This window comes from Amphiura filiformis, chromosome 5, assembly GCF_039555335.1.
Source record: "Amphiura filiformis chromosome 5, Afil_fr2py, whole genome shotgun sequence".
In the NCBI taxonomy this organism is placed as follows: Eukaryota; Metazoa; Echinodermata; class Ophiuroidea; order Amphilepidida; family Amphiuridae; genus Amphiura; species Amphiura filiformis.
In genome coordinates, this window is record NC_092632.1 from 66,581,103 (window position 1) to 66,642,050 (window position 60,948).

The 60,948-nt window shown below is 37.8% G+C and overlaps 2 protein-coding genes across 3 annotated transcripts; one reads left to right on the plus strand and one right to left on the minus strand.

Annotated features, from left to right (window-relative positions):
• Positions 1–16,548: 16,548 nt before the first annotated feature.
• LOC140152344 (uncharacterized) lies at positions 16,549–29,641 on the plus strand. The gene is made up of 3 exons (XM_072174647.1): positions 16,549–16,914; positions 18,291–18,414; positions 28,769–29,641. Exons 1-3 carry the CDS (start codon positions 16,549–16,551, stop codon positions 29,119–29,121), a joined length of 843 nt encoding a protein of 280 aa, XP_072030748.1. The 3' UTR covers positions 29,122–29,641.
• A 4,574-nt stretch (positions 29,642–34,215) lies between these two features.
• Positions 34,216–60,473, minus strand: LOC140153575 (phospholipase DDHD1-like). Of its 2 annotated transcripts, XM_072176356.1 has the most exons (12): positions 59,865–60,473; positions 53,457–53,636; positions 52,621–52,752; positions 50,826–50,973; positions 49,573–49,801; positions 48,014–48,279; positions 46,500–46,578; positions 45,510–45,659; positions 44,021–44,204; positions 41,028–41,120; positions 38,002–38,157; positions 34,216–35,718 (listed from the first exon to the last, which is right to left on the minus strand). In XM_072176356.1, the coding sequence occupies exons 1-12, from the start codon at positions 60,406–60,408 to the stop codon at positions 35,567–35,569; spliced, it is 2,313 nt and encodes a 770-aa protein (XP_072032457.1). In that variant the 5' UTR covers positions 60,409–60,473; the 3' UTR covers positions 34,216–35,566. The 2 variants fall into 2 exon arrangements, with proteins under 2 accessions (XP_072032457.1, XP_072032458.1); XM_072176357.1 differs by lacking the exon at positions 41,028–41,120.
• Between the last annotated feature and the right edge of the window lie 475 nt (positions 60,474–60,948).

Below are 60,948 nucleotides of genomic sequence, written 5' to 3' on the forward strand. Positions count from 1 at the left end.
GGTTCTTCAAATAATAAAAGTTTAGGATGACTTTTGTAGTTTGCAGTATGATCATATTGGGGATTTCTTTCCTGACAAACATTTTTCTTTTGTTTGTTTTGAATGAGACATTGATTAACCTAGATTTCATTATACCACCCTTGAACATGATCCACTAGGATCCACAACATGCTCATCTATCAAGGCACAGTTTTTAACCCTAATACATTTGTTCATCCATTGAATGACCTTTGAAGATTTGGGTACAAAAACTCATACTCTGTAACTTGAAGTCAAATGTTGCACTATGGTTGTGTTATTGAGGTTATTGAACGATGCCATTGGGATGAGACCATTGTGGTCCATAGTGATTCAAGCTGATCATTTGGAAAGGTTAAATTAAACAGCATCATGTCATATGCATTTTGATAAGCAGTAGGCTTTTTAATTTTGCAATATAGGCCTATTAAATACTTGTTAGTTATTTTTCATATTCTTGGTGATCATCGATGGATATTCGAAATATGACTATAAAAATTTGAATTCATACTTGCTACTTCAATGCAGTATATATGCATTTTCTTGATAAGACAATGTCATAGTCGAGTCCATTCAATTCAACTGACATAGCTTCGTTCAGGCCAGGAAAAAATGGGGAATTCAAGAATTTAATTTCTGGGAAATTTGGTAATCTGGAGGGAAATTATGCTTTTTCTTATAGAACTACATATAAGAAATGGTGGGAAAATCCTGATATGTTGGAAGGAAATTTTTCTACATTCCTGGGAAATGAACATTTTTTCCAGGTCTGGCTTCATTTGATTGTTGTTCATTTGTTTTGCTTACTTGTTTGTCACACAAATAGCAAACTATCAACATGTCAAGTTTCCCAATTATGATTGACAGCGTGCAGCACAAAAATTAGTCATGAAAATGACCCACCTTTCCACTAGTTCAACTTGAAGTTCACATGATTATTCCAAAATCAACATACCAAACATGCTATGATATTTCTTGTTGCTATAGATACAGGGGGATGAACCCTCAAAACAGGGAAGATGGAATCCTGTATAAGTGCTCATTTTTACATATTTTACATACCTGCCAATTGCTTTATTTGTGCCTTGATCTCATAGTCATACATAGTTCCAACAGTAACTCTCCTCCTCATCATCGGACTCGCCATGGGACTCGCCATGGTAATATCCTTCTATCCTGGCGATGAAGAACTGTGTCAAATCAAGTCAACCCACTCTCACCAAATCTCTATCCAAGTTTATATACAACTTGCAACGTGCAAGTATGCCTAGTTTTAAAGTTCCAAAAAGAGGAACTTGTCCACTGGCTTACTGCACAGATGCAAGTTTATTGTTTGGCTTAGATTTCAATAAGAAGATGGCGCAACAGTTTGGTTTCCATGACAACGTGTCCATACCAGTCAGGTGGGGTCTGACCCTGTAGTAAATAGGTGAATAAGTTAAAACAATTTTTAAAACCCATGTGGATCAATGATTTATTGTTGTCAAGTACATGTTTCTGAAATTTGTATTATTTTTGACATCTCTGGGGTTTTGATGAATGTACATGTATCTCCTTTTTATTCCTGCTAGAATACAGAGGTTTTACATCCATGGTCTTGCTAGTGAACCTGAGCAAAATGTTTTCCAGGATCTTTATGGACATGTAAAATTGTAAGAATGTGCTGGGAAATATTAAATGATAAATGACACATGACTACAGTGAATGAAGCAATAGCTAACCCTCAACTCAGGGTGGTGCAATAATTATGTGTACCCGGGTGGTGAATTATGGGGGGTTGGCACATCAAAAGGGGGGGAAAGGATTTTTGGCACGTCAAAGAGGAGGGGGAGATTTTTTGACGCAGCCAAAGGGGGGGGGGGGCAAGGATGTTTTGGCAGACCATTTTGAGAATTCACCATCCCAAGGTACACATAATTATTGCACAGCCCCTCATATCATGAGAGTGCGTCATTTAAAGGGGTTTACTATACTTTGCTCACAGTGTGTACTAGTATGAAGCCTATTCCTTCTATAATCTGTGATTGTATATAGTACTCATGCCATCATTCCCAGTCAAAACATTACCATGACCTTAAATGTCCTCAGATCCTTGTTATAGCCACCTAGTGGAAGTCAAAGCTCTAAGTGGAAGTAGTAAGTCATTATGCAATGGACACACACACACCCCTGGGGCATTCATGACCTAAAAATAAACACACAGCATGAACCAACACTGCTGGTCAATCAAGGCATAGGTATTGGAGGACAGAGATATCTGACATAGATCTACCCACTTCAAAGGTACCGCCAGTGACCTCTAAACCAATGTCCTCCAATATACCTATGATCAAGGCTACTCCATCCCATATATAAATACTGATCTGAATTTCTGAATTACAGATCCTCATACTATACTAGTATTTTATCCTGCTACAATTTTACATTCTTTGCTCTTAGTCTTAGATTGCTACAAATTTACAGTTGTACTACAATGTAGGTCAAATGTAATTTCATTAACTGTCAATTTGCAACATTCTATTAAAAAGAGTGTAAAATTTTTAGCCTGATAAATTTGATATGAAAATCTGTAATTCAATTTAGGTGTATTTCCTTCTTTTCTAACTAGCTATTTGATGTCCAGATCTGGACAAACTTACCATTTAGAGGTTGCTAAAGGGTCAATTAAACCCTTTATTTCTGTTGTTTTGAATCCATAGTTGCACAAAATTTCTAATTTCTAAAACCTAGCACTACCTCTGAGACATAATCAAAAGGTGACAGCCTTTTACAAATATTCTATAGCCCCTCATCCCAATAATAATTTTGCAAACCTTGTCTAGTCAGTAAATTTTAAAAGCTGCCAGAAGAGTACCATATATTAAGTCATATAGGCCCTTATATTATATTACTCGTGATTACACCAAATTCATATAATTTCATAACTCAATAATTAAAACTATTGGGAAAGTAATACAATATTTGCATGGCTTTCATTTCACTAAATTGAACATACCGTATTTAGTCAAATAAACACCCCCGAGCGTTACATTTTCCCAAGGGGGCGTTTATTCAAGGTCAATATTAGAACGATAATTCCCGTTAAAATCATTAGGTAAACTAAAAACACACGCTAAAATGACGAACTATGAACTAGAAACACTGACTTCTGGCTCACTTCCGGGTCTCTGATCCAGATTTTCGCCAATTATTGACGCTTATTATTGGCCATATGCGCAACTTGGTAAGCTTACTACACAAGATAGCATGGAAATATCGGCATTTTTGAAACATCTTGGTTGAAAAAAAAAGTGGTGGGGGCGTTTATTTGAGGGGGGGCGACTATTTGACTAAATACGGTATTCATTTTAGACATAATGACCTATGATACAAATTAAATGAGAATCTCCCACAACTGTGTACAACTAACCTGTTCGTCATGTTAATGTTATAACTTATATTACACATATTGGTAAAACTTATGAATATTACACATAATGGTCATGGATAAATTAGCAAGAACATTGACAATGTACTATCATGATCAGTGAATATGGTTACAGCTTTTGCCTCCATTGTGTTGATTTCCGGAGAAGATTTTATGGCCGTTTCGAGGTTCCCGCCATTCCATCGCAATAACCAAATTATTCAATTAACATCAATTTTACCTACCTGGCTGGTGTCCATAGTAAAGCCACAAAATAATACACCAATTTCAAACCAAAATGTGCTGTTTAAACCCACAATTATTGTCAATTCAATTCTATGTATTGCAAGTTTAAGTTCAAAGTTTGTGCGAATTGAAATCAATATAACTATTTAAGCCTAGAGCAACTAGTTCCAGCTGGTTACCCTTGATAGGTTTCTTTCAGTCAATGACTGGCTACCTTATAGAACCAGTCACCCAGGACATGTTACCATTTACTTGCAATTTCACAATCAGTGGCACTTGAAAACAACACTGGATTTTCATTGATTGTAGCACTCATATGCAACTTAAATGTCTGTATGGTATGGTTTGGTATGGTACCTGGGTCTGAGTTCCTATAATAAGTTGCATCTGTTGTATAGCGACATCGGGGGATGATATGTGTGTGGGGTGGGGGGAGGGTGCATATTCTGTCGGTCCGTGTCACGTCACTTCCGGTTGATGATGTTCGAGTGAAAACAAGTCCCTGATTCGATTTTTGTTGATGATTTCTGTCATTGGTGTTATGTAAATTTCGATCGCAAAATAGTCAGTGGAATCAAACAACCGTTTCTAAGTCTTAAGAGTGAAATAAACTTACTTGATTTACCGTTTATATACTGACAAACTTAAAATTAAATTCCATGGTCGAAAGTGTCGTTTTTTTCCAAAATTGAATGCCACTCCAGCAACATCGCTATGTAGCCTCCTTCACAGCCGGTTTCTGTTGTTCACAACAAACCGTGCGCCACATGCAGTTTGGGCCTGAGACTAGAGATAGCCCGGATGTTCGACCGACAGAATATGTAATCGCCCTCCAACGGAAAACTTTTTATGAAACTTTACATTCCAACTGGGAACCAGGGAACATCCCCAGTTCCCTGTGAACAATGGGCTGCAAATAACTTTAACAAATTTAAAATGCATTTAAAACTCAAAACCTGGTTAATACTAGGTTAAACACCATAAAAAATTGTGTATAATTTGCATAAAATTTGAGTAAAGCTCCCAACATCCCCAGTTATATGGTCAAAATCAGGAAAAAGACATGTCCATGTTTAACCCTAACCCAACTAGGACTCACTAAAGCTCACTATTAAAACCGCTCTGCGTGCATGCATTCCACGGGACTTGATGACGCAATCAGACCAAGTCATATATACCCAGGGAATCGTTGGCGGGCCAACGTCACCTGTGTAGCTACGTGCTGGGGATCTTCTGCGTGGCATGCGAGGGGTCCGAGGTTCGAATCCCGGGGGTGCCAAGTGACTTTCTTCTTCATCTTCTCTCCTTTTTTTTTTTTTCTTTTCCTTCCGATAGCACAAAAAACACGGGTAGGGTTAGGGTTAAGCTACATGCATGTTTTTCCTATATGCCTCCTTAACCCTAACCCAACTAGGACTCACTAAAGCTCACTATTAAAACCGCTCTGCGTGCATGCATTCCACGGGACTTGATGACGCAATCAGACCAAGTCATATATACCCAGGGAATCGCTGGCCGGGCCAACGTCACCTGTGTAGCTACGTGCTGGAGATCTTCTGCGTGGCATGCGAGGGGTCCGAGGTTCGAATCCCGGGGGTGCCAAGTGACTTTCTTCTTCATCTTCTCTCCTTTTTTGTTCCTTCTTTCCCTTCCGATAGCACAAAAACCACGGGTAGGGTTAGGGTTAATGTTCCAGGACAGAGTGCCTGTTTGGCAACGAATACCTGTGTGTGTTTGTACAGGTGTGATAGAGATAATAGTGGATGAGAAAGGAAGTGAAAGATGGCAAATTAGCAGCAATGTATTGTGATTTATATTTCACCCATCACAGCATTTGAATTTGATATTATAACAAATTTCAAGATTGCTAAAAAAAGGTCCTTTAATATTATGAGACCGGTATCATTTTGACATGGTCCTAAGGTTAGGATACATCATCGGCCTGCACCTCTTATGATGGAAATAAAATAAAGAATTAAATAAAATGATCGGATTCCTGTCCACAGCTCTCTGATCTGATGGGCAAATTTTATACCCACTCAAATCCTGATCAATTCCCATTTATTACACTGAATATTTTGCCATTATGACTATTTTTCTTCTTGCCTCCGGTGATACTATAATGAATTTCAATTCTTTTAGCTATGACACAGATACAGAGAAGTTCTATTTTGGTCTAATATATTCTTTATAAACCATTTCTAGAATACAGACAGACAAAATCAACCTTACTATAATAATTCTAATACATTTGCCAAAACTGATACAGAAGTGAAAATTCCAACATATATCAATCATTGGCATCCCTGTGACTACATTGCTACTGGCTATTATTCCATGTGACTCAGTTTACTCTTGCCAGTCTGGTGTAGTTCAATATCAGGGTCATATTATATTCATGGTCTAATTCTATACATTATTACTGGGTCACCTGGTCACTGTCATGGTCAATATTCATTGCCAACCATTGAAGGCTAGTTGTGAATTTGACCATGAAATAGCTACTTCCAAATATTACACAGCATTTTTATTGTTTGAATGGCTATGTATTATTGTTTAGACCTATTCAAAGCCAGTGAAGGTACATCCTGCGGACAATTGTTGTTGTGGTATTTTTCCCTGTAAGACATAACCAAAGAAATATTGCTATGAATTTTAAGATGGAATACATAAAAGCACAATTTCTCTGAAAACAGCCAGATGATTTTGTGTTTAATAAATTATCATTTTGGATTTTTAATGGTTAAAAACTGGATGCCATTTTATACTACAGTGGGAAGGAGATTAAACTTCAATACCAGTATAATTATAGGTGTGAAAATTGTGATAATTAAAATTTGTGATAATGAAATCTTCTTTATTTCTATAGCCTACCTTAGGTATATTGCAAACTTTAGTCAAAGCAGTAAAACACTGAATTTTGATAATTATACAATTGAAAAAAAAAAGTGTATTCATATGTGATACATTTGAAAATAATACATCAATTCAAAATGTACATTAAAAGCACTTTGCCTTTGTCATCATGGTCATGCAGTCCTCATATCAAAGCTTTTAACTCAATTGCATCTATGGAAAATCCATATTATGTACAGTGGCAGCAACAGGATTTTTTCGGAGGTAAACCTCAACAAATTTTGCCCTAAATAGGAGTAAAAAGTGGACATTTTGGGTTTTACTGCAGGGGGAAGGGGCGCTTGGGGCCGGGGAAGAGTTCCCTCCCCCATGTCGCTGCCACTGAATATGTACATGTAGGTCCAAATGTCACATTTTTTTGCATCTCATTTAATCTCTAAATCATTCAGTAATTGAAACTGCTCTCCCTGATCAGAACTGACTGTGAGGTCTTTGTCCGGGTCTTTGTCATGACCTGTATCTACCCCACAAATCAAATGCAGTAATGGAAAGAGTGGATAAATGAATATGAATTTTGCCTCCACTGGGGATCTTGTACCAGAGGCAAAGACCTTACTGGACCACTACACTCTATTTTCCAACAGGGGCAGGAGGGGGGGGCAAACACATTTTAACACAAACATCAACCTCTATCCAGGTATCACAGAAGTTTGGACTGCTTAGTATGTCTGCATTCCTCAGGTGACACATAATGGCCAATCAATTCAATAAATGAAGTGAAGTGCAACATATCACTTGGCCAACATGGACTTGCATTGATCATTTACTTATCCTAAGTATGGATCAATGTAGGCCTACCCTTAATAATAAATGAGGCATGTGCACATGGGTGGAACTACTGTCAAATGTGCATTGGAAACCATTTCAGGGAACCATGCACTAATGGGGGCTATTCATAGCTAGCAATATAGCATCAATATTCTATCAATTCTAAAAGAAGAGATGACAGGGTCATACACAATTTTGTTTCACAGTGCGAGAATCAATCTTGATTCTCGCAGAATAAATTTGTGGGAATTATTTGATTCTTGCAAATCAACTTCTGTGTAAACTACAAAAAGTTTGCGAGAATCAACTTTGATTCACGCAAATCTGTTTAAGAGAATCTTGGCGAGAATACACCAAAATTCCTGCCCCCCCCCCATCAACGCAAATGTTGGTAACCATTAGAGTTACCAAAGAGCGCAGAAAAGGGGTATTTTTTTACCAGTAGCAAGGACCACCAAATTCAAAATAGGAGCCATTTAATTTGCACTGTCCGCGAAATTTGAATGTGAAATCAGCAAAATAAGGGTATTTTATCTGCACTGTCTGCGAATTTTGGATAAAAGAGGTACTTGGGAAAATTTTATGTCAATATTTAGTGTCATTGAAAAAGGGGCGTTTGAAATTCTAGTCATTGAAAACCACAAAAAAGGGGTTGTTTTTGGCCAAATTTTGCCCTTGATTTTGCATGAAAAAGGGGGGTAAATTTGATGAAAAATCATTGCAAATGGGGTCTTTTAAAGATTTGGTAACTCTTGTGGTTACCAACTTTTGTGTTAATTTGGGGGTCAGGAGGGCCAAAATTATGACCCTGGAATGATGATGATATGAGAACACTGCCCAACCAAAACTACCATACCACCCTCAAGTGCTTTTGTTCCCTAAAATAATATTCAAACACAATTAATCAGAACTTGAACAACCAACTAGGCTTATAATTTATTTTTATAGATTCCTAGATAAGGAAATAAATAATTTGTTGGTCAATACTGATAGTAGTTTTGGGTTTGTGTGGTTTATCCCATAATGTAATCTCCAGTGCAGTAAATAGGTCAGTTGTATTAGTTTTGATTAACATTTCCTGCTTTATAATTTATAAATATTTATTAGGTATTTTAGTATATATTAATTGCTAAAACTAAATAAATTTGGAACAAAATTCTTATCATAAATTATACACACTGTATCTAAATATCACAACTTCCCGTCATGTGATGTCGGTCATTTCTTCAATCTAGTAAACATACTTACACCATTGGCACACCAAATCTGATTGAATAAGGGTGGTCTCTTGGACCTCCCCCCCTACTTCCCTCACTACAACACTTCCAAATCCTTTTCCCTCTTCTTTGTCCCTTCCTGCACCAACCCCACCCCACCGTCCCCACCCACACCCAAGAATGGCTGGTCTTTAAAGACCAGTCATCCCAGTATTTACATTATTTCATGTTTCAATAATTATAATACAAAGCAAAACACAACAGAAATTGATTTTAAAATCAAATAATACTTTGACATATATACCATATGTTACATTCATTCTGGGAGGGGGGAACTGACCCAGTACTCAGTACAAATCACTATAGTATACGGGATGCGCTGCAATCCATGGGCAGGGTTTTCTTTACCCTTAAAGGTTTGTTTTTTTACCCCTTCAGCTACCCACTTTAACCCACTCAAATGCTCTTTTATGTTTTACATCATGAAAGGGTATAAGAAATTTAGATACCGGTATGGGGTTTTTTACCCTTAATTCAGCTACCCACTTTACTCCCTTAAATGCTCTTTTATGTTTTAAAATCATGAAAGGGTAAGACATTAAGATATGGGGCATTTTTTACCCCTTCAGCTACCTACTTTACCCCTCAAATGCTCTTTACATGATGTTAAGGGGGTACTACACCCCCGGGACTACACCCCTGTCCAATTTTGTGCCTATTTTTGCATTTTTCTCAAAAATTAGAGCGCATTGGGGACAAGCAAGATATGTATATTATAGGGGCAAGGACTACAACTACAGAACTACTGCACTGGAAATTTTATTTCAGCACAGACAACAGTTGTGGAGTTACAGTCAAAAATGAGGGAAATCCAATATTTGATCAATAAATCAATAACTACTTGCTTTGAGTTGCTGAATTTTCAGTGCAGTAGTTGTAGTCCTTGCCCCTATAATATACATCTTACTAGTCACCAATGTGCTATAATGTTTGAGAAAATGCAAAAATAGGCACAAAATTGGCCAGGGTGTAGTACTATAAACATCATGAAAAGGTAAAAAAATTAGATATGGAGGTTTTTACCCTTCAGGAAAAAGCTTTAAAAAAACTCTGTCCATGGGTCACATTTTCTGTCATTTCAGTATATCAATATCCACCCCTTTAGTTTTACTTGGCCAGTTTTCATATGGATGGATAGTTCTTTTTCAAACTCTTCTCAATTATTCATGGAAATTTTCCCAATTTTGCTTCACTGTAGGCCTACCAAAATTTGCTAAAAATGTGTTTAATTTGGAAGAAAATTTTGGGTTAGCAATTGTTCTAAATTTCTTGAAAAACTAGTATACTATTAGTTACTAATGGCCCATGGGTCCATTTCCACTTAGTGGCACCTCCCTCCCTACCCCCATCCGTTATGTTGTCTCTTGATATGATTGTCATAATTTTAATAATCATCATGAACCTAAATAATAAATCCAAAAACTGCCATTTTCACCACTGTAGGCCTATCTGTTTTGTTTAAGGGTTGCATGTGCAATAATTATATCGGGGGGGCAAACAATTTTTGGCAGGTAAAAAGTGGACGACCAAGCAATTTTTGGCAGGGGAAAAGAGGGGGCAAGCAATTTTGGCAGGTTTCAAGGCAGGAAAGAGATTTTTGGCAAGTCACTCAAGAGATTTTGTAGACACATTCATGGGGTACTTTTTAATTAAAAAAATATCTAAAAAGGCTTAGGAAAACAGTAAGGTAAAATATAAAATGCAAAATATCATCCTCGCTATACACTTGCATTAATATCTAGACAAGCCTAAGCCAAGGTTTGCAAATTTGGGTTTGGCAAATAATCCAATTTCATCTTTAGGGGGCTCTCATTTTCTTCAGAAGGGGGTCCCAAATTTACAAAAAGTTAGCGTCAATAAAATTGCGACCCATCCCTATTTCCGCAACAAAGATTTTATGACCCCTCACCACCGATACACTTTTAATACGGCAGGCCTACTCCCTAAACAGGCTAAAATTGTATTGAAATCAGTCTTTGGAATAAAATAAACACACTATCTGTGGTCATCTTGTGACTCCCTACATTTTGGTCATCAAAAATTGTATGCCCCCCCCCCCTTTTTGTTTTCTTTCCAAAATGTATGACCCCCTCCCCCTCCTGAAGAAAATGATAGCCCCCTATAGCTTCATTCAACTCAAGAAATGCAGTTCAGCGAACACTAAATAAACAAATCCAATAAAATAGCCCACTCTTGAAATAATTAAAATGATTGTAATATGTGCGGATTCATAATCACAGAAAAAAGGCATAACTACAGATTTAGCAGGAATATTATCTCTGGCGAGTCTGGAGACAAACAGCAGCAGCAACACTGCTCACCGACTGATGCTCATCTCATCCCTACAGTAAATTGTACCCCGTAAATTACCCGTGCAAATTCAATACGGTACAAATTCAACACGCAATGCCAATGGCAAATGCAAACTCCAAGAACATTATACATACCTTATTAAATATTATTCCTTATCGTTCTGTTGCTAGTATCCCTTCTGCTTATATGTATTCCAAATTAGAGTAAGCGACAGTCATGTAAAACGGTGAAAAAACACAATTTTATATATTCCACTAGTTCGTGATACGCACACAACATGTGTACACAATGTGTGCATGCATCTATGATAAACAATTTTCAGCTGTCAAATTGGGCCGCCAATCTCATGCATAGTGTGTCCCTTGTCGAAATTACTTTCACTTGAATGGTTAAATAAAAGCAAGCTAAAAGCGTGGGTATGAGGTTGACCAGAAATAAAATGGGTCAAATAGATTGATGGCGCTATTGCGTTTTCTTTTTCGGTCTTTATGGTGATGTTCAACATTATAAACTTAGATTATAAAAATTCTTTAAATCAGGGATATGAAACAACTTTTTAATTTATAGATCAAATCATAGGCCCCAATGCTGACTTTTTAAATCTTATCATGGATTATTTTTTGGATTAAAATAGACACTAATCCAAGACTAATGCAAATTAAGATTGAATATTGGAATATTCAATCTAATGGATTTGAATTTCAATCTATATTTGAAATTGTTATCTAATTCAGATTAGCTCATTAGCTTAGATTTGTCCCTCATCGCGGGCCTCGTCGCAATCGAATAGATTAAGAGCCAGTCTCCCTTATTATGTACATGAATAAGGGGGTTGTGATACAAAAAAAAAAAAATTGTCTCTAAAAATAATTTTGGTACATATTAGCACCAACAACTCACATGTAAAATATGAGCGTGCACAGCGCCCTCGTTCAGCATAAAAAAATTCTTGAAATTTCAGCCTCTCTGAGCCTGACTTGCAAATGGTAAACTTTGGAGGTGCATAACATCGTGCGCCATCATCATCCCAACCTGCATTTTGCATTTTTTAAAAGTACCAAATGGTTACATTACAAAAACCAAGAAAAAAAATTGGGATCTTGATGGCGCACAAAATCAGCAAATCCAATGATTTGATGAAAAGCGCCCTCGTGCAAACTTCAAAGCATCATAATGGGCTGCGCCATCAAGATCCCAAGTCCGAACAAGTTTGAAATTAAAGACCACCATGGCAAGTTTCATTTTTCAGCAAAAAAATTTTGGGATTTCGTTGGCGCACCGAGTTAACAGAGGTCAAAGGTCAAAATTTCCTATTTTCGCACATATTTGCACACCTGTATTATTGCGCGCCAACGTCACCTGACTCTCCGAATAGCATTTCATCAAAGAAGAGGCAATTCTCTGCAAGAACTGAAAAAATTAGCTTGGGATCTCTTGATCTTCATATTTTTCTGATTTTTTGAATATGGACTTAGCCTCATTTTGGAGGTCAATTTGACCTTTTTTTCCCACTCGCTGCACAATGTGGGCTTTTTACTGCATCACAAAAAGATGCGCCAACAAGATCCCAATTTTATTAGTCATGGTCTAGCTTCTTTGGCGACCAGCAGATAAAACACAAGCAACAGCTAATTGGGATCATGTGGGCGCACTAATATAAAAGAGGTCAAAGGTCAAGCTTTGTGCCAAAGTGATGCATATTTGCCTATGTGCAGCACGAAAGTGGAACTTTGACCCGCAATAAAAATGTGCGCCAATAAGATCCCATCTTACTTTTTGGATGATTGGATAAAGGGGCTTATGTATAACTGATAACAAGTAAAAAAAAAAGTGGGATCATGTGGGCGCACTAATTCAATAGAGGTCAAAGTTCATACTTTGTGCCGAATTGGCATTATTTTGCCTATGTGCAGCACAAAAGTGGAACTTTGACCCGCAATAAAAATGTGCGCCAACAAGATCCCATCTTACTTTTTGGATGATTGGATAAAGGGGCTTATGTATAACTAATAACAAGTAAAAGATTATGTGGGCGCACTAATTCAATAGAGGTCAAAGTTCATACTTTGTGCCGAATTTTTTTTGATTGGGGATCACCAGACATGTCTCATAGAAACTTGTATGAGTGCATTTCAGATGATGCTGATTCCATCATGGTAGTTGGTGAGAGTAAAAAAAAATTTTGTCAAAATACTTTGTCATATTTTGCAAAATTTGAGTGAAAGGTTGCTGAATTCGGCAACTTTAGGCTAAAAATCGGTTAATTTTGTATGAAGTATGAACTTTGACCTCTATTGAATTAGTGCGCCCACATGATCCCACTTTTTTTTTTACTTGTTATCAGTTATACATAAGCCCCTTTATCCAATCATTTAAAAAGTAAGATGGGATCTTGTTGGCGCACATTTTTATTGCGGGTCAAAGTTCTACTTTTGTGCTGCACATAGGCAAAGTAATGCCAATTCGGCACAAAGTATGAACTTTGACCTCTATTGAATTAGTGCGCCCACATGATCCCACTTTTTTTTACTTGTTATCAGTTATACATAAGCCCCTTTATCCAATCATCCAAAAAGTAAGATGGGATCTTGTTGGCGCACATTTTTATTGCGGGTCAAAGTTCCACTTTCATGCTGCACATAGGCAAATATGCATCACTTTGGCACAAAGCGTGACCTTTGACCTCTTTTATATTAGTGCGCCCACATGATCCCAATTAGCTGTTGCTTGTTTTTTGTCTACTGGTCGCCAAAGAAGCTAGACGATGAAAAATAAAATTGGGATCTTGTTGGGGCATCTTTTTGTGATGCAGTAAAAAGCCCACATTGTTCAGCGAGTGGGAAAAAGAGGTCAAATATTGACCTCCAAAATGAGGCTAAGTCCATTTTCAAAAAATCAGAAAAATATGAAGATCAAGAGATCCCAAGCTAATTTTTTCAGTTCTTGCAGAGAATTACCTCTTCTTTGATGAAATCCTATTCGGAGAGTCAGGTGACGTTGGCGCGCAATAATACAGGCGTGCAAAAATGTGCGAAAATAGGAAATTTTGACCTTTGACCTCTGTTAACTCTGTGCGCCAACGAAATCCCAAAAATTTATTGCTGAAAAATGAAACTTGCCATGGAGGTCTTTAATTTCAAACTTGTTCGGACTTGGGATCTTGATGGCGCAGCCCGTTATGATGCTTTGAAGTTTGCACGAGGGCGCTTTTCATCAAATCATTGGATTTGCTGATTTTGTGCGCCATCAAGATCCCAATTTTTTTTCTTGGTTTTTGTAATGTAACCATTTGGTACTTTAAAAAAATGCAAAATGCAGGTTGGGATGATGATGGCGCACAATGTTATGCACCTCCAAAGTTTAGCATTTGCAAGTAAGGCTCAGAGAGGCTGAAATTTCAAGAATTTTTTCAAGCTGAACGAGGGCGCTGTGCACGCTCATATTTTACATGTGAGTTGTTGGTGCTAATATGTACCAAAATTATTTTTTAGAGACAATTCTATTTTTTTTTGTATCGCAAATCCGTACATAATAAGGGAGATTGGCTCTTAAGGTGGAATACCAGGGATTACAGCTTCTTGACCGGTAAACCATACCGTAAAATGGGGTAACTTTGGGCACTTTTCAGAGTTTTTTAAACCACTGCTTCCAAGATATTTCTAATTATCTTTTTTTCATGACATTAGGGTTCCCTTCTACACCTTGAAGTTGAAAAAGATTTTTTAATAATTTTGTAAGGTTGCCCTAGGGGTTAAAAATAGCCTGACCAAAGTTACCCCGCATTTGGGGCAAGTTTGGTCAGAGTATTACATTCCATGAAGAAAAAAATCCAAAAAAAATTGATCTTCGCTGTATATGGGCAAGTTATTGTTTTTTGTCAGTGGCGTAGCCAGGATTTTGGACGCGGGGCACAACTTGTAAATGTACCGACGGAAATATTTTTTGCCGACGGAAGTTGTGATTTGTTGACCCCAAATTTTTTTGCATGGTTTGAAAAAGTGAAGAGCAAAAAAAAAAAGAAAGAAAAAAAAAGGATAATGGGCGGTACAAACATAAAAACACAAAATTTCATGTATAATTCAATTTAATTCACAATTTCTCATCATTTTTTTTACAATTCTCCCCTTTTTTCTGTCACCGTGAGTAAAAAATAGTCTATTGTTAACCCAATTTTTTTCGGCTAACGCCTTCCGTCTACCGACGGCCTTACATGAACCGACGGCCATGACGAGCGGGGGGCACCGGTAATTTTGCTTCCATTTTGAAAATGCATTTTTCAGTCAAATATGAAATTTGTTCTGTTACATGGATATATTTTGGCCTGTAATTAATTTCTATTAGTTGATTACTTTAATAACACTGTTTGAAAACAATAGAATACATAATGCATTGTGTATAGGATAAAGGCTCATTCTTACAGTTTGTTGCGTCATCTTTTGAAAGTTTTTCACCCGCAACTTTTGAACGGAATGCGCGATTTGTATCAAATAAAAAGTAAAAGAAAGCTGAATGTTTACGTAATATCATAAGAGAAATTATTCCAGAAATTGCTTTTTTAGCACCCAATGCCTGATATTCCACCTTAACTTGCTGTTATAGGCCTAGCTTAGGAATTTAGAGAGTAGGCCTATACGGTCTACCAACAAACACGTCACCCGTATTGAATCCCCCTCCCCGCCCCTTTTTTTCAATGGGCTTTGGGAGATTTCAGGAGGAGCTTTCATCTCCTATACTCACGTTGTTGTTGTTGTTGTTGTAGTTGTTGTTGTTGTTGTTTGGGTGGTAATGGTATGCCTCTGAGAATAAAGCTCAAATATTCCTTCACATATTGGAAAGCAAATACCTGCTTCAGGCTGTTTGGTTGCTACAATGAGGCCAAAGTGGACCGTCTTGTCCGAAAAAGAGAAATTAAATGTTGAACAAAACCCCCAATCCTGCCATCCATATCCCAATTATTCCAAATTTACAGGGACAAAAATGGTCAATGATACCAGATGACCACAAATGCGACCCATGTAAAGTGGGGCACGTCCCTGTATGGTTTGTAAGACTTGTAAGCAGCGGTGACCCTACCGGACAAATTTCAAAGGGAACGTCCCGATGACCCGCTATACCAAAATTATTCTTCCAGGACAATTGTGCAAAAACATAACGAAAATCTGCAGTTTTAATGCCATGCTAATGAGCCAAACGAGGTTAATTTTGGTCTAGCAGGCCAAAGGGAATATGCGCACATCACAAATTGTGCTAAAGTTTGTCCCGATAAAAATAGTGAGGAGGGGGGGGGGACTTGCCTCCCCTGTCGGTACTGTTTGTTAACCCATTCAGTGAATGACTCGTAACTACTTCCTACACAGTCGCCACCATAAAACCAACACCACAAGTGAGTCAACATCATCACAGCACAGTGTACCATATGTACCCCACCGCACGGAGCGACTGTTTAAACAAACACACCCACACACACACACCCCACCACCACCATCACCACCACCATCATCTACCAGCACATTAGGCTATATCCACCCACTATCATCACTATCATCATCAACCACCACCACCACCACTGCTTCCATCATCATCAGTGCACCATCACCACCTCAAATGACACCACCCACTACACCCAATATCACCACCATCCCCGCCATGCAACACGCACCACCTCAACCACCATTAAATAAATGCTACTGTCATCTATACCACCATCACTACCACTATAATCAACCACACCCACCTCCAACACCCACCACCCCAACAGCAGCAGCACCCCCACCCACCACCACTAACGCACCCCGACCGCCACGGGCACCAGATCGCCACCACCCAACGCCACCATCACCATCAACTACCACCACTTCCACCCCGACACCAACAATCAAACCACCAACACGGCACCATCACCACCCACCCACCATTACCAACCACTTCCACAACCGACCACTATCAAAAACCACCACCCAGTGGCGTAGCGTGGGTCATCATAAGGGGGGGGGGGCACCGACCATGATTCGGGGAACAACTTCGGGTCTGATTGGGGCGCACGTGCCCCCCACCCCCCGTGCCCCTATGACGCTACGCCACTGCACCAGCACCAGCACCACGGCACGGCACCAACACCACTACGACACCATGCACCACCGCCGCCGTCTCGCACCATACATTACAGATTAGCTAAAATGGGTGTTGTAGAAATTTTAGTCTGAGAAAAAAATGGGCTGGATTTGGTAAAAACACATATCCTGGAATATGGAGATGAGAGTGTTGAGTGCTGAACTGGTGGTCTCTTAGAGAACTTGGGGGACCTACAACAGTACCGTATTATGCGGTGATAGTGTTTTTTGATTATTTGCAGCCAGAATTTAAAATGCTGATTCATTATCAAGTCAAAACTTATTAGTACGGTCCGTTTTGACCAACTTTGCATGGTGGCAAAATGCTATATTTGAATTGTAAAGTCAAAGTCATTCCATGAATATCCACACCCACCTCCAACTGAGAAATACTTTCATGAACTCAGCATCCAACATTGAACGACGGCTCAAATTATTTGATGGTGTCGAAATTATAGTGCAATCAAAGCTGAAACCGTTTCTTTTACAAGTTGTTCAAGCGGCTATTAAATGGGCTCTAATTGACTTGGAATACGAAACCACATGTTTACTCAGGATTGAATGTTTGACGAGATACATCTGATCGTGGTCAATAGAGAAGAACTATATCAACGATATAATAGTCACCTTCCTGAGCGAAAACTAGTTTGACATGTTTGATGTTTCATAAAAGTACCGTAGCTAAAGGCATTACAATATATAAATTCAAAGCAATATATCGCGGAAGGAAGAGTATACCTAGAATTGGACTAACAGACTTCACTGGTTTACAAATCATCCATAAACTGAACAAAACGACGAGTGACAAACAGGACATTTTGTCAAATTTTCAACTGATATTGGCGGGAACTTGAAGCGTAACCAGAAAGGTTCACATGACTTGACGATGTTTGTTACCTATCTATGATCGCGGAAAGCTTTATCGTAACCGGAAAAGTTCACATGACTTGACGATGTTTGTTACCTATCTGTGATCTACTAGGCCTATTCTTATGGTTAGTTATTCTGTCACAGATTCCCCGGACCCCGGACAAATCCGGCGACATTATTGATACTACCAGTAATCACCTGTTGCAGAACCGTTAATACCAAACTTGACTCAAAAACTACAAATTCTTCATCCACTTGCGAATTGCTGCTACATCTCTGAGTTTGGTTTCATCAGTTAACCTAATCAAGATGACAACCCACCAAAGACATCATCATCACATTTTAAGTGGACAATCTTCTCCACAGCAAAGATTATACGCTAGTAACCCCAACAAGAGACGAAGAATCCGAGTGATTCCAGAATGGCTTGAGAAGAATGCCTTGCCAATAGGAGCAGAACCAAGACCGCCACATTCCGTCAATGACCCAGGTAAATAGATTTTCTATCTTTGTATTTCAAACCAATCCATTCTGCTGCATGTAGAGAGAGCGTGACGTAGCTAGCTAGTATACATGGTGCTCACCTCTAGTTCACAAGGTCCAGGGTTCAATACCCGGCGATGGCAAATTCCGGGGGTATTGGCTTGGGAAAAAGTAAATTCAACATGTTCAAGTGATACAGCTTCCCCATGATAGCCCTATGTACATTAATAATTAGGCAAATGAACCATGAGGGTGATCCGTCTTTCAGAGGGGACGGTAAGCCCCGGCATTGTTTAGCTGTGTCATTGCTTGATAATCAAACATGTCAGAATTGACATTTAGACATTCTTCGTGCACCAAACTACACCTGCTCCCCACCCAAGGTTCCATATAGATCAAATCTTTTTTGTCCTCTCAGGAGAATCCTCTCTCTTGAACCTTTAAAAAAGCTTCTTTAATTTTAGAGAACCCTTATAACCAAAAACGGTTATGTATCACGTTTATGGGGCCATTTTCGATGGTTTTGGAACCATTTTATTTTGGTTCTTAACCTCTAAGGGTTCTTCTGAGAGGACAACTTTATAACCTTTTTAGAACTTCTCAATACAGACATGGGGTCTCGTACCTACACAAAAGTGTTAAAAACACAAAAGTGTTAAAAACAATACCACTGGGTGTGGTCCTCTAGTGACTCCAACCGGTGTTACCTTTAACACCCGAGTTTAACCTTTTGTCAATATTCGGCCCCCAATAATTTGGATGCCTATGGAAAATTACCATTGCCCTCCTGCCCCCCAATAATTTTGGCCAGGCACCATTGCCCCCCCAATATTTAACATCTTCCGGAGCCTCTGATCCTACGAACCCTAATATATATCCTAATACTAACCCTAACCCTAATTAGGAATAAAATTGTTTAAGGATATTTTCCCCATTTACTAACCATGCACCTTTATATATTTTTTTTCGTCCTCGATGGGTACTGATGGGTCTCAAAAAGTATCATGCAGGTATGCACTTTTTACTTGAATAAAAGTTGCGTTGAACTCTCTAATTCACGTTAAAATGAAACCAAAATCGACAGGACACCACCAATACTATACGCTGTACTGTAAAGTATATATATAAAACACGATAAATAAAATACCAAGAGAGCAACAGGAATAACACTAACCAATAAGTGAAACACATGTTTTAATCAGATCTGTCTTGACCTCTGTTGCATATTTTGATATCTATCAGAGATAATTGACTATTCCTGTTGCAAGGTAATCTTATTCTAAATTTATCACCTTATTGTGAAAGGAGAGCGTTCGTGTAAGCCCAGAATTTAAAACCTGGGGTGAGGGAGGGGGTCACGGAAAGACATCTCTGTTTGGATTTCGCAGCTCCGAAAGACCCCCTAAATTTGACCAAAATGCTTATTCATTCTGTTTTATTCAAGTTTCGGGTGGTTTTCTTGAACCATGACAGCTTTTCATATCCTCCTGTCCTGCATCGCCGTTCCCAGGTAAGATGCTTCCAGTCCAGTCCTGCTTGAGAACATCTACATATAAGGGGTGGGTTACCATGTGTTTCTTGTTCCATGTTTGGGTGTCCAGATTATCAGATTTGCGACAGGTTCGCACTAACTCTTGAAGCACTGTCCAGCTAGCGAAGCGCGAGTGTTCTCCTCATTTCTCTGATCTTCTCTAAGAGTCTTGGAAATGTCTCCACACAGCTCTCTGTTGCTATATGTGCTGCTTCCAATGGATGTTGTACACTGTCCTATGCATTCGAGTGTAACAGCCGTCCAGGCTCTTCGTATATCCTTATGTTAACACAGACTCCACTGTTGCACTGAAAACCCGCAATTCAGACTTCCAGATCTTGCTTGTTACATGCAAGTGCAAGACGCTGCCTTACGTGTTTTGCCGGGGTGTTTTGACAGCATGCTTTGCATGTGCACTCATAGAAATTGTTCATTGGCATTACTCAGTAAGTTGATGTAAGTCGTTGCGTCAACTTTCCGAGTAATGCCAACGCGTACAATTTTGAGTAACGCTGACTCGATATCATTATGTTGGTCGCACTCATTTGCACTTGCTTTATTGAGTTGTTACAACTCAGAAAATGAAACTAGCCTAGGTTAATTTTCTAGAGGTGTGCTAGTATACAAAATTTTGCACTGATTACAAAAATAAATATTTGAATACTGCTAATTGTGCAGAAAATGACCCAATTACGTGAATTAAGTAACAAAGGACCAAATTGGAATAACTCAAAACAATAAGTACCAGTAACTTAATATGAACGAGTTACATCAACTTACATGTTGAGTTACAATAACTCAACTAATTGGTTCTTTGAACCTTGTTTATTTTTCTAAGTTCCCTGAACTTGAATTCAGAAGTTGGCATTACTTAAAAAGTTGACGCAACGACTTACATCAACTTTTTAAGTAATGCCAACAAAGTTGATTAGTTGACGGAACTTTTTGAGCTTTTTCAGCATTTTTTAAGTTCGGATAACTAAAATGAATTTTGTTTTGGCCTATTTTTGAGTTGTCCAAACTTACTCCTTTTGAATTGCGCCAACAAGGCGAACAAGTCATTTCTATGAGTGTGCTGACCAAAATAGAGCCCAAAAAGAACCTCGATTTTGACCATTTCAACTCTAATAGACCCCTAAATTGCTCATTCCTCACATTTCTGTTTTTCCAGGTGATTTTCAACCAGAAACCCAAGAAAGGCCCCGTGATTTTGACTGTCAGAGTTCGCAACTCCAAAAGACCCCTTTTACTTGTTCGCAGCCCCAAAAGACACCCCTTTACCGGTACGCCGTCAGCTCCCAAAGACCCACCACCTCCGGGGCGCGTACCCAGTAGCGTAGCCAGCGGGGGGGGCAGGTGGGGCAGAGTGCCCCCCCTGACAAAAAATGAAAGAAAAAGTGCCCCTCTGACAAAAAAAAAAAGATTGAGAAACTGAGGAGGGTAAAGGAAAAATAAAAGGGAAAAGGGCAAGGAGCCCCTTTTCTAGCAAAATTCAGGGCCAAAATAGAAAAAAAAAAAAAAATTTTCAGCGCTACGCGCGCAAATTGTAACAATAAAGCCCTTTTTAGCCGGATAATGGGCGAAAATAGTGTAAAATACCATTTTTTCGCTCTACGCGCGCACATCATCCCAATAAGGCCCTTTTCGGGAAGCTCGAAGACATACAGTCTCTATGTATTGTATGATGCAACTGCAATTTTTTTCGTCTGTGCCCCCAAAATTTTATTTTGCCCCCCTGACCAAGAAAGCTGGCTACGCCCCTGCGCGTACCCACCAAAAATTATGATGTGCCTCCCCCCCCCCGGTATTTAAAGCAAATATAAATAATATTACAGAGACCTTTCCAAAGAGATCAAGAGTGATGCAGAATTATTACGAGGAAGGTGTTCTTTGTATAGGAAACGTAAAAAATACGATATTATCATGATTTTTTAAGTTATTTTGGTACTGTTTTATTTACAGAAGCATTGGCCGAGGTTATCAACTGTGTTCTTGACGGAAACACCATAGCCGTGAAACTGTTCGCCGAGGCTGGAGTTAACTTAAACATGAAGGATTCTGACGGTTGCACTCCCTTACATCATGCCGTCGTTAATGGTCAGGATGACGTCATCGAAATGCTGATTGAGAAAGGCGCTAATAGAGAAAGTAAAAATAATAGTGGAATGACGCCATTTGAAGTGCTGAGCATTGATTCATATGGAAAATAGTTGTGACAAGCGTAAGGAGCGTCAAAGGAAGGACCAACTTCAATGAGATACCGTAAACGTTCGCCCGATGGCGCACCTGGGTCCCTGGTCTTGGGGTAACTTTCATGTACAAAACAGAGAGCCCCCTCCTCTCAAAATCCCAACAAGAATAAAGGGTATACGTACCCTTATTTGCTGGTTTGATTTTTATGGGAGGGCACTTTTAATTTGTGTCTAAAATTCCGGTTATGTCAAGGGAGCCCATAGCGCCATTAGGCGAACGTTTACGGTATAATTAATTACAACAAAACTATAGAACTGGTTAGAACATGTAGACGCATTTGTAAATAGACTGAAACTGAAACTGAAGAAGTGCAAATTCAGATGTGTCACGATTATCCACTTATCGAACTCTCAAGCAAATACCTGACAGTATGGAAAACACACATTTGCTATATGATATGCATAATGAAATTATAGTTTGGAGAATTGATGCGAACTTTTTTCACGGCAGTGAAATGATGCCACTTGCCCCGACATCTCATATATGCACAGTTTATCCCTTACATGTCATGTGTCTTGAATAGCTTGTAGCCCACCAACCCTGTGGTTAAGAGTCTAGGAAATAATTCCTAATATCTCATACCCTAGTTTGTATGCCTTTATCTAATCCTGCCCACATGACAGGGACTAAATTACCCCTTAAATTTGGTAATGAGTTGTTGAGTGTAGTAATCGAGTAGCCTTTTTTTATAAACATGTTTGTATGATTGGCGTATAGCCATCACATGCTGACAATACACATAACTGATTGGTTAATCAAAGGTAGGTAGGCAGTTCATGGCCAGCATACTGAATGTTTACTTTGTGATTAGGTTTATCTGTATTGAAAACTACACAAATGGCAAACTACATGGCACAAAACTAAGTCCATTATCTATGTAGTTAATTGAATGTTTATTGACTCTTGTAATAACCCAGCAATGTGTGTATAAACCTGTATAATATATTTTCTGTTACAAAATATTAATTGGTGTTAAGTATGAGACAAATAACCCTGACAAAAGCTAGCAAGACCAAGACTAGCTGTTTAATTTGTTTACTCTAGTGATAGGCATCTTGCATCTATAGGCCTACAGAAAATTATATTCAACAAATTTAAGATATTGCCAACATGCAATAATAGTAGACATTTTGATACAATTTTCTTCGTAGTTATAGCCAAATTTGTTTTCTGTGGGTGGCTTTAAAAAATTGTTTTCCAGCGTCAAGACGCAGATATCATTATTAAGCCTCATATCACTTATTTATTGTCGTATTAAAGTGCAAAGTAGGTTAGATATGAATATTAAATGTTAGACCAAAGTAGCTCAAAGTACTATCTGAGACTATAGATACAATAATCACAGGTATAATAGTCTCAGGTACTAGGCCTATACACCTGATCGTTGACTTGTCTTTTTTGAAGACAACTTCTTGTTTAGAAGTCAAGTTTAAGATAATGGCAAACTTCGACTAAGATGATGGCGAACGTTGACGCCTTTTATCATCAAATTGTCAACCATCGTAAAAGAGTCTTAAAAGTGACACTATCATCACATAACATTACGTAATTTTGTTATAGCTAATGATGCGAGATTGAAGCAGAAAGGTTTATTAACCGAAATTAAAACGTTGAGAAAACATTATTGTAGATACCAATGATAGCAGTAGGCCTACGTAGTTATAAGTATGGTTATGTATACGTCAATGTATACAGGGTGTCCCAAAGGTCGCGCTACCAGTTTGAACGTTGAAAATTATACACTTTAGTTCTCTGCGTTGTAGATAGAATGAACGTATTTTAATTTACACCCAGAGCAGGCAGCGCACATAAACTTTTGAAAAAAACAAACCCGGTGCATCTGGCCGGATTCGAACCGGCGACACGCGCACGACGCAGTTTAAACGTTATAACTCTTCTCCAACCGATTGATTTCGAAGTTGCAACGTTTCAGATAGTTTATAGGCATATACGTTCCTCAGTGCAGTGCGAACACTTTGCCTTATATGAAGTATTAGATCTAAGGTTCATCTTCCGTCTTATAAGAAGAAATATATAGGTCTATACTACATTTGGTATTAAAATAATTGTACAAAATTTCTTTATTCAAATTTTACTTGATCTCTTTTGTTTTTTACGTAAGTCATGCGAGTTGAAAATGGTAGCGCGACCTGGGGCACCCTGTACATTATATAATTATATATTTCATTTTATGAACACAAATCCAGAATATATTCACTCTTTTGGAAGTATAATAAACATTGACAAATCTCGTAAGCAATTAATTATACAGGTAATAGTTATAATATACAGAGGCGGGGAAGCATTAAAATTGGGGGGGGGGGGGAGCATATTTGCTTCGGTTTTACAGGGACCTTCTTGCGTGCTTCATTTCAGCCTATTGTATTTCCCGCAAAATTGTGTAACTTGACCCTATTTGGGCCCAACATGCACAGGACACTTATTGCTTAACTTTTCTTCTATTATGATTTTTAGGGGAGACGTACGTTTAAAACAAATAAACAATTAAGAAAATTAAAACAAACAAACAAACAACAAACAAAAATGGTAGCCAATGATACATCGTCAACAGAGTGTTCTGGTTTGAGGTTCTTGTGACGGACTGACGGTTAACATAAACTGCTGCTTTCCTTTTAATTATTGTGGAGAAATCATTGAAATAAAAGCCACGAAACACTGAATAACTTTTTATTTAATTCTCGGAATATTTTGATTTTGCAACCATGTGAAGACCACATTTTAACATCGACATTTAACCTTTCAATCCAAAACTTAACTGTAAGAACTTTATCAGTAGGCCTATCTTTGATTCCAAGATACTTTTTCTCGTGAGAGGAATACGTTAATGGGTATGATTTTTAAACCAGATTCGGCAACTTTGAAATTTACGAACTGTCATGTATTTTTGTTTTATGCAAATTCATACTATCAATTTCCAGAAATTCTTTTGACTCCAATTATTCTTCTGATATGTTTCTCAGTTTTTTTAGAGATACTCCCACCCAAACATTTTTATGTTGTGATATTTGTTCAGGTTTGTATTTTTTCCTAGACCGAATTTCGCCGATGCATATAAAACAACTCATACCGCGTCCGCCGTCCGGCAGCATTGCTGCAAAGGTCGTTTTTCCGTTTCCTGGCAGTCCTTGGTCTTTGCACTTCGCGACACCGTCCCACTTACACGAGACTTGCATATGGTTGCAATCGAAATTTACAGAGGCTATCGATGCCAATCTTATACATGTTACACTGCAGGAAGTAAAGTGGCCTATTTTGTTCTCATTTTCTGTATGATTGCCATATTTTGACCCCCCCCCCTCTTGGTCTGCCAAAAATTGCCTGCCTCTTCTCGGTAGGCATATGCCCTTTACACATGCCATTTTTTGGATCCCAATTTGCAAACCTAAAATGGTCCAGATATATCCCGGGAGATATAATGCAGGTGTAGCTGTAATATTTTCCTAAGCCTTTTAGAGCGTTTTACTCAAAAGGTGACCATGAATGTGTGCCAGAAATCGCCTGCCTCCCGCTTTTGGTTTTGCTTACCCCCTTTCGGCATGTCAAAAACTTGTGCCGCCCATTCCGCTCATAATTATTGTACAGCCCCTTACCACTATTGCCTGGTAGCTACTGGTGCTGTAATCATTGGGCTATTCCATTTGAAGTCCATACTACCCATGTGGAATATTTAGTTAACTCTTCCACAGAGGGAGTATGAGTTTCGAATAGAATCAACAGTTGGATAACTTCTATCTGAAATACTCACTCCAGTTGTGGAAGATATAGGTAAAGCCATAATACAGAGGGAGTGTGACTTTCGAAATGATGATGACTAATTACATTTGAAAAACATATACTCCCCCTGTGGAAGATACTTCCAAAATCTTCCACAGGGGTAGTGTGGATTTTAAATGGAATAGCCCATTAGATCCTATGTAAGACAATCACAGCCTCAAGACACTCGAACCTAACACCATCTGTTTGCAATGCCTCGATTATACGTAGCGTAGTAAACATTGCGATATATGTTCTCTAGTCCCATTCCAAACATTCAATTTGAATCCCATCTATGATGATTGACTTACATGATTAAATATGAGAGGCGACTCGGTGCTGAAATGTTAAGAATTGGATCAAGCAATGACCCACACTATGGCGAGCGTTTCTTAATGAGATGGTTGGTGTTCATCATTTTGTGATTCTAATTGTGATGTATTCAAAATATTGGGGTGTAAGTCGTCAAAAAGGAAAAACTTGTGGTGAATGCGCTAAAAAGATGCTACAACAAACTTACAACGCTTAGCCCTAGGACAAACTTACAACGTTTAGCCCTAGGACAAAACGATAATTAGCAGTTTGCACTGGCGAACTGCGTAAGTCTGATTTATATCGTCACGGGTATGCCAATCACGCCGTTCGAATGTCAACTTAGTGAAATGTTTACGTCGTAAAAGTGGAATATAAACGAATCAGAATTTTGTTCTACGCCTGGCTAAACATCTCCTGGATTTTCATAATTTGGTCTTTGGGCATTGATGTAACAGGATGCATGATAGCTTGTGATGCTGGAGTTGGGTGCGAATCCATCTAAAACGAACCATTTGAATTTACTGATCCGAGTGCAACTTTGCAAGCCCTGTTGCAGACGTTTCTGAGCCAATGGTCGTAGAATCATAACACCTTATGATTTGAACTGAATTAGTTATTAATCAATTTGAGTGTCACTAGCTGCAGAAATGACTTCACGATCAAGAGAACACCGATTTTCCCGTCTTAGGGAGCAACGTCGATACAGCAGTTCTGCTGATTCAGCTGCTGACAAAAGACAACGTCTAAGGCTGATTCCAGAATGGTTGGAGAAGAATTCTGAGTTTATGACTCATTCTATGCCACCAAATTCTGTCAACGACCCAGGTAAGTGAATAGGTGCAAAGGCAGTAAATAGTTTGCTTACTTTTAGTCCGACTTTTGTTTTTAGCTATCTAGGCCTATTCTGTTATATGGGATTATAATAGGTATAAGTTTTTAGTATTTTCTTAAATTCCTCAATTGATGCAATTTCGGAAAAGACGCAGACCCTATCCGCCAACTTTCCTGAAATTTAAGGCAATTTGATTTGGACAATAACGAAAAATGCCATGGTCCCGTATAGTAGTTTCCCCTTTTTACAAATTTTACTACAAGCTACTAAGAAAGTTTGAAAAAAAATTAAACATATTTTGACGATATGATATATGTTGTAAACGAAAAAAAAACACCGAAAAAAAAAAAAAAAAAAAAAAAAGAATTTTTAGCAATTTTACTTGTTTATCACGGTGGTGTGTTGGGGTGTGGGGGTGTGTGTGTGTGAGGGGGGGGGGGGTGAGTGGATACATCGTGTGGGTGTGAGCACAGACCGAAGCGTCTGTGCCATGAGTAAGTGTGTACGTGTGTTTCATTTTTGAGGAAAATATATTTTATGAGAGCACCCAAGATCAGGAAAGTGTACCTTGATGCTATCTTTGCTGACAGCTATACACTGTATAAGTACAAACCATGTCACGGTGCCGACTGCTGACAGTTATCCTTGATGTCATGTCAATTTTCTAATTTAGTCAACAATTTGTAAAAGACCCACTCCAAATAATAGCCTGGAGTTTAATTCACGGATGAAAACTTTCACATAACCTCAAAATCCGTACGCTATACAAAAATGTATAGTATCTAGAGCATTGAACAAAAAAACCGGATTATATTTGTTTTGTAAAATGTGTTGAAAATAAACACCCACTGAAAATATCTTGTTATGTTTAACAATGTATATATGGCAACACTGGTTAAGAATACATAAATTAAATAACATTTCCCGCTTTTGTATGCAAACTTGAACTTGCCGAACACAACTTTAAAGCCATCACGGTATGTACAATCTTGTAATATGAAATTCATTTTCTTTTCAAACCTGATTTTTGGCACATTTGTAACGTTTACACATGCCCCAACTTACACCTATAAATGTAATCAGTCAATTTAGCTCAATTTGGTGTTTGTAGGTCAACAGAGCAGGGCGTAGCAAGAACCTCGGGCCCATGGATAAAAAAAACAGCCCTTTTAGAAAGGGCCGGATTTAACATTGGGCCAGAGGTGCCGGTGTCCGGTGCATGTTCCTCTTAGCCCGACCACACCATGCATGTCTTGGACCAAAATATGGTAAAATTGCAAACATTTGAGCTAAAATGGTCTGAAATTAATCATTTATTTCGCGCGTAAATGTCCTAGTAAGATCGGAACAAAATATGCTTATTTCCCACTAATTTGCAATGCTTCTGCCACCACTGTCGAATAGTAGGCCCCATTAAACGGTAAACCAAACTTCGCCTCATGAGTGCACTTCCTGGCGGTGAGTGGAAAGTCCGGTGAGTTTGAGCCTCCAAATTTTGGCTTGGCCAAGGTAAATTCGGTCCTGCCCTTTATATCTTCTTAATCAGCGCTTATTTCATTCCTCAACCCTTTGAATGACAAAAGACCAATTTTGCATTATCGCGTCACCACCAAGAATAAGCTATTCCCGACCTGTTTTCTTCTCATATTTTTACAGAAGCATTTCAAGAACTTATCAATAGCATAACAGAAGGAAACACAATGGCTGTGAAACTGTTCGCCGAGGCTGGAGTCAACTTAAACATGAAGGATTCTGACGGATGCACTCCCTTACATCATGCCGTCGTTAATGGTCAGAATGACGTCATCGAAATGCTGATTGAGAAAGGAGCAGATAGCAAAATGAAGAACACAAAGGGTCTGACTCCATTTGAAGAAGTGAAGAAACCAAAGATTAATCGTGATAGGTCACGCCCAGTTCCACGTCACAAAACTACTTTCCGCAGTTCAGTTATGAACTATAACACTCGCAGTTCTGTATATACATCTTTCGACATATCTTTACCATGAATTAACCATAAAATGACACCATGATTGCCGATGTTTGTCAGTTTGTTGGAAGAAAAAAAATTGTGAAGTTTGTTGTCGCTAGAACAACACGATTGTTCAACTTTCTGTTTCTTACTTCTTGTACTTGGACCCATAATAAATGCCTACTCCTTATTCCAGAAAGATACAGTATAATATATCTTCAATGCGAAAGGTCAAAATTTTCAAATGATGGATGGCTTTTCTTCCCAGCTACATACACTTGTAAGTGCATATCATTGGATTTATTAAGTTTACTTTGAGGACTGTTAAATACCAAAAATATCTATTTTTAATAATTTGCCATTAAATTTGTATTATATCGCAAATTAAAAAAATGTTTGATATCATCAGGATATTCCTCGTATTCAGAATGCAATTTGATGTGTCTAATGTGCTCTCATGTCCCACAAAAAATACTGTGCAAACATTGCTATCCAATCATGTAACAAAACAAGATAATATTTTTGATTTGAAATAATTAGTGCTGTATTGTTCTGGAATCAAGAGTAGTTGTACAATAGTTCGGTTCAAGTGTTAGATTTAGACATAACTTTTGTTACCAGTGTGTTATTATTTTTGGAGAAAAATGCAAAAATAGTCACAAATTTATCAAGGGGTGTAGTACCACCTTAATTTTTGTAATTTGTAATTCCATTGAAAGTGTTTTGTGTGCCATATTCAGAATTACCCTGAGCTAGTGACTAGAACATCGAACACAAAAAATCCCGGGACTATTATTTTTTTGTAAATGTGTTGAAAATAAACACCCATAAACAGGCATGCTTGATAAAAACACATATTATGTATCTTGTAAGCATTTGAACAAACAAACATAAAAGTGCAAACAAACAGGTACAATGAATGAACAAGTTAGACTATATTACATTTCATAATAATCATATTTATTCAGTATTCATATTATTTTGTCAACAATAATAAATTATAATCTTTGTATGTTATTGTACAATTATTGCACACTATTTCATTGATTTGAATTATAAGGTTTGCAGTAAACCTACAATTAGAGGTATAAGGTATTAAACGCTGGTTCACCTCAAGTTTGGTACTGTAGTAGGTGCATATGTCCCTGGTGTGAATCGCACATCATGAATCATACACAAAGTTAATCAAGCAATGCGAATAGTGCGAACATCATTGATGTCACTACCAAACTTGAGGTGAACCAAGCTAGAGTATTACATAATAAGTACTTTTCAGCTGATTTTATATCTGGGTCTACTTAGGGTGCATTTTGATACCAAAGTGGTGTATGATCAAGGTACTGATTTGCTTGCATACACAATTAAAGGGGCATTTTGTGATCCACAGCCTCATCCCCCACTTTTCTCAAAGGAAGTTGAGATTTGTATACCACAGGAAAGCTCTGGCTACATAATGTTTATGTACAAAAAATGTCTTGCAGATTAACTCGTTTAGCAAAAATATTGTAAAATTACACACAGTGGCCTATGGAGCAGCGTAATACATAAAATCACACATAACTCACAAACACAAAATTGGAATCAACTGAAATTTTGGAAATAAACTTTTTTGGGGGATATCTACTGAAAAATGTCATAAAAAGAGGATGCTAGGATCACAATATACTCCTTTAATGAAATAAAAAAAAACTCATGTTAGCAGCAGTTTAAGTACAATGTTAATATTATACAAGTCTGCATAATGTATGTATCTGGTATATCTACGAAATAAGTTGATAATGGGCTATTCCAAAATCCACACTACCCCTGTGGAAGATGTTGGAAATATCTTCCCAGGGGGAGTATGAATTTCAAATCGAATGAACACATTAGTAGCTCCATTTGTAACTTACCCACCCTCAGTGAAAGATTCAGGTAGAATTCTTTTCAGAGGGTGTATGCAATTCAAATAGAGCTGCCTATTCATTCCAGTTGAAATTTAGGAAGATATTTCCAAAATCTTCCACAGGGGTAGTGTGGATTCAAAATGGAAGAGTCCAATGGATGTCTATATGTACACTCATATCATGGTTTTTAATATGTTTATTGCAAGTGACAGGAATTATATGACATTAAAAGAAAAACCCATCCATATGTGCTTGTGACCAATGTGTGGCTATATTTGTTTGTCAATTACAACAATGATGTGGCCAAAGAAAATTTGTAATAGTAGTTAACTTGTAAATGCAACATCTAAATAATCATATTCAGTAACTATCTTTGATGTTTTCCCCAAGGTCCGAACACTTTCAAAACCAAAATGTTAAGTCATTTCTGATGGCTTAAAGGTCTTGATCTGATCGATAGCCTCATCCCCCATTTTTCAACAAAATTGAGATGTTGGTACCAAAAGAAAGCTCATATTTTTTCATTACCCCAATGAAATTTAATGCCAGGGACATTTTACATTTAAATGGTGCGAACAAAATCGTAGTGATTTGTGATAACCACATAGGAAGTGTATGTAATATCCTATGGGGCATTGTTATACACGTTTTTGTTTCGCATATCAAAACCGCTGGAGCCATACAACATAAAATTAGGAAACATATTCTTTTAATCTAAGGTAGAAAACAGAACATGAACAATCGGATAACGTCTCTTTAACTGGCCAAATTGACAATTGAAGATAAATTGGATTCTGCTGCAGGGATTGAAATTCATCACCCCTTAGAAGAAGAAGAATATTTGTTTGCAAACATTGCATGGTAAGTTATGTACAAGTTGTAACCAAAAAATTATACAATTTAGAAAATACTATTAGACAAATATGTCACTTATTGATTGTATTGAATTTTACTTGGTCGTCAATTTAATTTCTTAAGCTACTACATAAGCTTTGTTTCAAAAATGCGCAAAAATGTCAAGAGGCCCAACTCTGGACAATTTAGTTAATTGAGCATAGCGTTTGAGCCCGAACTAGTAAAGAAAACAAGTAAAGTTTTTCTGTCAGCCAAGATGTTACTGATTCCATTGCATATAACATTGTTGCCATGATCTCTTTTATTTTTTTCTGAGAAGCAAAATTGCAATTGTATAATTTTGATTGTTACAGTCTGTACATGTATAAACTTGTTTTTGTACATTCCCATTACTTGGGCAAAACATCTTAAAAGTACTAACATAGATGGGTTAACCAAGCTGTATAATATACATATATAATTCTATTACAAAAGTATATTGATTTAATCAATTTCACTTATATAATAATAGATAAGTTTTAATATTTACAGCTTTTTTTCTGATAGAAAAATGGCAGTACATATCATAGCAAGCATGAAGTGAGTTAGCTTAAAAACAGCACTCCTAAAAAGTAAAAGTAGTAAAAGTACACTTGAGTACATTGCATGTCAAAGGTATGAAAGGCCATTACAATATTATTACATTGCTCTCTCTACAAAATTTGATACATCTCACAATAAATAAATTATATTCCACAAATGACAAATAAATGTGTACATCCATATCAAAAGGATGCACTTGTCGGCTGGTACATGCGTCTCATTTCACATAATAACTAAGAATAAATACTAGACTCATCTTCGAAGTGGAGGTCACTTCAAATCATCCCAAGTCACATGGTTTAGAAATACAGATATTTCTTATACAATTTGACTTGGGATGATTTGAGGTAACCTACACTTGATATGAGTCTGGTATTTATTCCTAGCTATTATGTGAAATGTGACACATGTAGCACCCGACAAGTGCATCGTTTTGATATGGATGTACACAAATTAAAAATGCTTTGTTTTTAAGCAGTTCAAATGTTTAGATGCATATACATTACACTATAATACATGTCTTAGCTGTAAGGCATTTTTCTCACCTCTTGTGATCTTGTGTCATCCAAAGCTGACTGCTCAGTGCCAGAAGTGGGTAAGTGCAATAGCTGCCCTGTGAACATTTGGCAATTTACACACAGTATATAGTACTGAATAACACATTACAAGCAGAATATTTCAGAATTTAAATCACCTCATTACATCACATTTTCATGTAGCACCCAATTTTCCCCATGTCCTCAGAAAAAGCAACAAGCTATTCCAGTTGCAGGGGTGTGAGAGGCCACAGACCAAGAGGAAAATTACTAAAAAAAACCTGCTGTAAAACCGCGTAAAAATCAGGGTAAAAATGCCAAATATGGGCTGAAAATAAAAGAAAACATCAATTTTTCCAACCAAAAATGAGGAAGTCAGCTAAAAAGAGGACTCTCACACCTCAGCAGTTGAAATCCATAATACCCTATGGAAGATATTACCTTAATCTCCCAAACAGGGAGTGTAGATTTCAAATGGGAGTCGTCTATTCAGGTAACCTCATTTGAAGTTCACGTACCTGTATGGAAGATTGGAATAGCCCAATTTTTGTCTGACAAAAGGATCCACACATATACCACATGAAGGTGTACTATAAGGTTGGTCTGTTCAAGTTGACCCATATCCCATCGGAGAAAAAACACTAAAGGCTAATCCCTTGTATTTGGGTGAGTTTTCAATGGCTTCAGATTCGTAGTTATTTTTGATATTACTAATGTCAAGACATTTACTAGCATTTATTATATTTTTTCAATTTGTTTTATGTGACATAAGCAATGGTAGATATGGCAAGCATTACTAAGATGTATCATTATCATGTAAACATGTTCTGATCTGATCTGTTCACACATTTACTAATTGTTCACACATTCATAAAATTTAGTAGCAGAGTTGTCAAAAAAAAGCAAGATTTATTTTACTCTTTGATATAGTGTTGGAACATAAATTAGTCTAGACTAGGAAGATGTTTAGAAGCAGTACTTAAGGGATCAGATAGCAACGTTTGCACAGTATTTTTTGTGGGACCTGAGAGCACATCAGACACGTCATATTGCATTCTGAATACGAGGAATGTCCTTCTGATATCAAATAATTTCGATTTTTTGAAAATTGTTTGATATCAAAAAGGACATTCCTCATATTCAAAATGCAATTTGGTGTGTCTGATGTGTTCTCAGACCCCACAAAAATACTGTGCAAATGTGGGCGACCGACCCCTCAAGATAAGACTTAAAATATATCAAACTTGTTTTGCAGACAGTATTGAGTATATTTCATGTGAAAGCTTTGCAGGTTCAGAATTCTTGTATGAATCCATGAATTGGGGGGATACTCAAGTTTGGTTTGGATCATGATGTTCTGCTGAGGATTTGAAAATGGATTCATGGCTATACCAATTTTCCATGAAAAATGAACCCATTCGCTATACTAAGAGTCCAAATTTTTGGCAAAATTTAACAAGTTTGTACAACTTTTCCCAAAATTTTTAGCAAAATGAAGCGGTTTTCTGAAAATTTTTCAGAAATTTGTGAAAAATGACCCATCCATACACCATAATTGGCACAGACATTAGGGTAATTGATATACCAAATGGCCACAAATGTGACCCACCATTGGTCGCATCACATACTGTTCTATACGACACAACACACGACGCATACTGAATGCGGCGTCTACTGGGTATCAAATACGTGTTAAAATCACCAAAATCATCAGAAATTGATTGGTTCAATATATGAAGAGCTTGTTTCCAAACCATGTTAAGTCCACAAACACATGTTTCTGATTTACCTGTGCGATATTGCTATGGGTTGTGATGCTATAGGTATAGTAATTTCAGTTGGATACACCATTACAAAGCAAACAGTGGATGGAATGCACAGTAACAGTACTGTGTGAGGCCTTTAGTTCCCAAATGAGAACAACAGTCTGCAGCTTGTTATGCAGCTTTGTTGTGGTAAATAATGGCTTGTTGATGGTACAACTCATTGTTATTGTATCACACGAGTAAATGAGAAACATGTGGTTGTGGACTTACCATGGTTTGGAAACAAGCTCTTCATATTTTGAACCAATCAATTTCTGGTGATTTTAACACGTATTTGATACCCAGTGGACGCCGCATTTAGTACGCGTCGTGTGTTGTGTCGTATAGAACAGTATGTGATGCGACCAATGGTGGGTCACATTTGTGGCCATTTGGTATATCAATGACCCTAATGTCTATGCCAATTATGGTGTATGGATGGGTCATTTGCATAATCAGTGTTTTTTGTAGCACATCCTCCTGAGAAGACTTATTCCAATATTCATTGTGAGAATGCATGACTTTTGTAAGGGCAAAAAAAATATAAAGCACGTGCAATAAATAGTCTAGCATCACATTCTCACATAAAGAAACTATAAGGATTGCTGGATACAAATGAATGATGTAAAATCGGCCTTACTTCCCATGCCTAGTTACCATTGCTGCGTGAATCACTGTATCTGGGATTTCCTTTTTCGTCACATAAGCTGTGTTTAACTTCTGCACTCCATTAATTAGGCAAGGGCTACTACTAAGCTCTTGGTAAACAGCGAATACAGGCCATGATAGGTTTTACTTGCCTACGATAGTACTATATGTCATGAAAGTAAGTAGTCAGGAAATAGTTGTGTTAAGATGAATAAAGCCACATCTGGTGTTGCCCAGTAGCTGGTGTGGGAGGTTAACGCTGATAGATAACTGCTGGACATGCTGCTTTCTTTTATCTCAAAATCTATGCGCTGATCCAATTCTGGGAAATACAAAAACAAACAAACATATGATCAGTACAAATTTTCTACCTGCTGATACAATTGCAGGGACTGCCTTTTGAGGAGAGCGAGGGCAATCACTTTCCACTGCTCTCCTTAAATTTGATATAGGAGTGATTTTTAGCTCTCCTTAGTTGACTATTCTCTCCTTACATTCTAGTGTAAATACTCTAAACAGAGCTCCTTGAAGGCTCCAGAAGAGCTATTTAATGCTCTCCTGAAAATTCCAAAAGACAGTCCCTGCGATTGATATGTGGCTACACCCCCTATGGAAGACATGACCTTAATCTTCCAAACAGGGAGTGTGAATTTCAAATGGGATTACTTGAATGGGTGACACCATTTGAAATCTATTTTTCTGGATTTTAACTGGAACTGCCCATTTCAAATGAACCTTTTCAACAGAAATTTTCGGAAATTAGTTAAGAAAGATGTTGCGTGCAGTAAACAAGAATGTTCACTATATTCAATCATACACTGGTGACAGTGCATTCGATGAGCGCATAGAGTGGTATGATTGTTCACTCCAATCATGTATGTTGCTCTTACTTTATGCAGCGCATTCAATGCAGAGGTTGAATACACATTTAATTCACCACTAATATAGTGGTGAAATGTCACTAAAATGTGAGTTTAACACTTTCATTTGACTTGGAATTGGTCACAAAGAACAACATTTCTCAGTATAATTAAAATAGACCCATTCCATGTCAACTCCAGGGATGTGCACCGCAGCACCTCTTTCAATTTTTTTTCTTTTTCTGTGTGGTGGTAGATATTGATGAGAAAGTAAAATCCGAAAATTTGAGCTTCATCGCCATTTTTGTTTTCCTGTGGCATCAATTTGAAATTTAAGGGGTCAGCGTAAAAATGTGTCCATAGCAGAGTTGTACACATTTTTGATTTCCATAAATGTATAAAGGACCCTTGTACAACTTTGAGAATGCATGTATCCTGGGGTACTTATGTGTGTAGCCATTCAAATCTGGGAATCTCTCAGAAATGTTGTAACTCCATTTTTAAATACCTGAAGTTGATGGGGATCAAAATGTCTGTCCATTGGACCAACTTTGAGGGGTCAGAACTCCAAAAGTAAAAATAATTTTTTGTCCATTTTTTTGCCAGTCAGAGCCCTTTGGTAGGACATTACTCTTATCCAATATTGAGCCTATTAGAATACTTTTAGCTGAGATATTACCCATACATTTTTGAACACTTTGAAAAACCAATGTCAGGGTATGTTGACTCTGAGAGATATTGGCCAAAAAATGGACAAAAATTATTTTACTTTTGGAGTTCTGACCCCCAAAGTTGGTCCTGGATGGACGGTTGCATTTTGAGGGCCCTATATCTTTTAAAGTAAAGGAGTTACAAGTTTTCTGATGCCAGATTTGAATTCTACACAAATAAGTACCCCAGGATACATACTTTTCAAAGTTGTAAAGGGTTTCCTTTATACATTTATTGACCTCCAAACGTCAACTTTCGCGTTGCGACACATTTTTTACGCTTACCCCCCCCCCCCCCTAAATTTCAAATTGATGCCACAGGAAAACGAAATGGAGTATGAAGCTCAAATTTTCGGATTTTACTTTCATCAATATCTACCATCACACAGAAAAAGAAAAAAATTGAAGAGGTGCTGCGGTGCACATCCCTGGAGTTGACATGGAATGGGTCAATATGTAATTCTCGATCATCTGAGCTCACGGTACTCAATATTTTTCTTGAGTGTACTACTATTTGAAGATTTAAATTGTTGCTGGTTTATCGCAAGTTTATTGCCGTATTTGTTCCACTAACTGCCCAGGCACCCACTCAGCGATTTTATTACACATAACCCCCATCATTATGTGCAGGAGCCTACTACACATCAAACATGGAACCATCTAAAGTTGCTTTTTTTAAACTTCCGTGGTCGTGCCTGTGCGTATCGTGTACACGAGCGTAAACGCAAAAGCAATAAACAATCACCCTGATTGGCTGATCAATGCACTTGACAACAAGCCGGCTGACCCATTGGTCTTCGCACGGCGCTGTAGTAGGCTTACCTTTGTCACTTCTACGCGATCGCAATTCACCAGCGCGTACCCAGACCACGGAAGTTTAAAAAAACAACTTTATACAATTAAAATCAATATTTTAGCCCATTGTTTACATTTGCAATTATGTAAACAATATCAAAAATAAGCGCCCACCCAAAATGATGTTGAAGTCTGACCCATTCTGAACACTACCATTCCTTCCTTGTGAGATACACTTACCCACACTATCGTCTGCGCTCAGTTCCCCTGTGTTCACATCCATGGCTTCTATCTGCATGTTAATACTTCGCTCCATGTCCCGCTCCATATCTTCCAATGCATCCAATTCAGGAATCTTATTTCCACGCGACCACTTAGCCCACATGCTACTTAGACCTATATGTTTGAGATATAAAGAAAATAGTTCAAAATGAATTTTTACACATCAAAAATTGTAATGTTGTCCTTGCTCTGTAAGGAATAACAGCATACTGCTAGTATCAACAGTAGAAATTTCATTTGAATGAACACAGTTGTCAACAGTGTGATGATTCTCCGCGTACACTGTCTGATGAACGCCCGCGTGTGCATTATGTGGAAGGGAATCCAATCCAGCCAACTCACTCATGATTGGTTAGTATTTTCATTAATGTATCCATGGTGATGCGTTCGCGTTGTACTTTGAAATGTACGATATACGATCACGGTTTTATTGCGTACAGCTGTTGGCAGCTGTGTTCATTCAAATAAAATCTTTTATTGTAGCATCTGCTGTCCAGGTATTAACAACAAAATCAACAAGATGAACACCAATAAGTATAAGAACAGCAAACTAAATATTTCAATCCAGGTGCAGGTATATGTTAAGAACACAAGCAGCAGAATTGGTACTCTGAAGATTAGCCATGCTGATCACACCAAGGTTGTAGCTGCATTTGAATATTATATTATAATCTCATCCATATTAGCCTATTTAATCACAAGGAAACAAAGTAGATTAATTCAAACAGTACCGAATCGGACATGCTTGTGTGTCGCTGATGCAGGCAAAATAGTGTAACTCCGGATTGTTTTGCTATAAGCCTGGCAAACACTGATGCAATTAAATGTGATTGCTTGCATTCTGTCTGTAACATGTTGTGCCAAAAATGTGTGCTAAGCACTGCATGCGCAAATATTTGTACCGCTCAAGCTTAAAGATGCGAATTATCATTCGATTGGGGCTCTTGTTGATACACTTTTTGCCCACCATGAGCGTCAAACCTAGGTGGCGGATTTACTATAGCGTTATTAATGGTGCCATTTTGAGTCGGTACTCTTTGACTATAATCTCTTTGCAAGGAACATAATATTCTCATTCTGATTGAAGTTGATAAACGAGTATAAAACCTACGGTGCAGCTATGTGTGCATTTAGCTGATATGATCTCCAGACTATAGTTTAATTAGCTTGTAATTGGCAGGAATTGTTAGGCTTTTACCACCATGCTGAAAAGTAGACCGACGTTAAGAGAGTTATAGTTCAGCTTTCTGGTCTATATTTGTTATGTTAAAGAAAGCAGACAGAGTATGCCTTGAAATAATAATTTGTGATACTTCTGGCAAGGTATCACAAGACACAATTCTTGAAATACAATGCATTGATATTAATCCGTTTTAAGGTTCGCCGATTACGAGCTGATCAAACTATAATTCATGTTTTGGTGCAGCATTTCCATTCACTGCTATTTACTTTTCCTTTCAATCTTGAATGAGAATCGATCATGTTTCCTGTAATTTGCATGAATTTACAGCAGAACTTGGGTTTTACCTCCATGTAAGCATCACTACATTTGCATATATGCCTAACCCTAAACTCTAACCCCTAGAACCAAACCTTAGAATTTGTGATAAATGCTTACACGAAGGTAGAACCAGACCTTGGTGCCATGCAATAAGTTCACGCCTGTAAGGTAGATAAGTAGAGCCATTCCAATATAGAGTGTTTTCATAATGGTCCAGAGTTAGTGGATTTAAAGCTATCTTAATTTATTGGTTCGTTTCAAAGTTCCTGTGCGCATTTTTTGCACGTTATTCCTGCCGGAATGAGTAAATCTCGATTAAAATCTTTATCTTGAACACACAGAAACTATGCGTACCTATTCCTGGCGAATTCTTGTCATAAAGTTTGTCCCACAATTTGATTAAAAAAAAAAAACCTAGAAAAAAAACTCGCATTCCACATTAGCTCTTCAATTTAGGAAGGGCTTTAAATTACGATGGCCTAATCATGATTTGCACACCCCGCGTAGTTAATACATTACAACTGCACATTAGAAAAGCTGACCTGCCTGTCAAAGGTCAAGGTCCAATTATGATCAGTTTCATAACATACAAGAACATCACGCTTTACACACAGACAACCAATAACTCCAAACTATTCTGAAAACACCCGCATTACTACTATTCACCATGCTTTTTAGCCATTTTAAGTATACCCTGTGTCAATCATTGGCACTCTTGTGCAAGACTGGTTAACCCTAACACTACCAATTCACCATACTTTTAGCCAATTTTTAGGCATACCCTGTGTCAATAATTGGTATCTTGTGCATGGCTGGTTAACCCTAACACTACCAGGTATGACAAAATACTACATGATATATGCACTGTGCATGTGTGCAACTTCTTTGTTTGTTTTCTCTCTTTATTCCTTCCTTCTTTCCCTTCCAGTTGCCAAAAAGGTGTTAGTGTTATTTAACCACTCCATATAGGCCTCTGTTAATTCTAACACTACAGGTACTACAAAATACTATATGCACTGTTTGTGCGTGCATCCCATGTGATGTGATGACGCAATCACCCTATGTGACAACACATTTTCGTTGGCCAGGCCAGCAAAAGACTTCTGGCTACCTGTCACCGACCTAGTGCTTGGCATGTGAAAGATCTCGGGTTCAAATCCTGACGGGAGTCCTGATGGAAGTATTCCTTCCTTCTTTCCCTTCCAGTCGCCCAAAAGCCTTTGGGGCATTAGGGTTAGTTATCCACTATCGAAACTCCATATAAACCTCTGTTAATTCTAACACTAACAAGGTACTACCAAGGTACTACCAAGGTACTACCAAGGTACTACAAAGCACTACATGATATACTCCAGTCACCAAAAAGCCCTTGAGGCATTAGAGTTAGAGAATCACACAGTGTGCATAACTAGGGTACATTGTGCAGATGGTTAGTTACCAGCAGGGAGGATAGGAAAGTAGTGTGAGATAAGTGCAATACTACCTGAAGACATGCGTGTCATATAGCCATCATTTAAAGCAGGGGAGTCTTGTTGTTCCCCATCACCAGATTCATCATCCATATCATCATAGATTTCTTGGAAGGGAAATACAGGACAAATACATTGTATACACACACTATTGTTATTTCTAATTCTCGGACAAATGCGTACCGTATTTCCTCAAATAGTCACCCCTGGGGGCGTTGCATTTTCCAAAAGGGGGGCGTTTATGTAGAGGTCATTTTTAGAACGATAATTCCCATTAAAATCAATAGGTAAGCTTAAAACACATGCGGAAATGATGAACTGTGAACTTAGGAATGACGACTTACGGGTTTATGACCAGATTTTTGCCAATTACCAACGCCATTAGCGATCATGTATGCACCTTGGTAAGCTTACTACACAAGATAGTATGGAAATATCAGCATTTTTGAAACATCTTGGTTGAAAAAAGTGGCGGGGGAGGCTTTTATTTGAAGGGGGTGACTATTAGAAGAAATACGGTTATGTGCCTTTTTGCTTGTGCATAGCGACTTCATACTTTGCAGAAACGCCAACCTTAGCAAACAGCTGCTTAGTAGCAAGCAGCTGGTTAGTCACAACCTTGCGTGGCATGATTGCTTTGATTTTATTCAAGTTGTGCATAGTCTGTGTGATTGGATTAATTTTTTTCAAGCCGTGTGTAGCTTTTGACATCATACACTCAGTGCTCTAAAATGCACATATCGTGCCCGAGAATTAAATGTAGCAACAGGAGTATTTTTTAAACAAATACACAAAATTCTTAAAACAAGCCTAAAGCTAATATCTACTAAGTTGTTGCTGTGCAACTACAAGAACATCTTTGTCAATTTGACAGCTGTGTCTCGTCTCAAGATGAGAGTAACGCCATGTTGGATTTTGTAGTGGCAGATTCAAATTGCATGCGCTAACCTCATCCCGTGGGGCGTACACACACATAGAAGGGCGATTTGTCCGTACGCTGGTGACGCAACCAGGTAAACACACTGATTTGTGTCTGCCACTACAAAATCCAACATGGTGTTACTCTCAACTTAAGACGAGAAACAGTATAGCAGCAAACAGCACTATATACTGGTATGTATTGATATCACTGTGGCCGGGTGACCACTTTTAATTACCTATGTATATAAAATGGTCTTGCAGTCACACACCAATGCAAGTTATGCATGTACAGTATAACAACCATAATTATTCTTTGCTTTAGAAGACAGGCAAAAAGATTAAATGCAAAGGGAAAATATACCTTCTCAATTAATCTATCCTTTTGTGATTCAAAACTTTAAATTTGAAAACATGCCATCTCAGAAATAAGATGTGTAATAATAAACACTGGAATATTAAGGTGGTACTACACTCCTTTTTGCATTTTTCTCAAAAAATAATAACATACTGGAACAAAAGTTCTGTATATTATAGGGGCAAGGAATCCAGTTACTGCACTGGAATTTCAGTGACTCAAGACAAGCGGCACGTTATTTATGATATAGAAAAGTGGTACCACTAGAATGTACATCATTTCTTAACATATATAATGAACCACTTGTCTTGAATCACTGAGATTTCAGTGAAGTAACTGGATAACTTGCCCCTATAATATACATAACTTTTGTTACCAGCATGTTAGACACAAAATTTATCAGGGGTTGTAGTACCACCTTAAGGGTAACCAAAAGAAACAAGTTTATTAAAATCAAACTGACAAGATGTGACATGATCAAGCCAAGTTATTTGTCACCTTGATTTAAATTTTGCATACTTTTTCAAATACTTGTAGCTATTCAATAAGTCCAATCGGTTTTTGAGAGCAGTTTTGGGACACTTTGGCCTCTGACATATCGGAGAAATTGCTGTAGTTATTATTCATTAATTTATTATTGTAATAATGTTATCATTAATAATATTTTAAATAATTAATTTATTAATTTTTATTCTAGTAAAACATTTTAAATAATATTTTGTACGCACAAAAAACAATGTTCCCAATAGGTCAGAGGGCAAAGTGTCCCAAAACTGCAAAAACTGTGCATTGCAAATTTCAATGCTGATTTGGCTTATATACTACAATATGAGATATGAAGAAGGAAAACATTTCTTTCAACCATTCTTAGGCAACAATTGACTCACATCGCTTGTTCACCTCCCATTCTCTCGGTCAGGGCTGTTCCATCTATTGCACCCGTTTCTGACATTTTGTCAAAGAGGGCACCCTCACGAAATCCCTATTTGTCTGTTCCAGTTCCAATTCAGTTTCAATTTTCTCAGCATAGAAAATAACAATTTACCTTTTCTTTTGCAATTACTGGAAGTTGATTTCCCTCACAAAAAACAGAACTTTTGGAATTGTTTCACCAAGAGGTAATTATTTCATGGTACGTTAATGTGATTTCCCCCATTGAGTGCTTCAGTCAGAGGGAGCATGAGATGGAACCAATGTGATGTAGGGATCTATCATGAGTGACGTCATGTCAACCTACCGAATATATATTTTTTCAATTAAACAAATGATTATGATAAACTGGCCTCAAAAAGAAACTCATAATTTTTCACATGGTCATATCTTAAAATACTGTCCATAAACAAGATCTGTTGTCCATGAAACAAGACTTGTTTCTTGAAGAAAATGTGTGAAAAGCAGAAGCAGCCCCATTCCACACTATTCCACTTACTCTTTTGAAATAATCACCTGTTTAAGGATCTTGTATGCATTCTCACAGATTTCTTTTGCTGGGTTCCAGTTATTCGCCTGTGAATGTGGTCTCGGAAGCTGTTCCGTGTTAGTGCATTTTACTGTTGTGTCAGTTGGACAACTGGTTGGTTACTGACATGTGTTTAGAGTAGAGTATTGAAGTAATCCTGTGTGTAATTTTTGTTCATTTTTATGGACAGGATTTTAAGATATGAGCTTGTGAAAAATTATAAGTTTTTGAGGCCAGTTTATAAGCATGCAGGCAGGCAGCCAGCTACTGACCTGATGAGCTGCTAGGCTCCTCCGATGCTCTTGCTGTCATCTCCTCTTCCTTTTTAGTAGCGGCAGAATAAGCCATGGGTTGGATCTCATGGTATGGAATCTGTTTAGTACTGTCTGCACGGTGTATCTTAAGAGGCCTGATGGTGGAGTAATGGCGTAGTATCAAAGGCTCAAGACGGTAAGCCTGCAAAAAGTTTGTAGGACAAAAGAGAAAAACTTTTATGAATAAAATATATAAATCCAGGATTAATGTATTTCTTTTGAAACGCTAACCAATACAAGCCTTGTCTGTTTTTCGATAGGCCATTATTCAAAGATATAAGCAGATTATTCAGAATAAAAAATTACAGGTCTGACATCCTTACACATATAGTTTGGTTGAAATGCTCCTTTTCACCCCGTGAAAGTCAGAAAATCATTGTAAGCCTTGCCTAAATTATGATGCTTTTGCAATACAGCAATGAATAGCAAGATAATTCCTTGTAAATTTATTGTTACATACCTCAATGACAGTTCGTGCTGTGTCACAGCACTTTCTCAAATTGAATGACCCGCTTAGTCGCTTTTCCTTGGCTGCTGAAGTAGATGGCATTTTTAGCAACTAGTCATATATATGCGGAAGGAAGTAGTAATGACCAGTTGCTAAAAATGCCATCTACGTCAGCATCCAACAGCTGATGGAAAGATGCAAAGCTGGTCATTAAATTTGAGGAAGTGCTGTGACACAGCATGAAACTGTCATTGAGGTATGTAACAACAACCTTATTTGGATTTGTTTTGAGAAATTTTGAACTATAATTTTATGAACAATATTTGTGATGAAATTATTTGCGGATTTGAGTGAAATTCCATAGCCATGGAGTGGCTGCTTCCTGGCTTGATCTGCAATCGAAGTTTTTTAAGGATGTATACAGATGAAGCAAGTTGTTGTTGTTTGCTGTATCAAGCCCAGGTAGACATATTATAAATCCTGTTCCATCAATCTAACATTCTGCTGCACTGTCCCTGACTTGGGACGGGTGGTGGTGGGTTGAGCGCTTTGTTCCCAGGAACCCTCCCTCTCCAGTGCAGCAACTGTTGACATCAGGGAATTACAGTAGTGGCTACTCCCTTCTTGCAGACTCTTTGTTTAGCATTGTCTACCCATATTTTTAATAGTGAGCATGAAAGAAGTCCAAATAATAATGTTGGGATATGAAGCTAAATTGGGCTATTCCATTTAATATCCACACTACCTCTGTGGAAGATTTAGCTAAAATCTTCCACAGAGTTTTGAATAGAATAGACAATTGGGCAACTCATTTGAAATACTCACTCCAGCTGTGGAAGATACAGGTAAAGCTATACAGAGGGAGTATGGGTTTCAAAATGATCAACCTTGACCAAATACATTTGAAAAACATACTCTCCCTGTGGAAGATATTTCCAAAATCTGCCACAGGGGTAGTGTGGATTTTAAATGGAATAGCCCATTCAGCTTTATACTCACCACAGGATCTGTTGGATGGTATATATTGAAGATTCTCTTACAAGCTGATTTAGGCATGATGTGTGTAACGGAGCCATTACCTTGGGGACGGGTACCACGTAATGCTAGAAACACAGCAAGAGGTGAGCCTACACAGAATAATGCATCTAACTGAAAAGATAAAGATAAAGAGACACATTACACATGAGGGCTGTAAAGCTTACACTCATGCAACCAAACAAACAAGAAATAAAGCGGCCATTTTGTTTTAGCTATTGAAATATTTTTGTGCATCTTTCAAGAAAAAAATAAAATAGCATACACTTATAGAATGAAGATGTATATTCACAAAATGAAGTCGATTAAATATGACAATTTTGAAGAATAAACCAATTTATACAAATTTATATGTATAGTAACAGAAAACAAAGACAAATCTTTATTCAGATATATGTGACAAGATTTGCTCTCCACATAAGCCAATATGTCAGTTATTTTGAACATTAAGTTATAACCAACAGCATATTATTACTGATAATCTAAGCCTTGAGTGTGGTGTGATTGCTATTGTTTATAATTGTTATTTGCTCTTTGAGTATTTTCACATTCAACATTCTAAAATATAGAGAGCTGCCAACAGTGCAGCTCTGCACATACATTAATCATATATTAAAGTCAGTCAAACATTAAAAAGTAACATAAAAAACTCATAAACAGTAAAACACAACAATTACTAAATCATTCAACATATTTGATTTGCTAAGTACACTAGTGAGCAATGAAACCCACAACCCTTGCTTTCTTAATTTGTTGCTTATAATTTAAAGTTCTTGCCTTATTTAAACCATGAGAAGTTATTACCATAAGAAAATTATTTTTGTTACTGTTAAGATGAAAAATGTGAAGCATTCATTTTTCAGTTTTAGTTTTCACCACTTTTACCAGCAACGTGTGCTTTTGTATGCATCAAAAACCTGCAAGTCCTGTCTCCGCACCTGTTTCTCTACTCACCTGAAAATCTAACTTTGGTGTATTGATTGCCACCGCTACTTGATTGGTTGCCAGTAACTTATCCTCAAGATCAGCAACTCTGAAAATATGTACAAACATATATATCTCAGTAAGAAAGCAAGAGCCACAACTGTATCTCACAACTAATTGAAAGCTATTCCAGATTTGTCAATACTCGACGCGAATGTAAGCTGGTGATAAACAATTTCAATAAGTTTAAACTGACTTTTAGCAGAAAAATTTAACTAACCTTGAATTTTCGATGTGTGACACAGATCCTCATCAGAAAAAGTCCCAAGATGTTGTGATGGACTTGCCCTTTTGTTGACCATTGGCGACTTTTGGTTGAATGAGGGCATTGTATAAGGTCAACTGCCCCCCCCCCCCAGCCGCAAACCCTCTGCTGTCGCCACAACATTGACTGGGAATCCACATAGGTATTAGCCAAGGATGATAGAGAGTATCTCGGTTTTGTGCAGAAGGCCATCCAGATCAAGAAGAAATCGCCAGAATTAAATCGCGATCAAGGACTGGAATTACCAACCTTATACAACGCCCTCATTCGAACAAAAGTTGCCAGTGGTCAACAAAAGGGCAAGTCCATCACAACATTTTAGGACTTCTTCTGATGAGGATGTGTGTCACACATCGAAAATTCAAGGTTAGATAAAATTTTTGTGCTAAAAGTCAGTTTAAACTTCTTGAAATCATATTTGTCAGTGTTATTATCACAACACCAAAGAAGTTGCCATTACAACTCAACAGGATTGGTGAGTATATCAAAACCATTTTTGTTACAGGAATTTTACTCTTTACATCCCAAGGGGCCTTGTATTCCAATGTGAATCATGCTCGTGTATATACTGATATTTTATTTTATATATTTCACGGTAGTTTCCTACTTTTGTATATACTGATATTGATAAAGATATAAGTATTTTGCCCTTTTGTTAAAAAAAAACACACCATAAATTTCTAAATTCCTATACATTATATTCTGATCAAAAAACATGTAATTTACTAACCACATATTCTGATGAAAAATCACAACCAACACTAGCTTCTAGATAAGTACGACACTCTCTTGCCCATGGTGACCATATGCAGCGTAAACATGCAAGAGGGGTTCTGATTGGCTGATCATAACAACAGACTGGTAATCTGCTTAACCGATTATGTGTCAAAACTTTGTTCGGCTCTCAAAGGGAACACAAAGACTGGCCTATGTCGCTCAGGGTGCCCGCATCGATCAGTGCAAGAGAGCACTGTTCTTCTCACAAAGTTAGTGTAGTAAATCTTAACCCCATGAGAACTATCTGCCAATTGGCCAAAAAGTTTTCATTATCAGTTGGACCAATCAGTAACATTGTTAGAATAATTTCACCACATGAAAAAAATGGGGTGAATTATTTGCAAAGCTCCATTCTGATTGGTGATTAAAGTGAAGATATCATGTAATTGACCAATCAGTGGCAATGTTAGATCAGCAGGTAGTGCTCAGGGGTTTAACTTACCTCTTTCTTGCACTATTCAGTTCAGCTGCCAGTCCTTGCTGCTCCTCACTCACTGTATCTAAATCGGGATGACTTCCTGCTTCATGGGATAAATATTGGTCATATAAATGTATAGGATTCCAACCAGTTAATATATCGTAGACAATGACACAGCCTAGAGAATGTGCAAAGATGGACACCCTGCCACCATTGGCTTCAAAGCCAGGATTACGAGAGCAGAATAGATGATAGAGACGATTAAGCTCGATGTGTAGAGCCTTAACAATCTGTGGGGAAAAAGAGGATATTAAAATGGGCTATTCCGGTTGAAATTCATCCCCCTATGGAAGACATGACCTTAATCGTCTACACATGGGAGTATGAATTTCAAATGGAGTTGCCCATTTAGTGTTGTCTACTCCAAAATGGGCTATTCCAGTTGATATCCATACACCCTCTTTGGAAGATGTGACATGAGGTGTGCATTTCAAAAGGGATTACCTGAATGGACACCTTCATTTGAAATTCACACTCCCTGTGTGGGAGATTAAGGTCATGTCTTCCATAGGGGGTGTATGGATTTCAACTGGAATAGCACAATGCAACCAGAATGCTACTGACCATCCTCTATTGTCATGTATAGTAATGATGGAGTCGATCAAGACATGTTGAAAACAACGCAATTCTGAGATACACTTTTAAATTTATTTACTTGGCCAAACAAAAAACTGATCATCTCATTTTTTCAGTAATGTCAGATAAAACCATAACTTGCATGAACTGTCCCAGTGTTAAAATTAGGCACGAAACCGAGTCTTTTACTTAAAATTTTCAATTTTGACTGGGAATAATTCTGGTATACCCGGTGCACAAGTATAACCCTAACCCTCAAAATAGGGTGCACAGGGTAAACCAGAATTGTATTGAAAACACAGGTTGGTGCCCATGGTAAACCAGAATTGTACCGCTATTTTCTCTCAGACTTAATACATGTTATGGCATAATATGGCGTTAGGTATAGTCACTGCCACTATTCTTTCTGGTAACAAATAATTAGAGTACAAATTCTAATCTCATTGCATGGCTATGTGCAAATCCCAATGTATGTCCTGCCAATTATGCAAGCTTTGCAATGGTGATTTTAGTTCAATTATTGAAATAATTACTTTTTAAACGCTAGGCTGTAACAGTGTTTTTTTAGACTTTTAAAATGTCTAAATTTTTTGCAGACACTTAAAAATGTCTGCAATCAAGACAATTTTTTTAAAGAGTAATAATAACAATGGGCTATTCCACTTGAAATTCACACTACCCCTGTGGAAGATTTGGGAAATATCTTCCACAAGGGGGAGTATGTTTCTGAAATGTAACTGGTCAGGGTTAATCATTTTGAAACCCATACTCCCCCTGTATTATGGCTTTACTTATATCTTCCACAACTGGAGTGAGTATTTCAAAATGGTTTTCAAAAAAAGTTACCCAATTGTCTATTCTATTCAAAAGTCATACTCCCTCTGTGGAAGACTTTAGCTAAATCTTCCACAGGGGTAGTGTGGATTTTAAAAGGAATAGCCCAATACCTCTGATCTATGCAGTGGACTTGTGTAGTACAATACATCCATGCCAGTACTGTTGAGCATCCACCTCAATCCCTTTAACTTCTGTGGGGTAATAGAATCCACTATACCGTCATCTAAACGCAGTGAGGTTCTCCACTCTACTGGTAGAAATTCAGCCCTCTTGGTCGATGTACGACTGATGAGATCAGGGAAATGTTTACTCTTGACTTTATCGGCTGAATTTCTTAGGCTGTAAGAACAAAAAGGCGAATGCAGTGACAATATTATGCAATAATGCTGGTATAGCCTTCAGGGGAATCACCCCCTAAACATTATTGTTCTTTTATGCTGAAATACATGTATTTTTGTTGATGGTCACAGATCCGAATTTCTGGCAAAATCCGGAAGTTACATCTCTGGTATATCAATGTCACTGTTATCAGTAGCTTATAAATTGAAAATGATCATATCTTTTATTTATTTATAACTTTAGCCGAAGCTACGCAAACCCAAATAGTGCTCAGAAGCTGCTAAATTCAAGGGATGCCAACCGAATATGATGGGACAGGGATATGGGAAGAGGTCTGATTTTAGATGCAGGAGGAAAACCGGAGCACCCGGAGAAAAACATGTGAGGACGAGCATTGATCGGCAATTAAAATCACATGTGTCAACGAAGGGAATTGAACCTGGGCCACTGTGGTGAGAAGCATGTGAGAAGACAACTACACTAACCAATCCTCCGCTATAAATCATATCTGTTTCAATGAGGGTTTACACTTTTTAGTCTATTTAGTCCTTTAAAGTACATTTTATAATACAAAATAAGAAAGCTAGTCTTTATCTGACAAGAGACTCATTTTGCAGGAATGCATCACATATTTAGACAATACATTAAATCACACAAGATTAAGGGGGTACTACACCCCTGGCCAATTTTATGCCTATTTTTGCATTTTTCTCAAAAAATATAGCGCATTGGGGAAAAGTAAGATATGTATATTATAGGGGCAAGGACTACAACTACTGTACTGAACATTCAGCAACTCAAGGCAAGTAGTTATTGATTTATTGATCAAATATTGGTTTTCCCTCATTTTTGACGGTAACTCCACAACTGAAGTCTGTGCTGAATTGGCCAGGGGTGTAGTACCCCCTTAAAGCAGAAGTTATTGTAACAACTTATTGAATTATCTTTGAATAGTTCAGAAGTAGCTATAGTCGATTACACAGTTTTACCAACACACACAACACACAAGTGGAGATTCACTTACTCTTTGCAACATTTGATGATACTTGAATGGTCCATAATTTGCCCTACTCCATGAACCACAAAGATAAGATCTGATATAGGTGGTGGTTTGTCCTCTAGAAAAGCCTCCTGTGGGTAGCCTCGAAGCAAACGATACCCACTAGATGAAGCTGAAGCAAAACAAAAATAAGTACCATGAACCAATAATTTATTGTTATAGAGGAATCCAAATTCACGCATTCCTACACCTGACTAGCAGCCTTTAGTTGGGTAGCCCTCGGCTACAATGCACTCAAAATGTGAAATGATTCGGCCTTGGCGGAAATATTAAACTGCATTCCATCACCCGTTTTACACCTTCCGCGAAAACACAGGTAGACAAAAGAATAACACAATACAGTTCCCTTTGACAAACACACAGCATGGTCTATTCGCTGTTGAAGTGACATAATAAACGGATTAACTACACGCGGTATCTATGCATTGATGTATACTTGCGAACAAAAGGACTGTGTATGAATAGATGCGACGGGATTACCTGCGGTATTATCTCCATTATATATATTATTAGCTATTATTCTATTAACCCTCCTCGTCCTTGCATCTTCTCTAGGTGTTAGGCGGCTTTTATTTGCACAATTGGGCGCTCAAAACACCAGGTTGGTGCTAGCGGCTACCCAAAGATGTCCGACCAAATCCTGACCATAAATGCTAAGTGATCAACAGAAGCTTATACTCTGTTCTGTGGTTATAGTCCCAAGCCGTGACAACAGTGTCTTTGCTAGCCACCCATCTGCCCGTCATTTGAGACAGGCAGTTTGAGAAAGGCTATTGACCTTTTTAGTCAACCAGATTTGCAAAACAAGGTCATAGCAACACATATATTTGAACTCTTTGATTCTCCATCGGGTTGTAGAAGTCTGGTAAATGTTTGAAAGATCAAATTAGGACTTAGGCAATTTTATTCAAATGATGGGCAAATCTCAATTTCTAGCCAAGACACTGCGTGACACTTGTATTCAATATCAGTATAAAATGTGAAGTAACTTCATCAGCAGCTGGGCAGCTTTTAGCCTGAAATTTACAAATCAGACCTCCCAAAATAAGTAAGCAGAAATTTATAACCATAATCTACCTATCTTAAGCCTCCAGCATACTTTCCTGCTGCTTGCCGCTGCGGCAGGGCGTTTCAACCAATGACAAGCCTTTATTGTGTCCGTTTGTCTGCAATGCGTGTGCGCCACCCGCTGAGCGGCAAGCGGCAGGGTAGTATGAAACCAGCATTAGAATATCCTACGTCAATCCGCGTATATATCCAAGAGCTACAACATCTGGAAGGAGGTACAGATGGACATTGCAAAAACAGCATGCTTTAGGAGGCATAAAAATCTGCCATTGTTTCACAGATGAAATCTGATTAAAATGTGGTTTGCACCTTTTTCAATCCAGGTTTTACTGCGATCAGGTCACAAAAAAAACCCATGGATTTTACGTGCCCGATTGACCCAGATTTTGTGCTTTGGGATAATTTTTTTACTTTTTTGCTGAAATCAGCCATTTTTGGGCCAAATTTGATATTGACAGAATTTTTTTCGAAAATTCAGAACATTTTCAAAATATGTTTGTAAATAAATTATCAAATTTTTGCCAAAAAAAATCCCGACCGACCCTACTTGAAAAGTCCATCTGCCCTTGCACAAAATACATTTGCTCTACTAACTCATAAGGTGCTGCTATAGATAGTGTTTCAATAGCATTACAAAGTTTGTTTGGATATATCCGAACCAAAACCTCTTGTGATTTGTGTTGACACTAACCTTTAGAGAATCCAATGCTTGTTCCTATTGACCTTGCTAATCTGGAGCTTGTGGAATCACTATACATAAAGACATCTTTGATAGAATACCAGTCCACATGACAATCCTTGAATCTCATCTGATAAAGCAACACTGAGAAAACAAAGTTAAGATTAAGCATGTTAATCACCTGTATTATTTGCAACCACCATTTGTATTGTGTAAAAATAAATATTGAAATATTACAAAAAAATGTATGTAGTTACTTGTAGACACTTGTTCATGGGCAAGGGGGGGGGGGAACCAAAAAATCACATATTTCAGACCTTCCTTTTTGAGGAGCTCGAAATTTGCACCAGAGCTCCTACAGCTCTCCTTAACAACATTTCAGGAGTATGATTTACTGGGCTCCTCACTACTCTAATCCCTATGTTTTAATACAGATATTAAAAGATTGAGCTTCTTGTTGAACACCTTTAGTAAACTCAGGAGAGTGATTGTGATTAACAGAGCTCCTGCAATTTAAAAAAATGAAGGCTTGATATTTTAAGTGCTGTTCACTTTTTCCATAAATTACATAGCACGATGACATCACTTGCACATGCAGTGGCTAGAATAGCCAGTGTCTACACAATGTATATGTTGCAAACAGAATTGGGGTCATTTACTCATTACCGGTATGGGGTCAAATTAAATAATTAAATAGCACAATGATGTCACTTACACATTGCACCAGCTATAGATATTGGCTATGGCTACTGGTAATGCAATTAGCTATCTACATGTAGATTTTAATGTTTGACTGAAGTTTGTCAAAGTTTGAATCATGTCAAAAATCTTTTGCTTGTACACTGTACCTTCTTTCTGTGGTTTTGCATTCTTGGTTTGCTTGGGATCTGGTGAAAGTTCTGCAACAATCGTCTGTCCACCAAATCGTTTAACATGTTCTGTTTCAATCTGCTGGGCTATGTTGTCATCGATGGGCTCCTGATTGCTGTGGTAAAACCATGTGCCACGTAAAACATCAACTGCATCATCTGTATACATTATAATCGTACATGTAATGTACAAATAACAAAGCAAAATTAAGGCAGCTGTGCTTTGCACTATACGTCGAACAACTGAATACAAGCACAACGTATGGACCAATATATTTTTGTAAACATTTTAGGCCTATAACAAAATGTATATTTCGTACAAATTGTACAACTATAGTTTCTACCCTATGACCTATAAAAGTTACCTGTTAGCAAAGTGTCCGCAAAAAACTGGTCATCGCAAGTATCTTTGATGCTGAAAACTAAGGATATTCACGCAGGGACAGGCCAAAAACCTTACCTCGATCGTAAAATTCAGCCGATGCATGTCATAAATAATTCATTATTCCATTGTGTAAATGTCACTGATTGTGTCCATGTATTGTTATTGCAGCTGCGATCTCGCGCGAGAGCAGTTGTCAACCTGAATTTATACTCGATCGCTGCATCTGCATGTGAATTCGCCTCTCAAAAACCTCTACGAGGTTGTTGCATCGAGCACGCTGACTGGCTTAGCAATTATCAAAGTAGTTTTGTAAACCAATCAGGTTAGACGTACTTTACTGGCGAGTCACATTAATTAATACCGTAAAAGGCCGTCGCGTTCATGGATTGGCTTACGATTTCAAAGAATGGCTTTTGCAACCAATCACAATACGGGTTATATGACGCCCGTCAGAAATTTTACATACGTCCACGATGACGTCATGCCCTAGTGCCACGAGGCTGGCTTTTCTGAAGCGAGAGAGTGGTATAAAGTCAGTTTCACACCTGTGATTTAATGGAGCACATCCACAGCGCATTTAATTGACAGATAAAAATGAAATTGGCAAATCTGAGCAACGGGATTCCATGAAATGGACGATTATGTAAGTTATTCTACAGGATCGGTAATAATTAACAGCTGGTCTGCTGTATTTGAAGTGCATATTGAAGTTGGTAAGTTTGTGACTTCTTATGTTATGTGCAATTGATATTATAGGAAGCCTAAATTGGCAGGCTCTCATGCAATGTATCCGTCTCTTCCGAACATATATGGACGTTCAGGGCAAGTCATACTGAAGTATGACTTGCCCACACAGGGTATATAGCTGTGCACTCTCAGAAATGCATGTAGTAAGGCACTTGAAACTTGATTCTGAGTTTAGCGTCCACCGCCCGCATTATGAATTTTGTGCCGTGTTTGAGATGTAAAATCTGAAAATAATTCATTATTTTGTAAAAAACTACCAAACCAGAAAGAAAATTTGTTCTGTAACATTTTTAAACCCCTTTTTTTGTATTTGAACCCTTCAAAAACTATATAGAAAGCCTTGAGAACTATTAGATGAATCCATCTAAATATTTTAGCATTAAAAATATACAGGTTTGTGACCCTTGCTCTATCCAATTATTTCAATTATACCTTTGGGATACCAGGGTAGACTAGAAGAGAATCTAGCCAAAATGTTTTACCAGATTGTTGATGTTGTAAATAATTTAACTAGGAAAGACCTAGTTTTGACAAATTGGTGCCAAAAATTTATTTCATAATGTTCTGCATGATTGTTATTTTTGTATTATAATACAAAAATAACAATCATGCAGAACATTATGAAAAAAATTTTTGGCACCAATTTGTCAAAACTAGGTCTTTCCTAGTTAAATTATTTACAACATCAACAATCTGGTCAACCCCCCCAATTCCCCCTATCCTTAAATGTATACGGAGAGGTTAGTACATATTGTACATGTAGGCACCGGAGTTTCGCGCGATCGCGCAAAAAATCACGATTTTGGGGACTGTCCATCACGATTTTGGTGGTCCATCGTGAATTTTGAGAATTTTGCCAAACACACTACTTTTCAATGTAAATTCACCAATAAACAAACACAAACTGATAATAAATAGTTTTCATGCAAACATCGACGAAAAAATAATGACTCACCAAGCTTCCAGAAGTTGTAAAATATAATCCGAATAGTTTATAAACATGGTAAGTAATACTTGAACATGTTGAATAGAACTCTGGGGATTCGGTGAATTAATGATGTAATTAAGGTTACACGAAGAAACGTATAAAAAACGTATAAAAGACGTATAAAGTTGTTCTCTAAAACTGCGTTTTCTCAGCAATCAAATATCGCAGTGAGTCAAATGTTGGTGCATGGATGTATCTTAACATTATTTTTGTGTGTTTATACAAATTTTTAGAATCCGTTTGAAAATCCTTCGTTTAAATCATTTTTACGCACCATGTTCACAAGATCAAAAACATGTTCCATGCAGTTTTTTTCAAATATTCGCTCCGTATAAAACCACGCCGAGTGATTGTTTTCTCCTTTTTTGTATTGTACTACAAATCGACCAAAGAAATAATGTTGCCATGGGGAAGAACCAAAAACAGTACCGATTAAATTTTATTAGCCCGTTTTTGGGAACAATTTTCGAGAATATTGTACCACAAAACGCTGTTATGTTACATTATCGATATCTGGATTGTTGAACGTTAATTTTGATTTCTAACTGCCTACATTATTTCTCGAAAGTATGTCGATTCCTTTACCATTTGAATTTCACTTCAAATTTAAGCTACTTTTGCAAAATCGAGGTTTTTCGCCATCGATACCTCCGACATTTACAGCGGTGATGAGATTGTTTATCATAAGAGCCTGGTATGCACTATTCCATAATAGTCAGTTTGAGATCAATTGATTTCACCGATCACTCAGTAGCTCAATCGGTTAGCACGCTGGACTCACGTTCGACTAGATATAATACTATAGTTTTGAGCTGGAAAACTTTGGTACGTGTTCGAGTCCCTATGTGGTCCATTCCATCTATTTTATTTTATTTTTCTCTCACTTTTTCCTTTTTTCTTGTTCGTTTCTTTCTTTCTGACTGCAGCGATTGATCGTTTTTGCCCGCTTTTTTTCATTATATAATTCAGGGATTTTTAGGCTATACTAGTCTAATAGGCGCGGCCTATGAATATATTTTTACAAATTAGATTAACAAAATATTGGTTGTTGGTTTTGTTACTGTTGTTGTAGTTATTGTTGTAGGCCTATATATTGCATAATCAGGGTATACATAGGCATAGGCATACTAGGCCTATTATAGCCTATAGAAGCATTTTCACGACAAATATCATCCAGGATAATTTTCAAAATTGAAAATTTAGAAAATCCAAAGGAAAATTGCCGAAAACGGCTGCCCACAATCACCCCCTCCCATCAGCCCATATGGTCCTATCATGGTCGCCCCTTCCCTATCCCTGCAACATATAGGATGACTCACGAGCCGCGGTTTGTCCGTGGCCCTAGTTCAGATTAATACACTATTGTACGCGTGAGTTCATTCTTTTCTGCATGGCTGTTTCCATTATTAACTTACGCCCCTCTGGAATCAAGCCTTGAAAATCAATTGTATTTAACCTTAATAAACTATCGGCCTACTTCCTGCATCAACTTCCCGTCAGTTTTACTCTTTCTTGGCTCAGGGATAAGAGTGGGAAACCTGTCACGTCATATGAGGACGGGTTTCCCACTCTTGCGGTACGGGGCATGCTAGAGATTTCCTACGTGCGAAGGTATTAAAAAGTTTTCAGAAACGGAGGGGGGTTATAATTTCCAGTGTAGCAAAGGCTCAAATATTTTATTCGGAACACGAAGAGGGAAATAACAAGTGAAATTATCAGCTTTGTGATGTTTTTCAGCAGAGAAAAAAAGGTAAGAAATAGAAGTCTAATTTGGAAGCTTATACTAGCATTGTTTTTGCAATGGTTTTCCGTGTTCCTGGTTGAGTGGTTGACTAGCAGCAGGGTAAATACTGGAAAACGCATTTTTGCGCTTTTGACTTGAATTTTCGCATTTTCGCTTTATAAAAAAAACCGGCCGCGCATTTTGCGTTTTAAATCGCCTTGTGAAACTCCGATGCCTAACATATTGGAGTGAAGAAGACTGGCATGGTATACTTCGGAATACATTTAGTTTTTTTTTTTTTATTTTTAAAAACAAAAAGCAAGATAATTATACTTTTATAAATGTTTATGTGTGTTTGTGACATTATATTGCGACTGGCGATACCCAATTAGAATGAACAAAAGTGCATATAAGCATTGGTAAAAGGCAGCTGATAATGAAACCGTGAAAATAATGAATAATGAAAAAGTTGCCTCATTATGAGCTGAAAAAAATGGGACGCTAAACTCAACATCAAGTTTCAATAGCCTAAAAGCCACAACTTCATTAGTTCCAGTAACTGTAACTCGTCATGTAGATGTCATTATGTTTATGATAAAGACTGAAGTCTTGCTGGCAGGACTATAACTTCATGCCATGGACAACATAGGCTACATAACATACTAATTACTACATGTATGTACAGAAGTACACATCTTTAGAAAGGCAAGAATCAAGGAATCTAAATACATGTACATGTACATGTAGGCTAAAGCCAAGAATTTTCCGCGTTGCGGAAATTCCGCGAAAATCGCGGAATTCGGAGGTTAAGCGGAAAACGCATTTCTGAGAAAAAATTAAAGAAAATAAGCAAAAATGGCCTAGAAAAAGGAAAAAAATACAATTGAAAATAAATAAATAAAATACTAAATGAAATGGGTCTTCAAAATTCATCAAAATAAAGTAAAATCCGTCATAGATTTACCGTACAACGCCTGTCCTACCTCCCATTGCAGCCGTGGTACCCAATCACCCATCCCAACTTTGCAAATCGCAATGATCGTTACAAGATACTTGTGAAATTTTATTATGTCAGAAATGTGCTAAAATTACAAAGCGGAGAAAAGCGGAATTTAGCATTTGTAAAGCAGAAAATTCTTGGCTTTAATGTAGGCACAGAGTTGGTGTAAAACAACAAATTTGGAGATAATCACAAAATTATTAAAATTAAATCTATGTTCTACCAATTCCAGAAAAATCCATTTTGCCATACAATATGAAACAGGTAAATCTTTACAGAAGAATTATTTAATTTGTGTACATCGTGGAACATACTCTTTGCGTGTACACAGATAACATCACTAATGCACTTATCAAGTCTTTCCCCGGCCCTGGGGGACCCGGGACATAGCGGGGAACATGCAGGGACATAGCCGGGGATGTACACAAAATCATTGCCCATGCAGGCCGGGAAGTTAGCCGGGACTTGGCGGGGATGTACAGTAGATCGTCCCCGCTATGCCGGGATTGCCGGGCCAATCATTCATGTTAGCGGTGCTTTTGCCGGGGTGTACAATTTTTCCCCCGCACTGCCGGGACATATAGCGGGGACTTTCACGAAGAAGTCACACCATTAAAAAACATCAGTACCCGGTACCGTATACCAAGAACTGCCGATTTTGACATGCATACTCTTCTGTAATGCACTATTTTCACGATTGTGGCGCTACAAAGCAAACTGAGGAGTGGGGTAATTACTTGTTATATAAGTAACCAATATTATATTTTAAAAACCAATTTCGTGCATGTACTTAAAAATGAAAGTCCACTTTTTTTAAAACACTTTATTTTGTTTAAATCCTTGCGTCTGCATGTAAGTTAAGGCTTAAACATGTCAATGTCTTTTAAATTATCGGAATGCACTATTAAATCAGCCGTGTTGTGTACGATCACTGCTATCCAAATAACCCAATCGATCTTTTTTTATTAGGCCTATAATGTTGTTCATTCAATAATCGACACAGGTATATTAAACTCTGCAAGATGGGCCGGGGCATAGCCGGGATTGTACATTGTTTTAACGCAATTCCTGGCACATGGGGTCGGGGATTGTCACACTGTAGCCCGGCTAGCGGGGCCGAGTCATAGCGGGGATGTACAGAAAATTTATGCCCGTAGGCGGGACTTTAACGGGGTCAGTGCCGGGGATGTTACGCTGGCAAAATGTACTTCCCCGGCTAAGTCCCCGCTAGTCCCGGGTCCCCCAGGGCAGGGGAAAGACTTGATAAGTGCATAATATGAACACGTAGATATCACAGGGGCGTAGCAAGAGCATCAGGGGCCCATGGACAAGGAGTAACAGGCCCTTTACCAGGGCGGAATTTACCATATGTGGGCCCTGGTCCAGGCCAAAATTTGGTGGCCCCGATCCGTGAGCAGTGCTATCCAAGCAATGACATTTTGGGAGAGGAAGAGAATTCTCACCAAATACAAGCAGCGCAACGCCTGAACTGCTGACCATAAATCAATGTGACTGACGAAAGAAAATACAGTACTGGTACATACCTTTCCAGTAAATTGCATAGCATTTTTTCTCAACAATATCCACTTCAAAAAGACCACCTTGGACTGGAATTCTTTCAATTTCCAATGGTACATCACCATGTACATAGATCTGACGATACTTGTACTCAAGTTGGCAAGAGTCGTAGCCAATGAACGGTAGCCATTTCACGGCCTTTTTGTTTGATTCGTCTTTGTAAAACCAGCGAACTTGTGGCACAGTCAAATCTTTGACAACATTATCTTCAGATTTTAAAGACTTTCCAAGGATGGGCTTTTTAGGTGGTGGTGGTCGTGGTGGTTTCTTAGATTTCTCTGGACTTTTTGTAAGATCAATGACTACTTGACTTGGGTCACTAGGATTACTACATGTATGTGATACTGTTGACTGTGGATTATACGACGGTGGTCTGTAGTCGGAATCTAGTGACAAATCATCTGTTTCCATCGACTGATCCAGTATGCCAAAACCAAGTCCTGCTGGTACATTCTCGGCACAAGAATTAATTGATGTACCATCATCATCTAAAGAAGGATAAAATGACATGATTTGACAACTTATTATTCACATGCGGAAATGCTTTATGTCGAAAAATCAGTGGTAAAATCACACGTCAAGTCGTCAACACACAGCTGATGTGATGATTCAGATTCCAAAATAAAAGTTGACCTGCTGTTCAATTAACCTTTGACCCCTGAAATAATATTGACAATATATTCCTTTTATTTTCCGAACTACATTTATTATATTTTAATGTTTGACATATTTACATTTATAAAGTTAAAATAAATATGAAGAGAACAATTTAATTCAGAATGTGCATAATAATAAGATTTTCTGACAAACTTTGGTGCCAGGAAGTTGGGTCACAGGTCATGGGGTCATTGTCGTGTGATTTTCGAGAATCTCGATCGCGAAGTTTGAGCAATTTAGGCCTGGCGCTTTTCCTTGGATTTCTGACTTTCCACTGGAGATAAGTCAACAGACTATAACGTATTGAATAGAACTGATGGTATGTACTTTTGAATGTAAAATTCAGTCATTGACCTTGTTGTCCAGTCTGCTTTTACAGAAATCAAATGCCGA

Coding starts and splice junctions, on each gene's coding strand:
- LOC140152344 (XM_072174647.1), top strand. CDS start 16,549: ATGACACCACCCACTACACCCAATATCACCACCATCCCCGCCATGCAA. Junction 16,915..18,290: donor CCACCACCCAGTGGCGTAGC/GTGGGTCATCAT, acceptor TCTTCTCCACAG/CAAAGATTATACGCTAGTAA. Junction 18,415..28,768: donor ACATTCCGTCAATGACCCAG/GTAAATAGATTT, acceptor ATATTTTTACAG/AAGCATTTCAAGAACTTATC.
- LOC140153575 (XM_072176356.1), bottom strand. CDS start 60,408: ATGTCATTTTATCCTTCTTTAGATGATGATGGTACATCAATTAATTCT. Junction 46,579..48,013: donor CTGAATAGTGCAAGAAAGAG/GTAAGTTAAACC, acceptor ACATATTTTCAG/AGTTGCTGATCTTGAGGATA. Junction 35,719..38,001: donor GAGCGCAGACGATAGTGTGG/GTAAGTGTATCT, acceptor TGTATTTCCCAG/AATTGGATCAGCGCATAGAT.